At 41.6% G+C, this 72,089-nt stretch overlaps 4 pseudogenes; 2 read left to right on the top strand and 2 right to left on the bottom strand.

Annotated features, from left to right (window-relative positions):
• Positions 1-11,916: 11,916 nt before the first annotated feature.
• Positions 11,917-12,444, top strand: LOC147431124 (uncharacterized; annotated as a pseudogene).
• Positions 12,445-25,356: 12,912 nt separating this feature from the next.
• Positions 25,357-33,198, bottom strand: LOC147431125 (uncharacterized; annotated as a pseudogene).
• Positions 33,199-35,286: 2,088 nt separating this feature from the next.
• Positions 35,287-41,472, bottom strand: LOC147431126 (uncharacterized; annotated as a pseudogene).
• LOC147431127 (uncharacterized) lies at positions 36,132-37,277 on the top strand (annotated as a pseudogene).
• Positions 41,473-72,089: the final 30,617 nt, after the last annotated feature.

A 72,089-nucleotide genomic window follows, 5' to 3' on the forward strand; every position in this document is an offset into this window, starting at 1 on the left:
AGTAGAGAGAGAGAGAGAGAGAGTACACACGATATACGTGGTTCACCCAATGTGGGCTACGTCCACGGGAAAGCAGCCACTCAATGACTTTAGCACTTCCAAAGAAGAAGTAGTTTACAAAGGGATTAAACCCTTGATAGAGCTCCCGCATTGCTTCACTCTCACCACCTCACACTCACCTTGTTGCATCAACTTCACACTATGAAGTGTGTGTAGAAATGGCCTCCTTTTATAGGCCAAAAGGGCTGCCCTCTCTTATGAGAGACAGCCATGTGTAGCCGCCCTTGTGCGAATAAGTCCAAATCGGACCCTCCAATCCGCCCATGTGTGGCCGCCCTTGAGAAGACAAGTCCGCTTTTGAATTTGGCCACCAGCCATTGAATTCGGCCATCAGCCACCGGCCATTGACTTCCGACCACCGGCCATCGGCCATTGACTACCGCCCAACGGCCAACCGACCGGTTGTTTTCCGACCACTTTCCGGCCGCCGTCCGGCCATAATATTCCGGTGAAAAAGAATATTCCTACGAAAAAATAAGTCTCGGGGGCCTCCACCCCCGAGGCTTCTAAAGTTGCCCCTGATTCTTGTCCGTGAAAATTTTGGTTTCCAGTGAGTGATTTTCCTTCACGCACGATGGCTTCTCCTCATAATGGGGGCCTTACAAATGTGCGCTTTTACCACAGAAAATTACAAGGGTAAATCAGGCTCCATACTTAACAATCTCCCACTTGGAGACTGATCTCCAAACCAAACCTGTGACTGCTTTCCATTCTGGCTTCTTATCCTTTAATGCCGATTGAAGATGAGCAAAAAGCTCAACTTCTCCTTGTTGACTACCTTTGTAAACATGTCTGCAGGATTTTCACTTGTATGCACCTTTCCTAGCTTTAGCTGTCCCTCTTCCAAAAGAGTGCGTATGAAGTGATATCTCACCTCAATGTGCTTTGTCCTTGAATGAAAGGCTGAGTTCTTCGCAAGATGGATAGCGCTTTGGCTATCACTGTACAAGACACAATTGTCTTGTTTGAATCCAAGCTCTTCTAAGAATCTGTGAAGCCACAAAATTTTCTTGCTTGCCTCCGTCATTGCTACATACTCTGCTTCCGTGGTAGAAAGTGAAACCACTTTATGCAGCTTTGAAGCCCAGCTTATTGCCGTGCCTCCAACCGTGAACACATAGCCAATAGTGCTCCTTCAAGTATCTTTGTCACCTGCCATATCTGCATCAGCATACCCTTCTAGAAAAATATCAGTTCCTCCAAAATACAAAGCATTTGTTGTTGTCCCTTTTAGATACCTAAGTATCCACTTCACAGCTTGCCAATGCTCTTTACCTGGGTTGTCCATGAACCTACTCACAACTCCCACTGCATGTGCAATGTCTAGCCTTGTCCAGACCATAGCATACATTAGAGAATCTACCGCTACAGCATATGGAACTTTAGACATATAGGCTATCTCCTCTTGTGTCTTTGGACACATATCCTTCGTTAGTTTAAAATGGCCAGCCAAAGGTGTAGAAACTGGTTCTGCATTTTGCATTGCAAACCTTTCTAGTACCTTCTTGATGTAATCTTCTTGAGATAGCTTTATTGTCTTCTTCGTCCTGTCCCTTGATATTTTCATACCAAGTATCCTCTTTGCAGCACCTAAATCTTTCATTGAAAAAGATTTGGACAGCTCCTCTTTTAGGTCTTTGATGACCTGCATGTTAGCACTTGCAATCAACATGTCATCAACATACAACATTAGGATGATGAATTTCCCATCTCCCAAATTCTTTATGTAGACGCGGTGATCCGAGTTTCATCTTGTGAATCCATGATCCAACATCCATCGATCAAACTTCAAGTACCATTGTCTTGATGCTTGCTTTAAACCATACAAGCTCTTCTTTAATCTGCAAAGCATTTTCTCCTTACCTTTTACTTCATACCCCTTTGGTTGAAGCATGTAGATTCCTCCTCTAAGTCACCGTGAGGGAATGCCGTATTTACATCCATTTGCTCGAGATTTAGATCATGAGCAGCCACAAGGATTAAGACAAGCCTATATAGTTCATTTTTACAACAAGAGAAAATATTTCATTGAAGTCAATACCTTTCTTTTGAGAAAAACCTTTTACCACAAGCCTAGACTTGTACCTTTTCTTCCCACCTTCTTCTTCCTTCAGCTTGTACACCCATTTGTTTTGAAGTGCCCACTTACCTTTAGGCAACTCAACCAACTCCCATGTTTGGTTGCGATGTAGTGAGTCCATCTCCACTTGCATGCTCTTCGTCCATTCTTCTTTGGATTCATGTTGCATAGCTTCTTCGTATGATTCCGGCTCTCCAGAATCTGAGATCAAGAGATGGTTGAAGGAAGGAACAAACCTTTCTGGAGGTCTACTTGCTCTTGTAGATCTTCGGGGAATAGGTTGAGGCTCCTCATTTGGTTGACGTTGTTGCACATTGTCACCATTTGGAGTCCTTGAGTCTTCACCTTCCTCAAGCTCCATGTACTCATCACCTGTTTCTTTTGTTTGTTTTCTTTCCAAGTAATCTTTGTACATATTTTGTTCGTTAAAAATTACATCTCTACTCCTTAAGATTTTACCATCTTCAGGATTCCATAGGCGATACCCAAAGTCACCTTCTCCATAGCCAATGAAGAAACACTTTTTGGAATTTGCATCTAGCTTTGATCTTAGGCTTCTATCTATGTGCATGAAAGCCTCACACCCAAACACTTTGAGAAATGCATAATTCACCGGTTTACCTGTCCATGCTTCTTCTGGAACTCCCCCATCCAATGCCGTTGAGGTGATCGATTGATTAAGTACACAGACGTACTTACAGCTTCCGCCCAAAGCTCAAGCGGTAGGCCTGCATGTAGCCGCATGCTTCGTGCTCGCTCCATGATTGTCCTGTTCATCCTTTCCAAAATCCCATTTTGTTGAGGTTTCCTTGGGGTTGTCCTTTGCCTCCGAATGCCATTTCTAGCACAAAAGCTTTCAAAAGCTTGGCTGCAATATTCACCTCCATTGTCGGATCTGAGGCATTTAACCTTGGTACCTGTTTCATTCTCCACAAAGGCTTTCCACCTTTGAAATATGAAAAATAAATCGGATTTATTCTTCATGACATAGTCCCATGTTTTTCTAGTCGCATCGTCTATGAATGTTACATAGTACAATGAGCCACCAAGTGATGGTGTACTTACAGGACCCCAAACATCAGAATGAACCAACTCAAGTTTTTTATTTTTTCTTTCATTTCCTGATTTTTGAAATTTTACCCTCTTTTGTTTACCATAAACACAATCTTCACAGAACTCTAAGTCCACTTCTTTCAAACCTGGTAGAAGCTTCTTTGTTTGAAGGATTTGCATTCCTTTGGCACTCATATGCCCAAGTCAGTAGTGCCACACCGCACTGTCAATTTCTGTAGTTGCTGCACAAGCTGAAGGTTGCGTGCTAATAGTACACAAGTAAAGTGTACCGACCTTTTCTCCCTTGGCAACCACCAAAGATCCCTTTGAGATCTTCCACCATTTGTTTCCGAATGCAATGTTGTGACCTTCATCGTCCAATTGTCCTGTAGAGATTAAATTTTTGCAAAGAGAAGGAACATGCCTAACATCTTTAAGCTCCCATTCATTTCCGTTAGCAGTTTTGACAGAAACTGTACCTTTGCCGACAATCTCACAAGATTCATCATCTCCCAAGTATACATACCAAAAATTACCTTTGGTGTAGTCTTGGAAATGCTAATTGTGTGGTGTCGCATAGAATGAAGCCCCGGAATCTACTATCCAGGAATTAGACACATTGTCTAATGAGAGAATTAGAGCATCTTGCTCTACTTTACCTGCCACATTGGCCTCCAATGTTGGCTTGTTGTCTTGAGACTCTGTCTCCCTCTTCTTCTTGGACCAGCAATCCTTCTTGACGTGGCCCTTCTTGCCGCAGTTCCAACATTCAAGAACTGACTTTGTGCGTGACTTGCTCCGCCTTGAGCGATCATGACCCTTTTGGTTTTTGAACCTCTCCTTAGGCCTTCCTCTTGTTTCCACTGATAGTGCAGCACTTGATGATTCTCTTGTGTTTCTCCTTCGCATTTCCTCGCTTAGGAGAACACCCACAACATCATCAATTTTAAGAGTATTTGTGCCAGAGATAGAATTACTTACAGCCATCACAAGGCTGTCCCAACTATCCGGTAGAGATGATAGTATAAGGAGAGCTCGTACTTCGTCATCGAAATTGATTTTCACCGATCGAAGTTGACTTATGTTTGTGTTAAAGTCATTTAGGTGTTCTGTAACTGAACCATTCTCTGCCATCTTTAGATTGAACAAGCGCTTCATAAGAAATACCTTATTGGATGCCGATGGTTTCTTGTAGAAGTCGTCAAGTGACTTCATCAAGTCCTCCGTGGTTTTCATCTCTGAAACATTGAAGGCCACCGTTGACGCCAAGCTTAACCGGATTGTTCCCAGTGCCTTTCGATCAAGGACAATCCATGCTTCATCTGCCATTGTTGCGGGCTTCTTCGCAAGACCGCCTAGTGGCAAATAGAGGTCCTTCTAGTAGAGATAGTCTTCAATCTGCATCTTCCAATGTTGGTAGTTTTTGCCGTTGAACTTCTCAATCTTGAGCTTCCCTTCCTCCGCCATAACTCCCACTCAATTCAAGGAATCCTTTCCTTGAGATAATTCAGCTACGAGCAAACCTTGCTCTGATACCAGTTGTTAGAAAATAAGACGTAGCTAAATAGATTTTTGAGTAGATTACTTAATGGAGAGAGATAGATTTCACACACAAGAGATTATAGAGTAGAGAGAGAGAGAGAGAGAGTACACACGATATACGTGGTTCACCCAATGTGGGCTACGTCCACGGGAAAGCAGCCACTCAATGGCTTTAGCACTTCAAAAGAAGAAGTAGTTTACAAAGGGATTAAACCCTTGATAGAGCTCCCGCCTTGCTTCACTCTCACCACCTCACACTCACCTTGTTGCATCAACTTCACACTATGAAGTGTGTGTAGAAATGGCCTCCTTTTATAGGCCAAAAGGGCTGCCCTCTCTTATGAGAGACAGCCATGTGTAGCCGCCCTTGTGCGAATAAGTCCAAATCGGACCCTCCAATCCGCCCATGTGTGGCCGCCCTTGAGAAGACAAGTCCGCTTTTGAATTTGGCCACCAGCCATTGAATTCGGCCACTGGCCACCGGCCATTGACTTTCGACCACCGGCCATCGGCCATTGACTTCCGACCACCGGCCATCGGCCATTGACTACCGCCCACCAACCAACCAACCGGTTGTTTTCCGACCACTTTTCGGCCGCCGTCCGGCCATAATATTCCGGTGAAAAAGAATATTCCAGCGAAAAAATAAGTCTTGGGGGCCTCCGCCCCCGATGCTTCTAAAGTTGCCCTTGATTCTTGTCCGTGAAAATTTTGGTTTCCAGTGAGTGATTTTCCTTCACGCACGATGGCTTCTCCTCATAATGGGGGCCTTACAAATGTGCGCTTTTACCACAGAAAATTACAAGGGTAAATCAGGCTCCATACTTGACAAATTGTTTGAGATTATTTTCTACTACATTATTGTTTAATTTAAATTAGTAGCAATTTTCTACCAATTTTTTGTATATATTAAAGTTGTGATAATTTTATTTTGTTTAAGATTAAGTTTCAAAAATAGTTTAAGGCTTATTTAGTATAAATTTAAGGTTTAATTTTATAATTTAGGGTCTAATATATGATCTAAGTTCATTTTATAAGTTTTACATTTATGTTTAGGTTTATCTTTTGAATTTGAGTTTTAGGTTTATGTTTATGTTTAGATTTTAGGTTTTAGTATTTAGTTTTTGGATAGTCTAATTAGTATAGATATATACATTATGGTTTTTGGAAAGTTTAATTAGTATAGATATATACTTTACGGTTTAGATTTATGATTTGTGCTTTCGATTAGGTTGTAGGTTTTTGGTTTATGTTTATGTTATAGTAAACAGTTTACGATTTAGGCTTCAATAGAAGTGGTTTATGTTTATGTTATAGTAAACAGTTTACGATTTAGGCTTCAATAGAAGTAGTTTATGTTTACATTTAGGTTTAGATTTAAGTGAATAGTTTTAAGTTTAAATTTAATTAAAGTAAATGGTTCTAGATTTGTATTTAGGTCATAGGTTTGGATTTAGTTTGACCACAGATGTTTGATATGATTGAAATAATCATGGGCTCAAAGAGGTTTGCCTATTATGATATCAAATGTGAGGCCAACACATCAATGTATGAGGAAGCTAAAGTGTTTAGATTGAAGATGCTCTTGGTCCTTCTCAATATGCAAGCAAGGTTTGGATGGAGTGACACTACGTTGTGATAACTTCAATTACGCGAGCAAGGTTTGGTTGGAGTGACACTAGGGTTACAAAAACTTTTCACGTGAATATCCACATTGTGCTAACTTTTCAGTTTTGTGACACTAGTGTCACAAAATCTTTTCAGGTGGCTATCTAAGTTGTGATAACTTTTCAGTTTTGTGACACTAGTGTCACAAATCTTTTCAGGTGGCTATCTAAGTTGTGATAACTTCAATTATGCAATGACCGTTTTTGGAAGCTAGGTTATTGATTTTCTTTATGTAGGTTTCTTAAGGAGAGGTGCATATTGCCAGGTAATAATGTGATGCCAATCTCAAGAGATGATGCCAAAAAGTTCCTATGATATTTAGAGATGGATTATAATTCCATTCATGCTTACCTAAATTTATTTAGAGGGGAGTATGCAGACATGGAGAAATGCCCTAAGGGTGAAGTAGATAGATATCAAAAATATCTCCACGAACAAAAAGTGCCATAGAATGTGCTTATACATTTTTTGCTTCTACCTCACATTAAGCACTTCTTCCAATGCAAGTCAATGGCTGCTATAGCATCATGGCACATGGAGAATTGATTGATCCTCTTAGGATAGATATGCCTCCTACCATGGAGATGATGAATATGAAGCTCTTTGGTATGCTCATGCTAGAGGCTGATGAGTTCATGTTAGGACATAGTTCCACCTATGGGTGATAGAGATGTAGCCATCCCATTGTTGGTGATGAAACATCCATACACAATGAGTAGTCTTGATGATGTAGTACATGCAAATAGCACAGGGAGGCTAGGTCAGCTATATTTGTGCGCATTTCATGAGCGTTCGTACATCTCATGAACGACCTACTAGTGTCGAGACCCAACATAGTAGTTGCAATGGAAGCATTTGTAGTTGGGGTTGTCAGTTGAGCAATGAATGACACTAGCATGATGGATCATGGAGTAGTGTAGGTCATTACACGATACCTATAGGGTATGCATGTTGATTCTAATAGGGATATATGCTTTCGCACACCGCTAGAGCCTATACAAAGGCATGCATTGACTCCAAGAGAGCTAGTGGACATAGATTGAGACGAGATTCCTTCCTATACCTCTTTTCATACTACTAGGTCCTATAGTAGTACCACTTATTGGTACATTATCCTTTAAGTGGGAGATTGTTAGAGTAAAGGCAGTGTACCAAAAGACCCTCAAACGACATTGTCAAGCTATGCACAAGCTGAAATTGCACCTTCACTTATACACTATCTTCCACATTCTCTTCTCAGCTTCCATAAGAGCGTACATCATCCTTTAAGTGGGAGATTGTTAGAGTAAAGGCAGCATACCAAAAGACCCTCAAACCACAAGCTTTGCACAAGCTGAAATTGCACCTTCACTTACACACTATCTTCCACATTCTCTTCTCAGCTTCCATAAGAGCGTACATCACTCTTGGCTGAGTTCATAAGCTCCCATTGCATTCTCACAAAAGTTTCCAAGCTTTCTTGATCTCACCAACACCAAGAAGCGAGCTGGCTACTATCGCCTCAAAGCTCTCAATATCGCCATGCTCTCCGTGATCACCATGTACTCTGATACCAATTGTGAGTGTGAAAATGTGGTGCATGTCCAGGGAGGGGTAAGGAGAGAGAGAGAGAGAGATAACACAAGATGTGGGTGGAATAGCTCAACACAATGTGTGAGAGAGTGCCCCTTATTCTTCCACCTAGTAAAGAATAAGGTGTGTACAAGTGATGGGTGGTCGGATTCCTCTGGCACATTCGACCGGGGTAAGAGGCACACCGCTTTACTCCAACAAAAGTCACTAGTGTACATTGGAGAGTGGATCTTTGGGGCTAGCTGTGAAAATGACATGCGATGATCTCCTAATTGGAATTGTGATGATGGGCCCAGGTGTGGAAAAGAACTTGAGCATGGACTTGGAGGCAAAGATCAACCAATTTTGCATGATTCACAATCCAACAATTATGCAAAGCAAGAGCAACATTCTGCACGACACTCTTTTAGAAGGAAAAAATGACCACCAATGTATTCTCTTGAAGATCTTGAGAGCTTTCCATCATTCATGAGTCTAAAGTAGCTGCACAATGCTATGCAACGGGCCAAAAAATAAGGTGAATATGTGATACAAGAGGAGTTGGAGTTTTTACAAGGTTGTAGCCCTAAAGATAAATTTCTAATATCTGACCCTTATGCTCGTGTGACGTGGATTTATTTGCTAACACTCATTGCTACATTTTATCAAAGTACAATTCATATACAAGATCATGGTGTAAAGGTTGCCACTTCAAGCTAGAGAGGATTGACACAAAGCAATGCACATTTGACTGTGGGTTGATGGAATTTGAGCAATCTAGTTGACAATAGTTGTGATCAGCAGATTTGGCGGTGGCAAAACTCATGTATTTTGGAATGCTATGGAAAACTTTGAGGATGGATTATAGAGGGTTTGAACTAGAGATGTTTGATGTACAATGGTGTAAGGTAATCATGGAGGCCCATGCTGCTTCTTTGTGTATTGAAGGGATTTATTGAGGTGAAATCACTAAAATAATGGACTGACGCATTGGTCCTACCAAAGCATTGTGAACAAGTATGTCATTGTATCTTTTTGAAAGTACTCATGGTATGGTGGTACGCCATTGAGGAATTAAGCCTTGCAAAGTGCACAAGTCTACAAGGGTTTCAATCTCCAACTTGCAAAAAACATAGAAGAAAATGTAAAAGAAAACACAAGGGAAACATTAGAGAAAGATGCATACGGTGGTAAATGAGCTAGAAAATGCACTAGAAGTGGTGAAGTAGAGAAAATGGAGAGGACTCTTGGATGATTGCGAGGATGTCTCTCTAGGGGGAGAGCTCTTCATAAATACAAGGATTTATATTGAGTTATGCCAAAATGAGAGGGAGACTACTTAAAGTGTCCATACATTGTTGTATTTGATGCAAGTTTTAATTTGAGTAATAAGTGTAAAATGTTGATGCAATTAAAGATTGCTATGATTTTTCAAAGTTTGAAGCAAAATGATTTTTAACTTTAAGTTTACTTGCTGGCATTACACAAGCTAGCAATCATTCTTGCACCTTTCTTTTGTTTCTTTATCTTTTTGCACCTTTTTTATTGTTCACACACATTAACACATGTTCACACACATTAACACATGGGTGGCTATGGTGAGGGGGCCATGGAACATTTCTTAGTACCTTTGTGACCCGAGCAAAGGAGCTAGCATGAGTACCATGACCCATCTTCGACTCAAAGTACTAGCCTGTGACACTATCAGTCCCTCTATCATCCTAGGGTGCTAGTCCATCACAGTGTCCATCCCCTTCACCATCTACATCTTTGAAGTGATTTGTGTGCTTTGAGTCATTGGAATCCACCAAACACTGACATAATACCTCATGCACCTGACGTCCTACTGGTGGTGGGGATGGATGCTATGGAGATGGCCCCATCAATGCTTCCACCCTACCTTGTAGTCAGAGTGCCTTTACCCACCCCCTCTCTTCTCGCTCCCACACTTGCCACAACTTTGCCATCTACCTTGGATTTTGCTCAACTATTGGCCACTCCTAACTTTACACTGTAGGATACACCACTCAACATCCCTCACTTTAGAGTTGCCCCCCCCCCCCCCCCCCCCCCCCCCCCTTGATTCACACTTGTCATCGAGACCCCTATTGTGACCCTCAATGTCAAAATTTATGAGGAAAAGTCTCATTACTATCTGTTATTATGGTTGACAGTCACCACTACTAGCTATAAGAATAAGTTGGGTCGCAAGACCCTCTATTGGTCTTGCCACCCCCAAAATTTTTTACCTCTAAGCATCACTACCAATGTTGATAATTGTGGTTATGAGCATTGATAGATGCATCTATATCATGGTTGCTATTTAGCAACAATGATATGGATGCTAATATCAATGCAAATATCGACGGTTTTGTTGCGATGCATTTTAGAACAATTTTATCAACAATGTGGGCATTAGAAACCCATTTCCATGGCATTGCTATTTGTGTTTTAAGTGTGAAGAGCCCTTAGTAGTGCAACAACACCTCCAATTACAAGGATGTAGGCTTTGCCATATTCCAAGAGATGTAAAATAATATTTATAATAATAATAAAAATAATATTTATTTATATTTTGAAATAACACTTTTTTTCATTAGATTGGAAAAATGCAACCCACCCATAACCTCTAGGTTGGGTAAAAGAAACCATATGAACCTCCTTGAATACTACCTACATGTGAACCGTCTCTAAGGAGCTTGTTTGAATGAGATTATAGAGCTATAATCAGTCTTAATTATAATGGTATTTAATTATGGTGTATACTTATTATATACATCTGTACGTAGGCTGATAGAGGGCAAGCACAATTGGTTTATGGCGTTTGAAATTGAGAGATAGCTTATTGACATTTTATTAGTTGAGAACCCTTCTTGAGCAATAATTATTTTATGTCCAAGTGGACGGTTGTAATCATTATAAGCATTGAATGATATCTATAAATAAGCATGTACAAGAGAAAAATTCTTACTCTTGCACTTGTACCCAGTGCCCCATGTCTCTCTTCTCTTTGCTCCCCCTCTTCTCTCTCTCTCTTCTCTCTCTCTCTCTCTCTCTCTCTCCTGATATGTGTAGCACTTCAATCTTGCAAGTGCACATGGTAGGCTTTGTATTTCTCTCTCCCTTGCTCCCCACTAAGAGGGAAATGCTCACTCTTGCACTTGTACCGAGTGCCCCGTGTTTGTCTTGTCTTCTCTTTGCTCCCCCTCTTCTCTCTCGTGATATGTGTAGCACTTCGATCCAACCTCACAGGTGCACATGGTGCGCTATGTCTTTCTTTCTCCCTTGCTCTCTGCTCATGTGTCTTGGTGAACAACTAGGATATCATGCATAGGTGGGTAGGGTATGAAGAGTCCTTGTAGTATGGTGGCAGGGTCGGAGTAGACTCGCTGTATCACTCTCTGTCTGTCATGCTCATGGTGTGCCCAGATCTGGTGGATCTCCCTCTAGTGTGCTCGTCGGGTCCGGTATCCCACAACTCTAGGTCGTCTCCTAGCTCTAACCACCTCTTCCTGCTGTAGAGTGACCCCTCTATGTGTGGTAGTAATAGGGGGTGTTGGAGTCGCTCGATGAAAAAAATCTGTAAGCTGGGACTATCTATCTCCACTAGGTGATTGTAGCATTAGATCTCTATGTCTCTGCATCTCTAGAAGAAAACATCCAAGCTGTCTCTGGTCTCTGGACTCCATGAGCTCTCTGAGTGTAGGTTGTTCTGAAAACAAGGCAGTGTAGTGGCTCTATTCTGAGAGAGACACACACACACACACACACACACACACACACACACACACAGAGAGAGAGAGAGAGAGAGAGAGAGAGAGAGAGAGAGAGAGAGAGAGAGAGAGAGAGAGAAAGAGAGAGAGAGAGATCTAGTTTAAATATTTCAAACTGAGAGGTCCCAAACTCAGCCTACCTCGCAAGGATTGACTTCTCCCCATTGGCACTACGCGTCTTGGACGTTTATGGGTGCGCGTAAGTCGCTGAAAATCATTGTTTTTTGTGTTTTTCAATGCTCTGCAGTTGCTATTTTTTGGCGGACAGCAGCAGATTTATTGGGTTTTTTGGATGACATCGACATTACGGAGGCTTATACACTTCTCGGAAGTGTTTTGGAGGCATCTCGGGCTTTTTTCTCGAGCTGTTTTGAGGAGGAGTCCACTTGCGGTTGCGTTTCTGTGCCTATTCGATCTTGGAGTCTTGCATATCTCATATGTGGCGTACCTTGCCCTCTGAGGAGGACACTAATTGGAGTTGCAAATTATACTTTACGGCTTCACCATGTTCTCGGAGAGTGCCAAGTTGGACAGTGCTAACTGGTCCATATGGAAGACAAAGGTGCATACTATATGTATGTACAACGAAGTTTGGGATTGGCTCGAGGACGCGGCACAGGCGGTTATGCCTCACCCAGCGGAGGAGGACTATACACATGGAACGGCGGACGAGTGGCAAAAGATAGACCGCAAGGTGTTTACTTTCCTTTTGCTTAACCTTTCTGATTCTATCCTTCAGGAAGTCAGAACGGAGTCACATGCCCATAGTCTTTGGAAGAGACTCTCAGATCTCTTCGTAGACAAGTCTATTGGCTGTATTATGCGATTGGAGAAGGAGCTCTACCAGTTGTAGTATAGCCAATTCAACTCTCTCTCAGGGTTGACCCGCACGATGCGAGAGCTATGGGATGATTTGGTTACGGTCTGAGGCGAGATGACCTCTACTCGGATGGCGCAACAACTCCTATTCAAACTTCCAGACAGGTTTGACTCTTTCTACCAGAGTCTCATTCAGTCAAGGTGTACCACGCAACCCACTTGGGAGGAGGCTCTTTCCCAGCTCATGCAGATTGAGAGCCGAGCCGAGTTTTGTGCCGGAGGTGAAGGTGAGTGTTGGAGTCTCTTTGATTGCCTCACAGGACCTTGCCTTGACCTCTTCACAGTCCGGTGCTTGGATTGTGGATAGCGGTGAGTGTTGGAGTCTCTTTGATTGCCTCACAGGACCTTGCCTTGACCTCTTCACAGTCCGGTGCTTGGATTGTGGATAGCGGTGGGACCACTCACATGACTCCCATGCGGGAGTGGTTTAGTTCTCTTACCGCTTCATCAGATCAATACATTACCTTGGGTGATTCTCACTCGATTCCAGTGGCTGGGACTGGGAGGATTCCTATCTTCCGCTCTTCAGTAGACCCCAAGTATAGTGCGGTTGATGCGCTTTTCGTCCCCGACTTAGCCTTCAACCTTCTCTCAGTTTCCTCCTTGGACACCTTGGGAGCTTTTGTCACTTTTGGGGATGGTAAGGTGATTATTACAGATGGTGCTACAGGTCCAATCCTTGCTAGAAGGGAGCGTGATGGCTGGTTATTCAAGCTCAAGGCTCTACTCTCACAAGGCACGGTTTCATCTACACTTTGGCATGCTAGGTTTGGCCACCTTAGCTATGCGATGTTATAACGCGCGGCTAGGCATTCCTGGGTGGAGGGGCTTCCATCAATTCGCTCTACATCGACGATCTGCACGGCTTGCCATAGACAACAGCAAGCATTCAAGCTTCTGAAAGAGAAGCTTACTACAGAGCCAGTCCTTATTTTTCCGGACGCGAGAAAGTCTTTTCAGGGGCAGTGTGATGCATGTGGCAGTAGTATTGGTGCAGTGCTTATGCAAGATGGACATGTTATTGCCTATGAGAGCAGGGTATTGAGAGGGCCAGAGCAGCTTATGCAGATTTACGCGAAGGAGTTGCTTGCCGTTATTCATGCTCTAGAGTCATGGAAGCACTATCTTCTTGGAGCGGATTTTACTATGCAGACTGATCATTAGTCATTGCGATATTTTCTCACTCAGGCCAAGCTTTGTGAGAAGCATTTGTCATGTGCCAACTTCTCGTCTATGTTTCATTTTCAGCTTGTGCATGTTGCGGGCAAGGAGAACGTGGTAGAAAATACCTTGTCTAGGCGCCCACATGTAGCGACCGAGTTGGATGAGATGCAAGATCATTACAATACAGATGCGGATTTTGTTGAGCCCTATGACGCTCTTTTTCGTGGAGAACATCCTGATCCCTTTTTTGATGTTTCGTGGAAAGCTTTGCGTTTATCGACTTCTTCGACAGAAGGTTATGACAGAGAGTCATGCACCACCCTATTGACTTGTATTGACCAAATTTTGGTAGCATAACAACTCCAAACCGGTCCCAAACAAGTTCCCAACCAAGAACTCACTTGCTTCGACAAAAACCCTCTAAATCCAACTCAAGAAGAGCAATTACAGCTCTCTGGGATTGGTTTTTCACCTATTTCCAGTCCCAACGCTTTCCAAAAGTGTACTCTGACAATTGGGCACTGTTTCCAATGTTCCAGGCATCCATACGACTGCAAAACAGTCCAAAAACGACAATTTCAGGCCGCTGTATTGTCTGGTTATGGCCTGTTTTTGACCTGTTTTCACTTCTCTAGTGTCCCTGTACTGTTCTATGTACCTTGGGCCATGTGGCCCTTGATTCTGGCATGATTCTGAGCACAAAATAGCCCCCAAATAGCTCAAAAGCAGCAGCCAAACAGTGCTGATTTTTGTACCTGTTTGGCGAGGTAATTAACTTCACCTGTTCCTATATAGGAAGGCTCTTGCCTCAGCAACAGAGCATCAAAAATCACAAGATTGTACATGATCAATCTGATGAGCCAGCCAAAAAGCTCAAGAGAAGCATAGATGCCGATTGCACTTCAGAGAAGGTGATTGGGTTTTGCTTCGATTTGAGAAGGCGAGCATGCCTCGTGGAAGATTCATAACGCTTTCCATGTGAGTCTTGTTCGATAGTTTATGGGAGAATTGCGGGAATCAACCTGAGGACAGTCCACAACCCGAGGTTGATGAGCTCGACAAAGTATTACACCCTGAGCAGATTCTAGCCCACAAGGAAAGGCGCCAAGGAGGTAGACTAGTCCGCTGTCGTACGTCCAGGTGGAGATATTAATTAAGTTAAAAGATTGATCAAAGCCGTTATCTGTCTCTTTGACATATATGCCAAATGTGGTGCACTGAAGAAAGCACGTAAAATGCTTGAGGAGTGTGCTTTTGAATGTTGTCTCTTGGAAGCCATTAAAGCATAGACTCAAAGTGAACGGAGGAGGCTGGCTTGGTAGATATGCATATGATTTTAGAACTCTACCTAGTTTTGTGGGAGGAATACCATCACATGATGGCACTTTGGGAGCAGGCTAAGAGCATGGTGGATACATTGGAGGGACGAGGACTTTTGCTGCTCCAATCCCCGACGACCTTACTCCTGTGGGACCAACAAAAGATTACAAGGAAGGTGGCCAGTCAGTCAAGTTTAATACTTTCCATGGTGGGATAGATGAGGTAAAGGCCTTAGCCTTTATCCACTAGTTCGACAACGCCTTTAATGGTGAGAATTTTGCAGAGGCTTCCAAACTTCGCAAAGTCGCTACTTTTCTGAAGGACGATATGCAGTCATGGTGGAATGGCCTTATGAACAACCGCATTCAGCCGAGGACATGGGTGGATTTCAAGAGAACATTTGCAGCTATCTTTATGACTGTGGCTTTTGAAGCGGATGTGATAACAACTTGGAATACACATTCATATCTTGGTTGCTCGACTATGGAATAGTACATATCAAAGTTTTGGAAGGCACAGTTGCTGATGACTTCGTTTCGGAATGTTACTCTTAAGGAGCAAGTTGAGTGATTTGTTATAGGATTGCCAAAGATACTGGGGAATCATTGTATCAAGTTCCGGGCTCGCACTATACATCAGCTAACATTGGTCGACAGGCTTTCTCTATGTATACCAAGACAGCCCAGACTATGGCTGATCTTGATGAACCAGAACCAGAACCAGAACCAGAGATCATCTTCGAGTAGATCCCGTCCATCTACAGGTTTAGTACCTGATATTCTGCGATCAAGGGATGCGGATGCGAGTTCAGAGTTGCAGAGCATGGAGTCAGGTCCGGGATCATCAATTGCTTGTTTTCTTCGATCCGGGGGTAAGGGCCAGTTTTATTACACCAGAGCTAGCTGAGAAGATGGGAGTAAAGACGAATGAGATGGGGCTTGCATATACATCTACTATGACTATTCGTTTCTTTGCAGAGATAGCAGCACCTTTGCATGATGCAAGATGGACATGTTATTGCCTATAAGAGCAGGGTATTGAGAGGGCCAGAGCAGCATATGTAGATTTACAAGAAGGAGTTGCTTGGCGTTATTCATGCTCTAGAGTCATGGAAGCACTATCTTCTTGGAGAGGATTTTACTATGCAGACTGATTATCAGTCATTGCGATATTTTCTCACTCAGGCCAAGCTTTGTGAGAAGCATTTGTCATGGGCCAACTTCTTGTCTATGTTTCATTTTCAGCTTGTGTATGTTGCGGGCAAGAAGAACGTGGTAGCAGATACCTTGTCTAGGCATCCACATGTAGCGGCCAAGTTGGATGAGATGCGAGATCATTACAATATAGATGCGGATTTTGTTGAGCCCTATGACGCTCTTGTTCGTGGCGAACATCTTGATTCATTTTCGGATGTTTCATGGAAAGCTTTGCGTTTGTCGACTTCTTCGGCAGAAGGTTATGACAGAGAGTCATGCACCACCCTATTGACCTATATTGACCAAATTTTGGTAGCATAACAACTCCAAACTGGTCCCAAACAAGTTTCCAACCAAGAACTCACTTTCTTTGACAAAAACCCTCTAATTCCAACTCAAAAAGAGCAATTACAGCTCTCTAGATTTCTGGTTTTTCACCTGTTTCTAGCCCCAAACATTCCCAAAAGTGTACTCTGACAATTGGGCACTGTTCCCAATGTTCCAGGCATCCGTACGGCTGCAAAACAGTCCAAAAACAGCAGCCATTGAGAAAATTCTGAATGTATTGTGCATCACTGTGTTTGCATTCCTGTCAGCTTGGGAGTCAATCTTCTAGTATGTTGTTTGGTGGTTCACTATGAAGGTACCCTTGCCACCCTGTATACAACCAAAGAAAGAAAAACGAGTCTGAGGGGAATCGAACCCCGACACTAGCCATATGAGGCTATCACCAAGAGACTCCCCACCACCCACCCTTATTAGTATGATTTTCAAAAGAATAAAAATATTGACATACAATAAATTGCTTTGAGATAAAATCTTACCCAACATAAGTTGAGTCGTGAGTTGACGTCTAATAAGACTAGTAGTCCTCATCGTCATCTCTGAGATTAATCGTCAATAGAATCTCGTCTTCATTATCCTTGTGGACTTCCTCAAACTCCTCCGCCGTTAAATATGTGTTTACATTCATTTCCATTGTCCGCTCGACATCCATCATGTCTTCCTCTTCAGTGTCTATAGTGTCAGAGCACGAATCATTGTCGTTCTCATCATGTACAATGTCATCATGATTTGCAAGGAAAAGTCTACAATTCTCTGAAGTCGATGTGTCTAGATTCGGGGAAGGATCAATTTCTTCTTGATTTTCTTCCTCAAGATCAACGCTATCAAACAAGTGTCGACCCCTGGGTTGGGCATGCACAACTTGCCACCATGGATGAGCATCTGTATTCTTGAAAAAGAATGCTTGTTCAACATGAGGTGGCAGAATGTAAGGCTCTTTTGTTGCACGCATTAACTTTGAGGAGTCGACGGACCAAAATCTGGATGGTTCTTGTCTCATTGTGGCATTATTGCCTTTATACTCGGCACGAAACCAATCCGCCTTCAAAATCACCTGTCAAAATGCACGAATCAAAACTTTAGACTTATGCATAGCTTCAAGCACTACAAGAGGTTGTGTGCTCTTGTGACGCTGTTAGCGATGGAAATACACTGGGTTTTTATAACCCCCGGCGTCGCTAAAACCGTCGCTACGAGAGCGTCGCTATATGCGTCGCTATGACCGTCGCTATAAGCGTCGCTATATAGCGACGGTTACACAGAAGTCTATAGCGACGCTCATAGCGACGCTCCAGAGCCATAAATAGCGACGGTTATAGCGACGCCCGAGAGAATTTTTTTTTGGTGACAGGGCATTGAATGCCCTGCCACCCATCAACCATATTGTACTTGATTCACTTTTTAAAAAAAGTGCAAGGGTAGATAATAGACCCAAAATAGTCACCCACAAGACGCATTGTTTGCAAAATTGACAAGCGTAAAATTGACAATTGTACACATCATAGGCAAAATGAATTGATTGGCAAATGCAATAATGACAATTGTACAACATCATAGGCATAAAGAATTGATTGGCAAAATGAACTGCGGTGACAAATGTAATAATATACATGGTTCAAAAAGACGTATAAAATCCGTCTCATGATACATAAGCTATGAGAAACCCTAAACTAATGCTATCTAGCTACGGCTAAACTGACGTCGTCTAGTCAGACGTCTCATCGCGTCCAAGCGGCGTATCTGTTGGATTCTGCAAAAAAAGACAATAAGACAGCTTTCAGTAAGTATAAACATATAACGACATTTATAAAACAATACAAAAAATAGAAAAGAGTAAACCCTAATACTAACCATGCCGCCGTGAGAACTGAGAATGTCCATCAGGGCGTTTAAGCCCTTCCTGCCTGCGTACTCGCGCTCGTACGGTGTGGGATCACGTCCTGCCATCGACCACTGTCAAAACATACAAAGATTTCATTATGTTAGAATTAAAAAACTCATAAACCCTAAACTATCGAACATAAAGAGCAATGTGAAAACACTTACAAAATCGGCCTCAAATGATGCCCATCCACCGCTCCCCAAGTGGTGCGAGCTCCCTGCCTCTACTCACGCTCTGGCTGCATCCTTTTGTTGCTTCTACTTGTCGGGATTCTCGCGCGTTGCTTTCTTCGCATTCTGCCAATCTTCTTTGGCCAGCCAATCTGGCCTGTTCCACCCATTCTTGATTGCTTTTTGCACTTCGGAACGCTTGTGTTTGCAGTATTCGCGCATTCGAATCTTCATCAGGTCTTCATTGAAGCGCTGATCCCGTGTTGGAACGGGAAACTCATCATGAAGTATGTTGATGACTCTAATTTTTAAATCACTTGGTACTTCACTCCATTTGTTTAGTATGTAGTGTCTAAATAGCTGAGAGCAAAGACCACGCATGCGCGAGATCACCTTCTTGCCGTCATCATCCATGATGATGCCGCCGCTGAAGTCGACGGAGTAAGGCAAGCCCTCTGGCCGGTGACGCATGAACCTGGGTGTCCCGCCAGGGGTCTCTAGCGGCGTGTCGATGGGGGTACGGTCGCCAGGTGTCTCCACCGGCGTCTGGGCCCCGAAGTGAGGAGTGTCGAGTGGGGTGGCTCCTGGCGGAGTAGGTAGAGGTGTGTAGCTGCTAGGAACAGTCAGCCGCGCAAAACCTGGTGTAGATGGCGATGCTGTGGCTGGTGTGGGGGCGGGCAAAGAAGGGGAGGGTAAAGAGCCTCGTCGAACACGAGGCGGTGTGGAGGCATCGGCGGCGGAATCCCCACAACAACCGCCACCACCACCACTCGAGCGCCGGTGTCTAGACGAGTGTGAAGATATGCCGGTGTCTAGACGAGTGTGAAGATATGTGCCCTTTGTCGCTCTTGCTTTGCATCCTCATATTGTGAAATCCACTTTTGCATCACTGGATTGTGAAGCATGCAAAATCGGTCCACATTAGAATGCCTCTGATCAAAGCATTCCGTCGTCCTGTGTGTCGGCTCATATCCACCACCTCTATGCCAATCCACAATTGTTGTAGCTCTTCCAATAGTGGACGAAGATACACATCCATATTCTCCACTTTATATTGCCATGGCACAATCAAGCTTAGCCATAGGTGCCCCTTCTTCATAGTCAACCACGGGGGAATGTTGTAGTTGACGATGACAACGGGCCATACACTGTAAGATGTTGATCTTTGACCAAATGGATTTACGCCATCCATAGCCAGGCCTAAGCGCAAATTTCGAGCTTCCCTGGCAAAATCCGACCATGTTCCATCTATATGTTTCTAGGCTGCGCAATCTGCAGGAATTCGTAGCACACCATCCGAAGATTTATTCTCCTCATGCCATGATGCTAGGGCGGCCATGGACTTACATTCGAAGAAATGCTTGATGCGAGGAAGCAGAGGAAAATGTCGCAAAACCTTTTGTGGAATTTTTGTCCCGTGGAGATCTACTCGATATCTTTCGGAATCACATTTCGGACACTTCTCCATGTCTATGTATTCCCCTCTGAAAAGAATGCAGTCATTAGGACAAGCGTGGATAGAATTGTAATCCATCCCCAAGTTTCGCAAAATCTTTCTTGCGTCATCTCGGGAATCTGGCATCACATTGTCAGCTGGTAGTATGTGCTCTTTAAGCAATCTACACAACATAAAAATACGATACAGTCGTGTAAAAATCTATCAGATCATTATACATTTAGAGTTTTATTAAAGTAAACTAATTGTAATAGATCACCTGAAAAGCGCTGTGACGCTAGTGTCACTCCATCCAAAATTTGCCTGCATGTTGAGAAGAACCAGGAGTGCTTTCAATCTAGACATACGTGCTCCATTATACAATGGCGTATCGGCTTCACTTTTCATATCATCATAGATAAGCCTTTCTGAATCCATGATCGTCTCGATCATTTCATCAATCTCGGGCTCAAACATTGCCTCGTTGGGAATGTGCTCTGCATGATCATCCCCCGAGCTGTTAGAGGCTACATCTTGTGGCCTCACATATGCTGCTTGACCAAAGCGCCTGCGAACACGTCTATTGGGTTGCAAGATTGCTGCCTGTTGGCCAGCGTCAGAGTCCGACGAGTTATAATTGGCAACAACTCGATCTATAATAGATGGATCGAACTCGCCAAATTCGCGAACGTGCTGCAAAGAAACACGTCTTGTCCGTCGCACAGCATGCTTGCATTGATTACAAGGACATAAGACCCTCGTTGAGAGATAGGTGTTTCGGTTGGACGGTCCCACATCCTCGTCACTACTCATAATGAGGATAAAAATCTTATAACCTGGACAACAAATTTAATATTCTATTGTCATTCTTCGTCTTATCTCTCTCTCTCTCTCTCTCTCTCTCTCTCTCTCTCTCTCTCTCTCTACCTCACATTCTCTAGTCATGTCCAATCCCCGCACACCTCGGTCTAGAGGTGCACGGAGATCAGAACCACCGGGTTATACTCTCGTCTTTATTGGTCAATACCTATATTTGTGGGTACAAGAAATCTACAGACCCACGTCTACATGATACTGCATGTAGTGGACAAAACCCCTTTGCCTCTTCTCTAGCTGTAGCACTTCACAGCATCTTAACATCTTTTCACAGTAGATCTTTTCACTGTTCGTCTAACTCTAAACCCTAAACCGTAAGTAATTCTTGCGTGGACTCGATCTAACGTAAATAAGCGTAAATCTAAATAAACGTAAATCTAACTAAAAATAAACCTAAATCTAATTTAACGTAAGTCTACATCTAACCTAATCTTTAACGTCTTTTGGGATAGTTTCCTACGACGTTAAAACTCTCTTCTTCTTGTGTGTGTGTGTGTGTGTGTGTGTGTGTGTGTGTGGGTGTGGGTAAACCTAAATAAACCTAAGTCTAATCTAATATAACATAAATCTAAATCTAACGTAAATTATGTTATATTAAAAACAAAGAACTAAACTAACAGGGATTATAAGAACCTTAAAACTGATTTAACACATAATTTTTCACATAACTCGGCAAGAGTTGGCATTCTCATCACTAAAGATGTGAGAGTTAACTTCCGGCGGTGACGCTGTCAGGAGTTTTTTGGAGCAAGGGATTGCGCATATGTACATACCCATGCATGGTGCATCAAATAAAGTATTGCCCATTTTCCAGAGCCAGGTGGTTACGTGGGGCCCACATGTGTACAGGTAGGACACCATGTACATAGTGCATCGATTTTCATCGTTACTAGTACCATTGTGTTTTTCTACAATAAGGAGGAGTTGGTAGCACGTAAAACTTCTCGAGGAAGCTATCCGCGGGCCGATGACGTGAGGTCAGCAGGTGCGTCAGATGGCATCTAGTGGCGTCAGGAGGGCGAACGAGGTCAATATTTGCACGCAGATGAGGACGGACACAACGTGGGTGTTTTCTTGTGAGAGTTATGCAGAAAGGTCATTATTAGGACCACTTTTTGGGGCCACTTCACGTGGTGGCGAGATGCATTATTGGAAAAAAGCTGAGTGCCAGGTGTGCGAATGATGCAAAAAGGTGACAACTATGCACTGCGAGGTCAGTTTTTGGCCTGTTAGGGGTCCGTTTGAGGTCATCTAAAAGGCCAAGGGTGCCCAACTAATAAAGCTAAGTGTGGAAACTGAAAAAACTGAGAGAAGACCAGAAAAAACGTGGAGAAGAGAGGAGGAACAGCCGCAGGTGTGTTTTTGCCCATTTTGGAGCCTGTTTTGGCCCTAAACTGCTCATCCGAGGTCGGATTTGAGCACTTTGACATTGTAGACTGGGGTTTTGGGCCGTTCCGGACGCGATGGCGCTGTCCATTTTGCCAAATTCCTCACTCTTTTCCTGCTGTTTTTCTGTGTAAGTTTCTCCTATGAGCGAAGTTTCTGCTCCAGTTTGTGATTGTATCTGGCTTATTTTACCCATATTGTGTGAGCTGTTTTCCCCATTGGTGTTGGCCCAAGCTCATTTGTATCTAAACATTAGAAGTTCTCCTCTTTTGAGCTGAGTTTTTGTGTGTGTGTGTGTGTGTGTGTGTCTGTGTGGAGTGGGCAAGTGGATAGTCTCTCTCCTCTCACTCCAGAGGTGTGTTCCCTGTCTCGGCCAGGTGTGTTGTCTAAGCCGAGTGGTGCCCCATAGTGTGTGTGTGTATCTTTCCAAGAGTGTTTGTCGGGTCGTTATAGAGGCGTTGTGTGTGTTTTCATCCCGCTCACATTCTTTTGGCGCCTCCACGGAGGATCTTCTTCGAGTACCTTCTGCTTCGAGCTTCGAGCTTCGAGCTTCGGGATTACAGGTTGCAGGTTGCAGATTACAGGTTACAGGTTATAGGTCAGGAACAGGGACATGGACAGGTACAGGTGATTCACACAGGTACAAGTAGCTGGAGTATAGTGATGTCACTTGCAGTTGTTGTGGGAATGCATCACTTGGCGCCTATTTGAGCGCATTGTCTGTTGGATTGTACGTTACTTGTGGAAACTGTCATTGTACGCCTTTGTGGAGCCATATATGGTTTTATTTGGCAGTCCCAGCCATTTCTGAGACTTGGTCTGGAAGATAGTCATTTCTGAGACTTGACTATACGCGATTTGCATTAGCCTTCGTGTGAGGGTCGATAGCGTGAGGTTTTTATTGAGCTGGGGGATTCTCAAATGTGGAGATCCTTTCGGTGATACAGGTAGCTGGAGCACCCTTTTTGTGACCTCGCCATAGGCTATATACTAGTGAGTCCTACTTGATGCTCGGGTTCTATTGTTGACAGTTTATGCATACAGATACAATCTATATTTTGGGTTCCTACTGCTCTACTTCTGGGGAAACTCTGTCGAAATTTTCCCAAGTTATGATGGCTGGTTTTTTGGTATTTTGAGCCATTTATGCTGTTATGCTGCTGAAATTTTGGCAAAATCAGAGGTTGAGTCAGGTGTGCCTTCTTGGGAGCTTCATGGTTGGCTTTAATGGATGATCAAAATGGCCCTCAGTTCACTCCTTTTCATTTAACTCAAAGAATTCAGATTAATGTTCATGTGTCCAGGAAGATCTTTTTCCAGCAGCGCATAGTCTTTATGTTTGGGCCAAGAAGATTGAGAGAGATCCTGGAATGTCCTTTGCCTGTTGTAATTCCGATGATCAACTATGAAAACTCATTTGATGTGCATGTGTTTGTCCTTATCTAAAGTTGAGCTCCATTGAAGTTTCTGGGGATTGGGAAGTGAAAAGTTTTGGGTTCTTGCACGTGTGTTCGAAGGGGTTCTCAAAGCATCATAATTTGGGTAGCCATGGCTTTCTCTTATCCCGAGTTTCATGGAAGAAGTGATGAAGATGTGGAAGAATTTTTGGAAAAGATGGAGGTTGCCTGCATTAGCAACCAGATTCATGACCCTACGCAAATGTTACGCCTTCTCCAAATTTGTTTGAAGAGTGATGCACGAGCTTGGTCCAAAGCATTTGAAGAGGAGTTGCGTATGGCTGATCCACCTATAAGATTGAGTTGGGACAATCTAAGGCATGGATTGGAAGTGGAGTTTGTGAAGATAGAAGACCCTGACAAGGTGTGGCAAGAAGTACAGGCTTTGGTGCAAAAGGAAGGTGAGCCAGTAGATGCGTACATACGTAAGTTTTCATTGGCATGGGAGCGAATGTGCAAGGCTTTAGCACCACAGGTACCCCCGCCTGACATGATGAAGAAGGACAGGTTCTTGGCTGGTCTTTGGGAGAATATACGTTGGAGAGTGGAGCTAAAGAAGCCTAGGACATATGAAGATGCACTAGAGGTAGCAAGGAACAAAGAGTGGAAGCTGAGGAAAATGAGCCAGTTAGGGGTGGAGTCTTTGCCAATGAGGTCTGAATTTCAGCCTATAGAGTCTTTACAAGGGCGCATGTCAGGGGTTCATCATGAACCAGTGGTTCCTGTTACTACTCAGGTTATGCCAGCAGTGGTCACTACAGCAGTGCAAGATGATGGCCTAAGGCAAGACATGAGGCAAGTGGTTGATCTGATGAAGAATCTCAGCCTAAACATGCTAGGTCAAGTGGGAAATAATCGAGGTCGAGGGAGGTTTGCAAATCAGCAAGGAGGTGAAGAAAGGCCTAGGAATGGTGTTGGACAAAGCAATGGTAGGTTTTGGAGGCAGACGCCCACATGTTATAATTGTGGAGAGTTGGGTCACATCAGCCCGCAATGTGATAAGCCACCAAGGATGGGGGGAGACATGTATCCATTGCCAAGACAGGTGCTAACTAGGTCAAATGATTATGGCATCGAAATTAAGGGAGACGAAGGAACCAGTGGACTGACCCAGGAGGAAAAAGGGAAGACAAAAGTGCTAAGTGTAGTCACCTTGGAGAAGGCATCAAAGCTAGAGGATACATTAGTGATGCCTATTGGGAAGAGGACCACAGAGGAAAAGGAAGGAAGAAGTGCCCCAGGTCCTAGTAAGAAGAAAGGAAAGAGCCATGAAGGCGAGGATGTCAAGGCCAAGAGGAAAAGGAGAGCTCGTCGAAAGTTTCATGTTTCAGATTTTCCACTAGGGGATGGGCAATTAAGCTATGACTTGAAGGAGGATCTGACGAGCAGGAAGGCAGATGTTACTTTTGGGCAGCTTATAGAGATGGTGCCTAAGCTAAAGCGACAGTGGAAGAGGATGGTTAACCCAATGGAGAAAGAGCCAGAGAGAGGTTCAGTGAAGGTGTTGGCAATGGACGAGCTACCAGACATTTGTCCAATAGTAGATGTGTGGCATAAAAGGAAAAATTTGGGACAAGGTTATGTGGATGGAGGAGCCCAAATATGCGTCATAACACACTCATGCGTTGAGAAGATGGGTCTCACAGTGGCTGGGGTGTCAGGTTTTCGGATCAGATTGGCAAACCATCAAAAAGTAAAATGCTTGGGTGTTGTAAAGAGCTTAGAAGTGGAGGCATATGATGCAAAGGCAGTGGTTGATTTTCATGTGATGCCAGCAGGGTTGGGAGCATATCCTATTATACTGGGCAGACCATGGTTACGTGCAGTGGGAGCTGTTCAAGATTGGCGACATGGTACGATTAGCCTCTATGGAAAGACAGGTACCAAGAAGCTTTATAATATGGACACAAGGAAACGATTAGAGGAGCTTTATGAAGATGAGGATGAGTCTAGTAATGAAGACTCTTCCACGGTGACAGATGAGGACAGTGATAGCACTACCAGCAGTGATGAGGATGCTGATGTTGCATTTCTTTTGATGGATAAAGAAATCCAGGAGTGTGGTTTAGTCGCATTTGCGAATGAGGTTGAAGATGAAAGTGAAGGGCCTTATGAAGTGATTGAAGGGCTGATGAAAACCAAGGTTGAGTTGTCAAAGAAGCAGGAATTGATGACACAAATGATCAGTGGAGACCTCTCAGCTATGGAGAAGGATATATATTTGCATATGCTGGCTAGTTTTCCTGATTTGTTCATTACTGCATATGAAGAGATCAGAGGGTTCAAGGGTGAAGAGATGCATATAGAGCTGAAAGAAGGTGCTAAGCCAGTGCGGCAAAGGCTAAGAAGGATGGGTCAAGAGCAAATGGAAGCCTTGCGGGTAGAGGTGGACAAGTTATTGAAGGCAGGGTTCATAGTCCCTGTGGAGACCACAGAATGGGTGAGTCCAGTAGTAGTCAGTCCAAAGAAGGATGGGAAGTGGAGGATTTGTGTAGATTTTAAACCCTTAAATGCAGCCACTAAGAAGAACCCATATCCTCTTCCATTCATCGATCAGATCTTGGATTCAGTGGCAGGTTATGAGAGGTACAGTGTGTGTGATGGTTTTTCAGGCTATTTTCAATTGAAGATTGCTCTTAAAGACCGCACAAAGACAACTTTTATTACGCCATGGGGCTGCTATTGCTACACAGTATTGCCATTTGGGTTGTCAAATGGACCATCTTTCTATCAAGAAAGAGCAAATTGGGTGTTGGAACCATTCATTGGTAGTTGTGTTAAGGCTTTTATGGACGACTTCTGTGTCTATAGCAGTAGGGCTGAGCATCATGAGAAGTTGCAGATGGTATTGGCTCGATATGATGAATGTGGAGGACAACTAAATCCAAAGAAATGTCATCTAGCACAGCCAAGGGTGAAGTTATTGGGCCATATGGTGTCAGAAAATGGCATTGAGGCTGATCCAGATAAGGTTAAGTCTATTATTCTTCTTCCATCACCTATGAGTACGAAGCAATTGGCAACCTTTATACACAAAGTGAAGTACATGGCACGGTTTATTCCATTGTCTTCGCAGCTTCTTTATCCATTACAGCAAGTGGCAAAGCATGATCCATTGCAATGGGATGACAAGTGTGAAGAAGTGTTTCAAGAGGTAAAAGAGGTGTTAGGGGGGTTGTCAGCCATGCAGGCTCCTGATTGGGAGAAAGTTTTTTATGTAAATCCATCAGTAGGGGATGATGCCATTGGAGCCATGCTATTGCAAAAGGGGAAGGGCAGCCATTATATGAGGCCAGTGTATTGTGCAAGCCGAGTGAAGTTGGTAGCGGAGAGAAAGTTATCGGAAGTAGAGCTAGTGATGGCCAGTGTAATATTTGCTTGTCGACGATTTCGTCATTACTTGCTACCACGGCCTTTTGTTTTCTTGACGAGTTATGCCTTTTTGCCACAGTTAATTAATGGTATTAACATGTCAAATGTGGTGAAGAAATGGGTAATTGAGCTGCAAGAGTTTGAGTTCTCTTTTCTAGTGGAAGATAGTACAAGGGCTACCCTAGCTGATTTGTTGACCTACAAGGAGAATCCCCTTATTGTTAAGGAAGAGGTGGTGAGAAAGGTAGTTGAAGAAGTGCCACAGATCAGCAATGCACATGTGTTGTTCTTTGATGGTTCATACAGAAAGAGCCATGATGCAGCTTCAGGGGGTATAGCACTTTATGATCCAGAGGGGAAGCTAGTATGCAAGAGAGGGTTCAAATTGGATGCTCATAGTAACAATGAGGCTGAATATGCTACATTGGAAGCCGGATTACACATTTGTTTGAAGCATGGGGTTCGAAGGTTGAGCATAAAAGGTGATGCCTTGTTAGTGGTGAAGCAAGTGTTGGGTGTGTGGAAGAGCAAGAACACCTCATTGAAGGAAATGTGCTTCAGAATTAAAGGCCTGTTAAAAAAGTTTGAAGCATGGAGTATCAGACACATTGAACGTGCTCTAAATGGAGAGGCACATGAAGCAGCTCAAGGCATGATTGGGGAGCTATTTGTGTTGAGGACCACTTTACCTCTTTATCATGGCCGGGAAAGTTTGGCTCAAGAAGAGGAGTTTTTGCTAACAGGAATCATTCCAAAGGAGATTCAGAAGTCTAAGAAGTATGGCTTTGTGCGTAGAGCATACAGGTACAAATTGATTGGTGATGTCTTATACATGAAAGGGGCTGATGTCGTGTTGAGACGTGTACCTTGGCGGGAGGAGCTTTACAGAGTGTTGGAAGAGAATCACGAAGGCGCATGTGGTGGCCATTTTGCTCTAAAGATCACCTTGCATAAGATTTTGCAAGAGGGGTATGTATGGCCTAGTTTGCACAAGGATGTTCACCATTGGTGTAGGTCTTGCAATAGGTGTCAAGCATTTGGGAAGAGAGTGTTGAAGCCAGAGCTACGAAAAACCATTATGGCGTTTGATGTGTTTGAAAAGTGGGGAATTGATGCAATAGGCCCGTTACCTATCACAAGCAGGGGCAAAAGCTATATTTTGACGGCAGTGGACTATCTCTCTAGATGGGCAGAGGCTATAGCAGTAAAACAGATCACTGCAAAGGATGTGGCAAAATTTGTGTATGATGAAATATGTTGCAAGTTTGGGGTGCCACTGGAGTTACTTTCAGATAAGGGGCCTGGCTTTAGAGCTAAACTGCTAGATTTTTTATGTGCAAAGATGAAGATTAGGCACCAGCATACCACTCCTTATTACCCGCAGTGTAATGGCTTGAATGAAAGATTCAATGGTGAGTTGGTATAGATTCTTTCGAAAGTGACAGAGCACCAAGGAAAGAATTGGGATTTGGAATTGCCTAGTGCATTATGGGCTTACCGTACTTCGGTGAAGACAGGTACAGGGTTTACTCCATTTCATTTGGTGTATGGAAAGGAAGCACTATTGCCTGTGGAGGTAGAGTTGCCTGCGGTCAAGATGTTAGAGAAGTTGCTTGGGCCTCCTAGTGATGCATTCAAAGAGAGGCTCTTGCAGTTACAAGAGGTCCAGTTGGATAGGATGAGCGCTTTGGAGCATTATGGGCAGAGGCAGGATAAGGCTTTGACAAAGCTAAATGAAAAGGTCAAAAGTAAGGGTATCAAGCAACATGACTTGGTTTTGCGCTACAACAGTAAGCTGGACAACACCTTCCAAAAGAAGTTTCAAATTAAGTGGGAAGGCCCTTTCAAGGTAGTAGAGTGTTTTCCAAATGGCACATATCAGCTGGCTAACCTGGATGGTGTTCTACATAAGTCAAGGGTAAATGGATTGCGTCTTAAATTGTATCATGCTAGATTGATGATGGTGGAACAAGATGAGTTGTCGGTGGAGCAAGAAATGTTGGTGAAGGATGAGGAGACTTGTGATGCGGCGAGTCTCATATCTCTCTTTGCTGCTGCTGATCATGAATGATCTAGCAGGCTAGGGGATGGGCAAATTATGTCAGGAGTTTTTTGGAGCAAGGGATTGCGCATATGTACATACCCATGCATGGTGCATCAAATAAAGTATTGCCCATTTTCCAGAGCCAGGTGGTTACGTGGGGCCCACATGTGTACAGGTAGGACACCATGTACATAGTGCATCGATTTTCATCGTTACTAGTACCATTGTGTTTTTCTACAATAAGGAGGAGTTGGTAGCGCGTAAAACTTCTCGAGGAAGCTATCCGCGGGCCGACGACGTGAGGTCAGCAGGTGCGTCAGATGGCATCTAGTGGCGTCAGGAGGGCGAACGAGGTCAATATTTGCACGCAGATGAGGACGGACACAACGTGGGTGTTTTCTTGTGAGAGTTATGCAGAAAGGTCATTATTAGGACCAATTTTTGGGGCCACTTCACGTGGTGGCGAGATGCATTATTGGAAAAAAGCTGAGTGCCAGGTGTGCGAATGATGCAAAAAGGTGACAACTATGCACTGCGAGGTCAGTTTTTGGCCTATTCGGGGTCCGTTTGAGGTCATCTAAAAGGCCAAGGGTGCCCAACTAATAAAGCTAAGTGTGGAAACTGAAAAAACTGAGAGAAGACCAGAAAAAACGTGGAGAAGAGAGGAGGAACAGCCGCAGGTGTGTTTTTGCCCATTTTGGAGCCTGTTTTGGCCCTAAACTGCTCATCCGAGGTCGGATTTGAGCACTTTGACATTGTAGACTGGGGTTTTGGGCCGTTCCGGACGCGATGGCGCTGTCCATTTTGCCAAATTTCTCACTCTTTTCCTGCTGTTTTTCTGTGTAAGTTTCTCCTATGAGCGAAGTTTCTGCTCCAGTTTGTGATTGTATCTGGCTTATTTTACCCATATTGTGTGAGCTGTTTGCCCCATTGGTGTTGGCCCAAGCTCATTTGTATCTAAACATTAGAAGTTCTCCTCTTTTGAGCTGAGTTTTTGTGTGTGTGTGTGTGTGTGTGTGTGTGTCTGTGTGGAGTGGGCAAGTGGATAGTCTCTCTCCTCTCACTCCAGAGGTGTGTTCCCTGTCTCGGCCAGGTGTGTTGTCTAAGCCGAGTGGTGCCCCATAGTGTGTGTGTGTATCTTTCCAAGAGTGTGTGTCGGGTCGTTATAGAGGCGTTGTGTGTGTTTTCATCCCGCTCACAACGCTGCCTCATCTCCATCCACATCTGACGACAGCAATTGGCCCTTTGGACCGTTCTTGCTCTTGTTACTAACTTTGAAGTTGCTGTTGAATGACTAGAGGTTGTCTAGATGGACATTGTCGGGGATGTAGTGACTCTTGCCGCCCTGAAGATCCACCTTCTTCCCTATCTTCTGAAGACATTTCACCAGTACTTTTGGATCGACGGAGCCCACCATGAGTGAAGGCATCAATACCCTATATTCCATTGAGGGCTTTCTTCACCCGCTTCATGCAGGCATCGCAGTCTATGGAGACCTAAATCTAATCTAATATAACGTAAATCTAAATCTAGCGTAAATAAACGTAAATCTAACTAAAAATAAACCTAAATCTAATCTAATTTAACTTAAATAAACCTAAATCTAATTTAACGTAAGTCTACATCTAACCTAATCTTTAACGTCTTTTAGGATAGTTTCCTACGACGTTATAACTCTCTTCTTCTTGTGTGTGTGCGTGTGTGTGGATGTGTGTGCCAATAAAAAGAGATAAATGGTATAACCTTTCTATCACCCATGCCAAGTATGATAGATTGGTTATGCCATTTCCCTCTTGAATAATAGGTATTGATTTCAACTCCTCGTCGGCTAGATCTTTAGGTCTTTTAATTTTAATTAGTTTTCTACGACGTTAAATTAGTTTCTCTCTCTTTCTCTCTCAATGTGTGTGCGTTTTTTTGTTTATGCATGTTTTCTCTCTCTCTTCCTCTCTCAATGTGTGCGTGTTTTGTTTATGCATGTTCTCTCTCTCTTTTCCTCTCTCAATGTGTGCGTTTTTTGTTTATGCATGCTCTCTCTCTCTTTTCCTCTCTCAATGTGTGTGTGCATTCTTTGTTTATGTATGTGTGTGCGTTTTTGTTTATGTTTGTACTCTCTCTCTCTCTCTCTCTCTCTCTCTCTAAAACACTATGTGTGTGTGTGTGTGTGTGTGAGAGAGAGAGAGAGAGAGAGAGAGGGAGAGAGAAAGAGGGGAAGGGAACATGAGAGTGAGGAGAGGGAAGGAGCATACCTGGCTCTCCTTCCTCTCCTCGTGTGTGTGTGTGTGTGTGTGTGTGTGTGTGTGTGTGTGCAGAAGAAAGAGAGAGAGAGAGAGAGAGAGGGAGAGCGTTACCTGCTCCTTGCTTGAGGGCGCGGAAAAACTCAGATCTGAGATCTGAGTTTTTGGGCGCTCTCTGTTATTTTTTTTAGCCCAGCCGGCGTGGCTATGAGCGTAGCTATGAGTGTCGCAAATTTACAAGTAAATTTGCGACGCTCATAGCGACGCCGGGATTTTTTTTTTGAGCGTCGTTGTGTGAGCGTCGCTAATATGAATAGCCTCTTGTAGTGAAGAAACTACATGTTATTGATTCATGAAGAGAGATTTCATTTTACCTGCTTGAAGATACAATACGATACTTCATAAATACCGACAATGGTTCCCACATAACCAAGTTCACTGTCTACAAGATTTGTGTGTCTTGAACTGGCACGTGATAATTGCTTGAAAGAGGGAGCAACGCAAGAATCCTGAGTTAGACGTAAGTTGTTAATGTCTTTTATCCGAAGATGTTGCCCATAAGTCCACATGTTGGTATACATTCGAGCCTAGAACAATAAATAAATTATATAAGAAAAAAGAGAAGATTGAAGCTTATTTAGTTCAATTTTTGAAACCCAAGAAGTTACCTTTCTTTCACACCCGATCATATACTCTCGTTGTTCCCTTGAGATTGACTCATATCACGAACCGCACGTTGCATACGGGTGTATAACCAATCCGTGAAAGAAGATACATTCTGCTTGTTATTTACATTGGTTTGACATCTAGATCTTCTCTTTTTACGTCTGCCAACTCGTTGGTTTGCAAGCTCCTCTTCATACTCATCAATAAATTGTTGCATGCATTCGCTATTATAGACAATGAAAGTAGAAATATCCAAATTATCTTGGATGCTAAGTCGAAAAGAGACTCCCGTACCAGACAGTACCTCGTCTGACATGATAGAAGAAGACTCATTTGTCCATGCACGCGGAGCTTCAGAGTCCGTTTGTTCAAGATATTCTGAAACGTAATACATGCATTCTTCAAGCATCCATCCCTCTGCCATTGAACCCTCAGGTCTTGGTTTTTGACGTACATAACCTTTGAGTACGCCCATAAATCTTTCGGCCCAAAACATCCATCGATTAGAAACAACACCGACGAGCTCTATCTCGTCCACTAGATGGACCAGAAGATGGACTTGAATATCAAAAAAGGATGTTGGAAGTTCCTTCTCCATCAAACAAAGAAGCTCTATACATTCACGCTTCTTTTGTGGAATTATTTGTTTGTCGATCTCTTTAGATGTAATCCATCTATCAGTAAGTTATCAAGAAGACATTAGAGAATGATTCAAATAAGTTATCAACTAAAAATTCTCATTGAAAATTAAAGAGCCATAAATATATACCTTGCAAGCGATCCAAGACGATAAATTACATCTCGAACTCCTTGGGTAGTGCACCCGTCAATAATAAGGGGTAGAACATGCTGCATACATGATTCATCCAATCAAGAAAATATACAAGAAACTAACTATTTACAAAGATCGTTGTAGATTTACCTTCACAAAGTTGTGCCAATCATGTGTTTTTAAACCAGACAAGCTCTTGTCATCTAAAGTGAACATGTTTCTACAAGATACTCCATATCCCGTAGGTGTACGAATTGACCGAATCTTCATGTTAACTGCCTACAACTCTTCTGCCGTAAGTACCCATGGAGCAGGCTCATAAGTTGTCTCATTTCGAGTTTCATCATAAAGTGGCCATAGATTGGGCTTTGAGTTTTGATCTTTTAAGTCATGTCTTGCTGCCGCTGTGTCTTTTAAGCCAACGAGGTGTTTCCATAATGAATGACCAACATTCTTGAATATGTGCATCGGATCAAGAAGATGACATATCTTCAAATCCTTCCAATATTCCAAAGTGTACCATATCGAAGGACTTTGAGCTAAGGAACGTTTTCCTCTGTCTCACGCCTTCACACCATTATCATCATCGTCGCTTATGATCTCAGACTCCGGATCAATAGCGGGTCCAACAGTCCACTTTAGATACCAATCCTTTGGTGTCATTGGTATTGGACATCTTCCTTCTTCTACCAAACCATTAAAATGTATGGCTTGCTTTCTGTTTCGTAGATGATGATCTTCAGGTAAAAATCGTCTATGTCGAAGATATATATTTTTGTTGAGATTTTTGCTATAAATCGATTTTAACCAATCACCACAAACAGGACAAGCTTTATAGCCCTTCGTACATATCCTTGCATGAAAAAAATAATGAAGGTGATTAGCGCATTAAAAATCCTAGCATATGAGATAATTTATATATAAAAGCGCATTTACCTTGCAAAATCCATATCCTGGAAAATCGTGGATAGTCCATGCTAAAATTCCACGAAAAGTAAATTTTCTCTAATCAATGCTTCTAGACATATCAACGACATCAATACCTCTCCACAATTCTTGAAGATCATCGATAAGAGGAGCTAAATAAACATTCAAGTCTTTAACTTGTTGTTTTTCGGGAATCAAGAGTGAGAGCATTAAATGTTCTTTCTTGATGCTGAGATATGGGGGTAGGTTATAATTGATAACTACCACCGGCCATGTAGACCATTTACTTGATTTCATAGAAAATAGATTCACACCATCCAATGCTACACCAATCTTTAAATTGCGTGGTTCTTTTGCAAAATCTGGCCATAGCGTTTCAATATGCTCAAATGCAGGACTATCCATTGGAATTCGCATTACTTCATCTTTGCTCTTGTGCTCTGCTCCCCATATCATAAGATTAGCTAGTTTGGGACTTTGAAACATATGTTTTATACGTGGAGCGAGGGGAAAATGTCTCAACACCTTTCTAGGGACCTTACCTTTCTTCTGTTTATAACGAGAAGTTTGACATTTTGGACACGACATATTGTCCTTGTACTCACCTCTATATAAAATGCAATCCTTGGGACATGCATGTATAGAAGAATAGTCAAGTCCAAGACTACTTTCATCCTTTTCACCTCATCATTTGATGTAGAAAGGATATTGCTTGTCGACAAGAACTTCTGAGAGAGTAGTCTGCAAGTTGAACAAAAACTATGATCAATAAAAATCACAAAAGTTTAGAATTCTAGCAAAAAAATATGTTGTATTCGTACATACTTCAATAGTGCTGAAGTAGATACATTACTCCATCCAAAACGATTCTTAAGATTAAGTATAAGTAAGCTTGCACTTAGTCGTGTTAGCTGGCTTCCTGTGTAGATATGCTTTAGAGCTTCTTCTCGAAGATATTTCTCATTTTTAGGAATATTTGTACTATCATTTTGATACCAATCCTAAATAAAATCAGCCATGCCATCGTCATTATCAAAGATATCAGCACATCCATTAAAATCCTTTGAATATTGTTCTTTAAGTCTTGCATACGTGTGAGGATCACTTCTGCGTAGGATCCTCATGCACTCTATAGACATGTGAGATACGTCATGTGGATGTTGGTTTGCGACATTATCAATGTCATAATCCGGAATCTGCATAGGCAAAGAAGATTGTATCATTAGCATGTTTAGACAGGTACACACATATAAGTAGCACTTTTCCTTATAATTGAAATTGCACTTTGTTACACATGTACAAACATTAAAATAAAAGACAAGACGATCATCACAATAAATCCGAGATAAAAGAAACAAGATGTAAATTAAAGTGTAAAATTAGGATACAAGAGTCCAAAATAACATTAATAATTTGTATACAATGAAGTTTTTAATCATAATTCGTTAAGGGTGCTCACGGAGGTCTACGCCATCCATAGTTTACTAACAATTCATCACCAGCCCGTAATGGTCTGATAGCATTGACAACAATATATCGTGGTACAACCCTACTCATATGTCCTGGTTCATGACTATTCTCACACTCCACAAATGTGCAATTGGTTCTTGCACTCATCCCTCGACTACTGTTGATTAAACCTGCTATGTTTCCTTGAGAGTAAGGTCTTCCATCAACACAGAGTCTTTGTCCTTCTGCATGTATAATCCCTCTATAAAAAAGAGAGGCTGCATTGAGACATAAACCATATGTGCTCATTCTCTGGATGTAACGAGCAAGCCGATGCCATGGACCCCATCTATATATAGGTCCACAAAAAGACATAAGGGTGACCTCTGAATGAGGGGGAACGTGCAAATCTTGTGCAATAAAGAGGCCTTGTCCTGCTCCACTGATGGTGGACGGAACAATCATGTAGCGATTGCCCCAAAAGCTAAAAACAAATCCATCTAAAGGAAGTGATCCTCCCTGCCATCCTCCGTATCGCTTTCGATCGTACGTCTGTACTAGAGCTTGCAAATGAGTAGGCAAGAGGTGATGTACACTCGTCTCAGCATCCAAAGCAAGAGGTAGAGGTTGCCGAGAAACCTCGAGCTGCAACTGATAAATGACTTGTTGGTGTCGTGTGCGAGGGACATGTGCACCACTAATAGTGAAGTCATCCTCCTCATCAAGTGAAGGAACCTACATATATAATAGGTTCTATTACATATCAATTTTTTGTTAATAAAATTTCAATTTGAAAATAAGAGAGATCAGTCACATACCATAGGTCGATGTTGCTCCTCAGGAGGTGGTTCTCGCTCAAAAGTACCATAAGTCATCTGATGTGGAAAACACTCCCGTCTAGGTCTCCGATATGTGCCACAACAACGAGTGCACCAACATATAATAGACTCGTCGTAGTACAAATCATCATAAACGGGTTCATTTGCATCCCGATCACGAGTAGTTGGGGGTGGTGGTGTACCCTCTGACCGATCCGAATCTAATTTGCATTTAACATAAAAACAAGAGACATTTATCAAATGAACAAAATAAGAACTCAATAAAAGTAACATAACGTTGAAATCTAACAAGTCTTACAGTATACTCTAATGCTTATTCTAATGAAAAAATAAGCAGACGCTACTGTTTGGTGGAGACAAACAAGAGGAAGGCATCTATTTGCAGGGAGACATGGCAGAACTACCGCAAGGAGATGCGCTTACGCATCACTTTTCCTCAGCAGAAGGTGTGTGTTTTTGCCAACATATACTAGAATTATTAGAAACTTATCTATTATACGATTCTCTAATGTATGTTATTTTATATAATCAAATCTACATAGGAGGCAGCATGAAAGAGAGTGGCTAGTGGTCACACATCTAGACTAGGCCGGATGGGACGAGACGGATTCGTGGCCACATTTGTGAGTATAGACCCTTCAAATTTGAACTTTCAAAGCTAATATTAGGGAATGAAGTTTACAACAAGTCTTTGGTTTTGTCTTATTGCAGACCAAAGACTATGGTCGTCCACCTACGATGCAGGAGATAGAGTAAGCTACGTACTACGGCTACCGGGCTTTGTGCACGATACTTTCTGACAGGCCAAATCCACTTGTGAGGATGATTGTTTATTTTGTACTTTGTTTTCATGCAGATTGTAATATGTTGCTATTTGATTTCACTACTAATACATGAGCAACATGGCGAGGCCGATCCAGCACAGGTGGCTCGACAGGAGGCAGAGGGGCGACGCCGAGAGGCTGAGAGGAGAGGCAATCCGGTCAGTGATGACAGACCTAGGGACGTGGTTGGAGATATCCACAGTCGTAGTGCCACGGGTGAGATGCTGATGGAGATGACACTGCTGGTCACCACACGGATGCTAGTGATTGTTCTGGTAGTGAGCACGGCTCATATAGTGATAGAGACTAGGGATTTGTTTGTTGTATATTTGAGGATGGAGATGAGACTCGTTTTGTATATGCGGCTGATGAGAGTAGATATTTGTTTTGTATATGCGCTGATGAGACACGTTTTGTATATTCGCTGATGAGACTCGTTTTGTATATGCGTTTTGTATATGAGCTGATGGAGATGAGACACTTGTTCTATATGTAAAAACCACGAGAGTAGATATTTTTTTGGATCCCTAACTCAATTAAATCTTGTTGCTTGAACCCAATCTTGATTTTTTTGTCGTGCAAAATCTCTTGAAAATTTTAAGTCCTATACAAGCACATTGAAACCAAGGTTCTAGGTGCTCCAACTATGTCCATACCATGTCTTTTAACAATTCTAGTTGATCTACGTGCAAAGTTTGAGGATTTTAATGTGTTTGTCTCAAAATGTCAATATCAAACTTTTGTCATAATTTTCTACAAGGTCTATTCATTTTTATTTTAGCTTGTAAAGTCAATGTTTTGAAAACATCAACCGTAGTCTTACAAGGGTCCACTTGATGAGTGTAATTCTTGACCATGATAGCTTCCAAAATGCAAGATTATATTTTTAAAAGATCCCCTAGTTGACATGTTTGATCACATTAAGAGGGTTTTCTTAAATGTATTGTCTAATGCAAGTAGCATTTAATATAAATGTTTCAAAAAGGGACACCTAAGTGTTCTGTTTTGGTACCAAACTTGTGTTGAAACGTAGTTTATTTGTTTTTACATTAAGAAAAACAAAACGTGGTTGGTCGATGTGTCATTTTTCAAGTTTACAAATATTTTTCTATGTCACACTCTAATATTAACAAGCTTTTGATTTCCATAGTTTCTGCACAGATATGAGAATATACGATACTTATCAGATTCTACGTATCATGTATAAAGTCGGGTACCAAGTACAAAGTACCAAAGTATTGGGTCTGAACTATGAGGTATCAAATTCTACGTACCAAATCAGAATATATACTACGTACCAAGTACCAGATATCAGAACATACGCGGCGCATCAAATTCTACGTACCATGTACCAAACCACAAAGTACCAAGTACCAAATCTAACACAAAAATGTTTTCTTTGTTTTTTTGTTAATTTATTGATCCATGTACTTCAAAAGTGCACCAAAAATTAGCACCGTAGTTTATTCGTTTTTACATTAAGAAAAACAAAACGTGGCTGGTCAATGGGTCGTTTTTTAAGTTTACGAATATTTTTCTATGTCACACTCTAATATTAACAAGCTTTTGATTTCCATAGTTTCTGCACAGATTTGAGAATATACGATACCTATCAGATTCTACGTATCACATACAAAGTCGAGTACCAAGTACAAAGTACCAAAGTATTGAGTTTGAACTATCAGGTATCAAATTCTATGTACCAAATGAGAATACATATTACGTACCAAGTACCAGGAGTCAGAACATACGCGGCGTATCAAATTCTACGTACCATGTACCAAACCACCAAGTACCAAGTACTAAATCTAACACTAAAAATTTTCTTTGTTTTTTTGTTAATTTATTGATCAATGCACCGTGTGACCAAGGGATACAACTCGCTGAGAGCTCACAACCTTCGTCGATTGGCGAGCTCCATAGTATGCAAACATGCCCATCCACGAGGGGGGTGCTTCTGCAAGCCCTAATAGATGTCCATGTTTTTTAAGTCTAGAAGCGTTGTTTTTATGTTATGATCTATTTTTGACATGCTTATGATTCTCTAGTTTCTTCATAAGTTTTGGATTCTACGCTACGCATTCTAATATCCCAATCTAGTCGAGCATCAAATAACAAAGCAACAAGAGTGGGATATGTGTGTTTACCAGAATTCATCCTTGCCGTTGAAGTAGTTATCTGAAATTCCATGCTCACTGATCCAATCAACTTTCGCACATTTTTTAACAAAAAATGAGATGTCCCATAAGAGACGATGCGTCGATGCTACAAGCGTGGCATAAGCATCAATAATCGATGCTTTATTCAATGCTACAAGCATGGCATAAGCATCGAAAGGCGATGCTACAGTCCATGCTACAGACGATGCTAATAGCGATGCTACATGCCATGCAAAAGGCGCTGCTACAACCGATGCATAAGCGACGATAAGTCGATGCAAAAAGCCATGCTATGGTAGTGGCATATGTGACATACAGTAGCGACGTCTCTAGCGACGCATCTGACCCTTGCTTAAGCGACGTTTATTCATTGCTACAACCGTCGCTAACCACCCCCTTGGCTAGTAGTGGGCCTCGATGATGTAATTCTTTCTTTCATAATCTTGATCATCCCAAATATCCATTAAAGATGGCCAAATTGAACTGTACATAGTTGCATGGCCTTTTCGACTCTATTTGCCACAACAACCCCATACTTGCTCTTGTACACCTTGCTAGGATCATGCTCGTGCGATCCCCAAGGTGTACGTGGTGTGCCAATCAATGAACTATCTCTTGAAGAGAGTGGTGGATGCTCTCTCGGTGGTGTGGATGCATCGATAAAACCACTACCACAACAACCACTGCCTCGAGAACGACACCTACCTCGTCTCAAAGAAGAATCGCTATCGGTGTAGGGGGAATAGTCGACTGAGGTGTAGGGATGGTGGGTGAGGGGGCACACTAGTCCTAGGCGTAGGGGCATCCGTAGTAGGTCTAGAGAAACCGGCTCCTTAAAGGTTTTATGCGTAAGCAACCTACACTGGTGTGAACTGTGACAAAAAGGAGCCCATTTGCTCGGGTGACATGCCGGCCAGAGTGATAGGAAAAATAAAACTAGGAGAGTATGTATCTTTGTCATTGGCCATGGCTATAGATACACAAATAACATAGATACAATACATTAGTTTACAAAAGAAAAGCTTAAGAAATGCAAATAACAAAAAAATAAAACTGCAACACAACTCATTATATCTATCTAGTGTTGTAGACTAATTAAAAGAGTCTTACAAAAGAGTTCCTATAAAAAATCAGTAGTCAATCTCTCATCTTCTATGAGAGCTGATGCACCAAAGATGTCTATCTCAATCTGTACTTTTGCATCTTTGTCATCAAACTCCACTTCTTCATCGCTCTCCGTATCAACTTGTGCATCTGTATTTCTAGGTTCAAGCATCTGCTCAGCAATGACCTCCATCTCAAACTCCTCACTTACATCATCCGTTGGTTGTGCAATTGCTTCTTGAAGCTCTTCGACCTCAACTTCGAATCCTTCACACACTTGCTTGATCCGTGGAGAAACTTGAATAACATAAGCCAACGCGGTTTAGACAAATATTTTTCATCAGTTTCTCTCCATTGTGGATCTATTGTGAACAAAACTTGCTCACAATGCTGTGGAAGTACGAATGTATTTGCACATCTGTCCAGACCCGCCTAGAGTTTGCTTGAATGAGTCCACTCTTATCTTTGTGCAGGATGCATTAGGGCCACTGGTAATAACTTTGAACCACTTGACATAAAAAATAAAAACATCAAACTTCCTGAAGCTAATCTTCAAGATGTCTTGGATGTAGCCAAAGTATTCAAGCTGGCTAGTCTTTGTGTTCTCATCCCTAGCAGTACTTCTACTTTCTTGGATGAAGCTTTCCCTAACACCACTGCTGAAGGTGACCCTTGGTTTGTCTATCCATTGCACTCTAAAGTGTCTCCGATGCGATCACAAAGCTCCATATTTGTGATACTACAGCCACAAAATTGAAACAAACTTAGAGTTACTAAAGTAATGTGATCATGTGGACCTGCAAAAGGAAGTTTTGAAAGTATTTACATGTGAATCACAACCCCTTGACATCTCCTCTTCCTTTTCACTAATCAACACTCCATTCCTCGTTGCCTCTGAGATTGTTGCATCTAGCCACCACCCAGTCAGAAAGTTAGGCAATTTTTTAAGATGATCTAGAAAAGGAAGGTTTCTAGTGGCACCGTTGCGCTTGAATTGCAAGCAACTGTCAAGCGTTGTTGCTTTTCCCCTTCGTACCTCTCTAGCCGCTTTTGCATGATGTCTAAGTTGAGAAGAAAAAATCTCATAACCTTTTCTCGCATTGTGATATCCATCTTCCTAATGATGCCTTGTCCCTGCGGCTCATCCCCTATCACCTTGACGTTGACCTCAGTAGTCCACATTTGGGACATCTTTGGATCAAATTGAGCCCAAAAATTCACTGATGAGCTTGTACAAGCCATTCTTTGGCCATGCTACCCTCGGGATGAGCCCTTTGACGAACAAACCCCTTTTAAGTCTTTATGAATCTCTCCAAGAAGAACATCCACTTGCTATACACTACCCTAGAAATTGCAACTTCATCGACCACATGCACAAGTAGATGCATTTGGATGGTAAGAATGTTTGTTGGAAAGTACTTCTCCACCATACACACTGCTTCAATAGCATTTAAGCACGCTGCATCTATACTATCTTTTCTTATCTCTTTTGAATTGATCCAACGTACCAAATCACTGATTTTATAGATTGTTCTTCTAATGTCATCTGTTAGACAATCCTTTATGGCAATTGGTAAGATAAATTGTAAATATTTGTGCCAATCGTGTGACTTAAGACCACTAAGATTTTCATCTCTAGTAAAAGCCATTTTCAAATATCGCATGCACCCAGTGGGAGTCTTGAATGAAGATATAGTCTTCTTCACTTGTTTCTCTTCTGCACGACTCAAAACCCATGGACCCTTTGGTATAGCAAACTTTCCATTGGGTTTAAGTCGAGGCCACATATCTGGCATTCAACCCACAACCTATAGGTCATCTCTTTGGGCCTTGCATAAGATATCCCCCACATTCTTGAAGATGTGTATTGGGTCGAGCAGATGATTACTCAACAGGTCACTCCAATACGGGAGTTCATGGAAAATAAAAAGTCTTTTCATGCCACGTGGCTTGAAATCTCCCCTCTCTTGCCACATGTTTTTTGAATCGCTTGCTTTCAGTGCATGCATGTCATGTTTGCATATGTTTGGTCCATGTAGCTCATGTCCTTTAAGAAAAAATCTACCTATGCTCCTTGTAAATTGTCTTGCTCAAATGATTAGAGCGGCAAAAGTCAAGTCAAGGATCACATTTTGGACATGCATGATTGCTCGAGTAACTCAAGCCTGAAAAATCATAAAAATGAAATAAAAGCATTGGCATAGCCAAGAATAGCATATATGTGAGGGTTTCAAGATACTTACCCGAACACTCATCGAAGCCTGGCTAAACGTGCATGGTCCACGTGAAAATGCCTTGCACATGTATATTTCATCATCCCATTGGTTGTGACATGTCAACCACATCGATCCCTATCCACAAGATTTGGATCTCTTTTATAAGTGGTGCCAGATAGACATCCATGTTCTTTGCTTTGTACTTTCTTGGGACAATCAGTGACAACAACATATGGCCCTTATTGATAGCTAGCCATGGTGGATGTCATAAAACCTAATATCTAACCAACCCAAATGATTTTCTCATATTAAATTGATCATTTAATGTGGGACAATAAACGGGAACAAGGGTTAGAATATAGACATATGCTTATAGATCTATCTCTACACGGGGCCAATGATAAAGGGGTTTAAATGAGAGATGGTCTATCAAAGAGCAAGGCTAACCAATGAAGCTTAAAAGAAATTAGGGTTAGATTCATTGAAGACCTCCAAAGGTTAGTGTTAAATGTCCTTTGACCTTAGGTAAGCTAGGGTTGTCCTTGAGGTGGGAACCCGTCCCAAGCTTGAGGTGCTTGTCCTGCCTGATGATTGAGATGCTTGAAGTGCTTGATGATTGAGATGATTGAGGTGCTTGTCATGCTTGAGATTCTAGGGTTGTACTTGAGATTGGAACCCCACCCAAGCTTGAAGGGCTTAAGGACCGAGCTTGTGGTGAGAACTTGGCCCAAGGTTGAGGGGCTTGAGGTGTCACAAAAGTCAATATATATTCCTACAAGGAGGGGACGTTCCATGCAAGTAGGGGGGGTGGTTGCTTGACCACTCTCTCTCCCAAAGGGCACCCCTTGCTCAAGAGGCAAGTAGGACACATGCCAAGCCCCTAGCTAGGTTACCCTCAAGGAGTGTCCAAAGCCTATTGGTTGGCCTCCCAAGGGGTCCAACGATAATTAAGTAGATTTAATTAATTGTTTTTGCATTTATCAAGTCGTCTCTCTTAAAGGGGAAAGGGGGACACTTGTCCCAAGGCTATCATGCTTGCTTGATATGCATCCTGCATGTGATTGACCAGGCTTCGTAGGGTCCAATGAGCTTCAAGCTTGTGCTAGAAGAGGGGGTCGACCAAAGCAAGAAGGGGGCATGCTTGAGGGGTATACTCTCCCACACTCACTCACACACACTCTCATTGTGTGAAGTGCAAAGTGCAAGAGCTCCATCTCTTTCTCTAAGCTAGTAGAGAAGTTGAGAGCCTACACCAACACTCTAATTGGCTTTGGAATGCAAATCCAACCAAGAGCCATGCCTCAATGTTTAAGCTTTCCATTTTCTCCATCTTCATTACTATGCTATTATGTATGCTAGCAAGAAGAGTGATAATAAGTGAGGAACTAATTATTTCTCCTATGAAATGTTTCTTCTTCCTCTTCCCTACCCTCATTCCCTGCTTGCTCTCTCCACCTTTGAAGGTGTTTGAGGCCGTGGGAGTGAGGCTTGGGATAGTTAATGCTTTCCACAAAGTTTATGCTATGCTCGTGATGCATGAAGCTTTTCATCTTCATTGCATCACCTAGGTCACAACAAGGAACACAAATATTGTATTGTACCAAGTCTCCCTTGTTGGGAGAAACTATAATACAAATGCCTATTGAAGGGGAGACCGACTCCACATAAATCCGGTCCTCAACTGTTGTCATGTTCTCTAAACTCTCTCTCTCTCTCTCTCTCTCTTGCAAAAGTATTGTTCTTTACAAGTTAACTAAATGCTATGTTTATGTTGCTACCATCAATTAAGTTCACCCTCTATGCTCACAAAGTAATTACACAAAAGTGCTTCTTCTAATTTTCACTACTCTCAAAGTTCATAGGCCATTTCCATTACATTGGTATCAAAGCATTTGATTTCTCTTTTCTTGCTTAAGAGAGAGGTCCTTAAGTAGCCTATAAATGGTTGATTTTGTTAATTATACTAGGGTAAGTGGGACTGGGATCTATTATTGGTTTTGTTGAACCCACTATGTGGGATAGGGTGTACACCTCAAGATCTTTGGACTTAATAATCGGGTCTTTTTAGACTTGCTTTACCATTATTGAGCCATAAGAAGTCCAAAAGGAGCTAACCCTCGACAATTTTGCAATATTAGACCCACTCCACTACTCTCTATAATTAACCACTTTGAGCCGTGGGTGTAGATACTTAAGTGCCGATTTTCAAAGGCTAAGAGTAGTGGCAACTAAGGTTTTGAATTGCCAAAGCATACACTAAGTAAGTACATAGATTTTCTTAACATGGTTGACAATAACCAAGAGAGCAAAATGAACATTGATAACTTTGATTTTGCACATGAAGATGGTAATGATGATGCCCCCATGTTTTTCAATTATCTTGTTACTAGGTTGCAGCAAGCTATGGGCAACCTTGCTTTGCAAGCCAAAGTTACTCAACAACTTTGTGTTTATGGTATTTCCCTTCCTCTCCAAGAGGAGAGAGAGCTTAGGAGGCCTCTTGAAGAGACCCACAAAATAAGACTCTCTCCCATACGAGAGGAGGAATCCAAAGAGCAAGAAAGTAATGAAACTTTAAGTTACTCTGAAAATGTGGCTCCACAAAGACAACGGTCTAGACAATCGCCAACTCCTCCCAAGAGAAAACGTTCAACCCATAATCGTTCTTCTCGTCACTCCAAAAGGGAAGAGAGGAAACAAAGGAAGAAAAGGGCAAGAAATAGGTCACCCTCTTCTCCTTCTTCTTCACCTTCCTCCTCTTCCAACGAAAGCTATGGCTATTCTCCTAGAGAATACAAGAGGGGAGGACATCGCAAATCATACCCTGCATGGTGAAGGTCACAAAAGCTCAAAAAGTTCAAAGAGGGAGAAATGAGTATCTCTTTTCTCACCTATGATGGAACCTTTGGTGCCACTAACACAGTATTGGCCTTCATCCAACAATTTGATGCAGCCTTTGGAGACGAGGTCTTCACGGAGTCCTCTAAGCTATGCCATGTAGCTATGCACTTCCAAAAATTGGCTTGTCAATGGTGGTCTAGCCTTCGTGGAAATGGCAACGCTCAAAGACATGGAAAACTCTACGAGTTTCCATCATGAAGAAATTCCTTGCAAGCGATGCAAAGGACAAAGTGCTCACCAAATGACATAGTTTAAAGCTTCTCTCCCATGAGTCTACCCACAAATATGTAGACAAGTTTTGGGATTTACATCTCAAGACTACTGTCTTTCAAAAGATAGACTTCGCCGAGCAAAAGCAACAATTCTATGCGGGATTACCTGAAGAGATGGCCGAGTACGTCAACTCTCAATGGCCTACTTCTATCATCGAAGTAATCCACCACACCGTGTTTGCTTCAGCATCAATTTCAAACAAGGGTCTAGACGGAATGTCAAGCCCATGGAAAACAAAGATAAAAATGATGCAAAGGGGAAAACCAATGCCCAAAATTCTTCTTAAGGCAATTCCAACAACAACGACAACAATCAGTCCAAGGAGAATGGAGTTTACAAAGGTAAAAACAAACTCTTTCCTGAACATCTTGAAGCTTTTTTCAAGGACCATAAATGTTTTAAGTGTGGGGAGCAAGGACATGGCTATCGTTCTTGCCCCAAGAGAAATGCTCGCAATGAGACTCCTAGAGCTTCCACCATCGAAGCTCCAAAAGAGGATGCTCATTGCAAAGGTGCACAGCTCTCCTATGCTTGGGAAAAGGTAAGGGAGCATGATTCCTTCATCTTGTTTGATCCTCGCTCTACTCACAACTTCATGTCAACAGAGTTGGCCACCAAGTTGGACATTTAAGCTTTCAAGATGGGAGATGCTGTAACGACTGACACCACTTTCAATGGACAACGAGCCTCCGTTACTCCCTTGATTGGGAAGTTGAGGCTTCATGTCCAAATCTATGTCGACAAAGAATATTTTTTCATCTCTCCTCTCCAACAGGAGGACACTATCCTAGGGGCACCATGGTTCAACCGCATGGCTGCCAACATGAAGTTCCCTGAAATAAGCATCTACTTCACCTAGAGGGAAAAGAACATGTATATAGATGCTAGTGAGTCTGATCGCACTATACCACTTTTAAATCCTCTTGCTTTTGATAAATCAATGAAGAGCTCAATTTTTGCGTACATGATTTTTGTCAAGGAGTCCCTAAAAGGTCCTAATGTTTCATCAGATGTAAACGTTAGAAATCAAGAAGAGTTAGACTTGTCTAATTTTCTAAAAGGATTCCAAGATGTGTTCATTGATGATATCCCTATGCACTTACCTCTAGAACGAGGGGATGATGACCGTCAAATTGAGCTCCTACCAGGAAGCTCACAGCCTAACAATCCTCCTTATCAAGATTCTCAAGCTCAACAAGAGGAGTTCATGAGGCAAGTAAAAGAATTGGTTGACAAAGGGATGGTGAGGCCTATCTCCTCTCCCTTTTGTTCTCCAGTCCTTTTAGGGCAAAATAAAGATGGTACATATCGTATGTGTTTGGACTATCGAGCACTAAACCATATCACTATCAAAAACAAATTTCCTGTGCCTTGGGTAGAAGATCTATTTGATAAGCTACAAGGCTCTACCCACTTCAGTAGGATTGACCTTAAAAGTGGATAGTGGATGAATTATCCTAAAGACAGCATTGTGCACAACGTTTGGTTTTTATGAATATCTAGTCATGCCTTTTGGCTTGACTAATGCACCGGCCACGTTCAATCGAATAATGGAGAAAATATTTAGACCCTATTGCAAATTCACTGGAGTGTTCTTTGATGATATCATCATCTACTCCAAGTCCTTGAAGAAACACAAACAACATCTCCAAGTGATTTTTCAAGCATTGAGGGAGAACAAGCTTTTTCTCAACCAAAAGAAAAGAGAAATTTTCCTTCAAGAGATTCAATACTTAGGTCATATTATCTCTCAAGATGGTATCCAGATGGATCCATCGAATTTAGGGGTAGTAAAAGTATGGCGTAATCCAAGGAATCTACATGAGCTATGAAGCTTTATTGGACCATTACCTGACTTAACAAAGAAGAACGTTAAGTATTCATGGACTGCTAAGAAGAAAAAATCTTTTAACATGCTCAAAGAGAAGCTTACCTCCCAACCAGTCCTCATGCTTCCGGATCTTTAAAAGCCATTTGAGGTCCAATGTGATGCTTGTGGTGATTGCCTTGGAGCAGTCTTGCTTCAAGAAGGGCATGCCAGAGCATATGAGAGCCGAAGGCTCAATACAGATGAACGTGTCTTAGGCATTTATAAGAAAGAGCTTTTAGCTATTCTACATGCCCTAGACACATGGAAGCACTATTTATTGGGGACTCCATTTATTCTACAAACCGACCACCAAAGTCTCAAGAACTTCATGACACAAACCAAACTTTCCGACAAACAAATGAGGTGGGCAAATTTTCTTTCACAATTTAATTTCCATATTTCTCACATTGCTGGTAAGCACACACTTTGACGACGACTAAAAGTTAAGGTGGTGTCCATAGCTACTCACAAGGATCTATCTTCTATGATAGAAGAGTATGCTATTGACCCTGACTATTGATATATAATGTCAGCCCTTGCTTTGGGAAGAAAGAGGAAAAATTCACCTTGCAGGATGGTTATCTTCTCCACGAAAATAGTCTATGTGTTACCCACTCCCTTCATGATAAAGTCATGTATGAATCCCATGCTCCTCCCTATGCCGGGCATAGAGGCATTCAACCTACTCTCTGAGGAGTAGAGACATATTTCTATTGGCCTACCATGAAAGTGGACATACAAGAGTATGTTTCAAAATGTGTGGTATGCCAAAAGACCAAGTATGATAGAGGGAAGTAACCTGGATTACTCCAGCCATTGCCTATCCCAAATTCACCATGGAAGAGTATTTCCATGGATTTTATCTTTGGATTATCCAAGTCTATCCATGGGAATATGAGAATATGGACAATAGTTGACAGGTTCAACAATCAAGCACACTTTATTCTTGTCAAGGAGACTATTAAGGCACACCAAATGGCAACTCTCTTCATATCATAGATTTTCAAACACTATGAATTGCCAACATCCATCATGTTAGATAGAGATCCTAGAATGACTAGTAATTTTTGGAAAGGTCTCTCTGAAAATCTAGAAACAAGATTGAATTTCTCTTCGGCCTATCACCCACAAACGGATGGCCAAAGGAGATAGCCAATCTTATGATACTCGATCTACTAAAGACTTATGTTACCAAAGTAGATCAACACTCACAATGGGAAAAGTACTTACCTCTTGTAGAGTATGCATACAATAATATTGTACATACGTCTATGGAAAAAGCACCTTTTGAAATAATTGAGGGAAGTCCTAAAAGTCCCTTGCTACTTAAAGTATATGGAAAGATCTTCGCTGTCAATGAGTATAGCTGTGACCTACAAGAATCTTTTCAAAAGATTAAGGAGGCTATATCAATCTCTAAACAAAGGAAAAAAACTACTGCTGACAAGCACAAAAGGGCCTTAACGTTCAAAGAAAATGATTGGATCTTACTTAAGTTTCCTAAGGCTTGATTGAGGCAAACGACGGGCAAAATTTGTACGGGCCATCAAAAGTATTATGCTAAGCTATCAAAAAGATACTATGGCCCTTTCCAAATCTTGAAGCCCATCAATGAGATGGCTTATCAACTCAAGCTGCCCAACCATTGGCTCATACACAATGCTTTTCATGTGAGCCTACTTAAGCTCTATGAAGGAGAGCCACCAAGTGAACCAATTATTGAAGACCCTCCCAAAATCGAAGACCAAGAAGAGGTGCTACAACCCGAAGCTATCCTTCAGCATGAAGACAAGGTACTACGCCATGGTAAGATTATCCGACGGTATCTTATTAGGTTAAAAAATTATCTTTTTGAAGATGTTAGATGGATGCAAGGAATACATCTTAAGGATATTATGAACCTTGTCAATGCGTACAATGCCACATTAGAGTAAAGCAAATGTACAATTTTTTTAAATAACCCAAACACCAAATGTATTAGTCATCCATCTTGGAAAGATGTCGCAGGGTACAAAGGGACTCGCTAAGCAACATTGACTAATGACTAAGACTTTATCTCTTCTACCTCATAGTCGAGGACGACTATGATTTCAAGAGAGAGGTAATGTCATAAAATCTAATATCTAACCAACCCAAATGATTTTCTCATATTAAACCGATCATTTAATGTAGGAGAATAAATGGGAACAAGGGTTAGAATATAGACATGTGCTAACAGATCTATCTCAACATGGGGCCAATGGTAAAGGGGTCCAAATGAGAGATGGTATGTCAAAGAGCAAGGCTAATCAATGGAGATTAAAAGACCTTAGGGTTAGCTTAGGTTATTGCTAAAAGTCCTTTGACCCTTAGGTAATTAGCTAGGGCTGTGCTTGAGGTGGGAACCCGGCCCAAGCTTGAGGTGCTTGTCGTACCTCATGACTGAGATGCTTGAGATGCTTGAAGTGCTTGATGATTGAGATGATTGAGGTTCTTGTCATGCTTGAGATGCTAGGGTTGTACTTGAGGTGGGAACACAGCCCAAGCTTGAGGGGATTAAGGGCCGAGCTTGTGGTAAAAACTGGGCCCAAGGTTGAGGGGCTTGAGGTGTCACAAAAGAAAATACATATCCCTACAAGGAGGGGGTGAGCCATGCAAGTAGGGAGGGTGGTTGCTTGACCACTCTCTCTCCCAAAGGGCACCCCTTTCTCAAGAGGCAAGTAGGACACATGTCAAGCCCCTAGCTAGGTTACCCTCAAGGAGTGTCGAAAGCCTATTGATTGGCCTCCCAAGGGGTCCAAAAATAATTAAGTAGATTTAATTAATTGTTTTTGCATTTATCAAGTCCTCTCTCTCAAAGGGGAAAGGGGGACACTTGTCCAAAGGCTAGCATGCTTGCTTGATATGCATCATGCATGTGATTGGCCAGGCTTGCCGGGGTCCAATGAGCTTCAAGCTTGTGCTAGAAGAGGGGGTTGACCAAAGCAAGTACTAGGCATGCTTGAGGGGTATACTCTCCCTAGCAAGAAGAGTGTTAATAAATGAGGAACTAATTATTTATCCTATGAGATGTTTCTTCGTCCTCTTCCCTACCCTCATTCCTTGCTACGTGTCCAACCGTTAATGCTTTCCACAAAGTTTATGTTATGCTCTTGATGCATGAAGCTTTCCATCTTCATTGCATCACCTAGGTCACAAGGAACACAAAGATTGTATTGTAACCAAGTCTCTCTTGATGGGAGAAATTATAATACAAATGCCTATTGGAGGGGGACCGACTCCACATAAATCCGGTCCTCAACTGTTGTCATGTTCTCTAAACTCTCTCTCTCTCTCTCTCTCTCTCTCTCTCTCTCTCTCTCTCTCTCGCAAAAGTATGGTTCATTCCAAGTTAATTGAATGCTATGTTTATGTTGCTACCATCAATTAAGTTCACCCTCTATGCTCACAAAGTAATTACACAAAAGTGCTTTTTCTAATTTCTGCTACTCTTAAAGTTCATAGGCCATTTCCATTACAATGGAAGATTATAATTAACCAAGCAAATAGGCCATGTGCTCGATGATGAGCTCCGTAATCCAAATGGTTTACTCCATCCATTGCTAGACCAAAACGGATACATCGAGGCTCATCCATAAATGTATGCCATCTTTCCTCTATGTGATTTCATGCACAAGAGTCAGCACGTACCCGCATCACATCATCTATCGATCTAGTATTTGAGTGCCATTTCATCAAAGCGGCTATAGACTTGCACGTGAACATGCTCTTTATTCTTGGAATGATAGGAAATTATCGACGGACCTTTGCAGGGATAAATTTTCCTTATGTGTCCTCTCTAAACTTGTTTGATCCATAATTGGGACATTGTTCCAAATTTGCATACTCATTGCAAAAGAGTATACAATCATTAAGACACGCATGTATTTTGTAATAATCCAAGCCCAAGTTAGTAAAATATATTTTTAGCGATTGGACAGGTAGGGGGACCTCTGATTGCCTTTCGACAATGAGATTTACTTGTTAGACAACCTGTCATTATATCTACAAGTGAACACAACGATCAAATTTACCTGAAAAGCTTTGTGATGAAAAGCATTAGACCACCTATAGACAGACTGCAAATTAACAAAGAGGTACGGAGAATTGAGATTTTTGCACCATTGTAAAGCGGCATTAGACCACCTATAGACAGACTGCAGATTAACAAAGAGGTACGGAGAATTGCCAAAGAGGTACGGAGAATTGAGATTTTTGCACCATTGTAAAGCGGCATACATGCAAGCGTCTGCATCATCTTGCCCTCTTTATCGACATTGCTATCATGCCGTTGGTATGGATGGGATGATTGAGGTTGGTTTGCAGTGTTGCCTTGAATGTTGTCACCTTCTAAGTTTTCAATGATGGGATCCATGTCAAAGAACGCATGTAACATCTGCTCCATCTCAACTTCTTGAAATGTGTAATCGGGTATTGGTGGGGTGGACTCCGTCGATGACTATTTGTTTGATAATCTTCTTCTCTGGGATAAAATTGGAGCAATATTTACTTGTAGGGGTTGAAGTACTACCTGTGTACCATGAGACTGATAACGCAGATCTTGTAGTTGCTCTATGGGAAAGTGATTGTTATTGTGTATGTGCTGATCGTAAATTTTTGTTCTTAAGATATGAGGCTTGCAATGCGCACAAGGACACACCATCCTATAGTCCATACTTTATCTACCAATGATGCAAAAAATGAACAAATCACTCTTGTTATAAGTACACACACCTAACTACATGACAATGCATGACAACCTCATGTCCTCTAGCCATGCCTGATCCTCACACACCTCGGTCTATAGGTGCACAGAGATCAGTAGTAATGGGTAATAATATCGTCTTTATTGGTCAATGCCTATATATTAGGGTTTGACATAAGTCTATTTTTAAAACCTGTTTGCGTTTCTGAAGTCTATGTGCACTATTGAAGTCCATTTGCATCATTTTACTTTGTTTGTCGAAGTACATTTGCGTTTTAATTACAAGTACACAAGTCATTTTTGAAGATCGTTGCATTTTTTAAGTCCGTCTACGGTTTTTCTACCATTTGCCGCTAGCTCTAACAACCTCACATTCTCTAGACATGCTTGATCCTCGCAGATGTGAAGGAAGTCAATTTGGGTGACTCTGACAACCCTCGAGATTCTTTTGGCTGTATGATTGTGGGATCACCCAGTGTTGCTATACTAGATAATTTCTTTTATGTACTCTTTCAAGGATGTTTTTGGCTGGTCTTACCAAGGTTTGGGAGGGATCCCAGTAGAGCTAGGAGTCCACACTATCCCTAGTTGGGCTAAACCAATTAGAGGTAGAGCCTACAAGCTCAATCCCAAAGTATGTAGAAGCTCTCACACTATAGCTAGAGAAGGTGCACGAAGCATGTATCAACGTGTACGTGGAGCACTCTGAGTGATTGTCATTGATGGTCATAGATCCCAAGAAGTAATCAAATAAAGTCCATGTGTTGTGAACTACCATGCTCTCAACATGGTGACAATCCTTGATGACTTTCCAACACCTTTCACCGAAAAAGTCCTAGAAGATGTGCTCGGGCATATACTCTCATGGATGGTTTCAGTGGCTACAATCAGTTGGAAATTCATTCTGATGACCATATCAAGACTGCTTTTGTGATTCCCTAGGGCATCTTCTTCTATAGAAAAATGATCTTTGGGCTGAAAAACGCTTCACCTTCTTTCAATCGTACGGTCTACATCCTCTTTTGTCCTCTGCTCACTAATCATCTCCAAATATTCATGGATGGATTCTCAACATTATCCTACATGTGATGTTCCATCCCCTCAGAGAATTTAGAGGAGAATCTAGATTAGCTTTTGTTATATTCCTTAAGTGTCGGGAGGTGCGCGTTAAGCTCAATTCTAACAAATGCCACTTTTTGGTCATGCAAGGTACGCTTTTAGGTCATTATTGTTTGCTAAAGGTTTAGCTCTTGACCCTGCTAAGATAGTGGCCAAAACGGGGTTGCCTTTTCCAATCAACCCTAAGGGTATTTAGAGCTTTGTAGGCTATATACATCACAGATTCATTTGTATGTATGCAGATGTTGCCCAATCCTTGACCCAGTGTTAGTGTCTCCTTTTAGTGGTCCAAGGCTAAGGCCCAAGTTTTTACCTATCTAAAGAAGCGTTTGACTAAGGTACTTGTTTTCGTTGCCCCAAAATGGTCTCACTTTTTCATGTGGACATTGATGCTAGTCAGATTGCTATAGACGCTATTTTGACTTAGCTTAGCAAAGAATTCAACTTGGATTGCACCATCCACTACGCAATTCACCTGTTGATCAAGGCTGATCGCAACTACAGCACAACATAGAGGGAAGGTATAACTATTGTTATGCAGTGTTAAAATTTTGCCATTGTTTATTGGGTGTACACTTCACAATTATTGTTGATCATTATGCTCTGCATTATCTACTGAATAAGTCACAAGCTGTAGGCCAAGTTTAGTGGTGGCTACTTCTATTTCAAGAGTTCAATTTTGAGGTGGTCCTTTAGCTCAACAAGCATCACGTCAAGGGGCCAATAACCTTTCTCGGGTACACACAGGTGAAGAAGCTATAGGTGTCGACGATCGCTTCCTAGATAGCTGTCATGAATATTAATTTCTAATCTTCTAAAAGATTTTCCAACTTAAATTGGCCACTTAAGTCCAGGGAAAATAAAAAGGTAACAAGTGAAATTGATTAAGTGCAAATGGACCAACCGTTACAAGGCTTGGGACCAAAAGGGGAAAGTCTCTCTCTCGGGTATACAAAGGTGAAGAAGCTACAGATGCCATGATAATGGCTTCCTAGATAGCTATCATGAAGATTATTTCTAACCTTCTAAAATATTTTCTAGCTTAAAGTTTTTGAAATCTGTTTGCGTTTAATTTGTAAATCTAGGCCAACAATTGAAGTCCGTTTGCATTGTTTTACTGTGTTTGTCAAAAATCGTTTGCGTTTTTGAAGTACACAAGTCATTTATAAAGACCGTTGTATTTTTGAAGTTCGTTTGTGGTTTTCTATACCATTTGCCGCTAGCTCTAACAAACTCACATTCTCTAGCCATGCTCGATCTCCGCACACCTCAAGATTTGTACGACCAAACACATAAGCGACTAGCCCTACCTTAGTGATGAAGCGGGTAGGCCTAAATATTTTGACGGCAAAGAGGCTATTAACCTAAGCGGCTAGCCCTAAATGATAAGCCTTAAGCAGGTAGGCCTAAACATTTTGACGGCAAAGAGGCTATTAACCTCAACAGCCAGCCCTAAGCGGCAGGCCCTAAGAAATAAGCCTTAAGTAGTATGAATATTGATTTTTCCTAGCAACTAGCCTTAATTAAGTGGCTAAACAACTAAATAACAAAGCGGGTGGGCCTTAGCGGCATGGCTAAGCGACTAAATACCTAAGCGTCTGACCCTAAGTGACCAACCCTAATTAAGCGGTGTGAATATCGATTAGCCCTATGCGACTAGTCCTAAGCAGTAGGACTAAGTGGCACGGCTAAGCAGCTGAATATCTAAGCGACTAGCCCTAAACGGCTAGCCAGAGGCGGCTAACACTAAGCGGCTAGCCCTTAGAAGCGTGTAGCCTTCAACGGCTTAAATACGGAGTAGTCCGACCTAAGCGGCTAAGCGACTAAGTACCTAAGGGGCTACCTTTAAGAGGAAAATCCTAATAAGCCGTCTGAATATCGATTAGACCTACACGACTAGCCCTAAGCGGCTAAGTGGCTAAATAGCTAAGCTAGCTGAGCCGCGTGTAGGAGTAAGTGAGCGCGATTAAACGATTCAATACCAAAGCAGCTAGCTCTAATTAAGCAACTAGCCTTCACCAATTTAAATTAAATAAAGACCAATCCTAAGCGATGAAACGACTTATTACCTATACGGTTAGTCTTAAGGAGCTAACTCTAATTAAGCGAATAGCCCAAAGTGAACAAGTACGTCCGATCGACATAACGCCACTTTGTCCTAAGTGATTGACATAACAACGCCGATCGACGATTTGCAAATTAACAAATAAACCTAATCAAACTAAAAATACTTAGAACCTATCACTACAAAGTTTCTAATTTACATAAACGAAACCTATGACAAGTCACAATTTAAAAGACAATATGATTTTTTGATTTTTAAATTTATTTACACAAAAATAACAAAACTAATTATAAAATAATATAAATCAAAATAAATCTTTCTTTTAATGATCAAATGTCAATATCTTTCTTTGTTAATGATGATTTTTAATTAATATTATTTATAAAATAACAAAAGTTATATTTTCTTTCATTTTTTTGTGTGTTTGATTTGAAAAATGTGGTTGTGCATTGTATATAATGTGTTTATTGTTTAGTGTCTATTTTTGTTTACTTACATGCATGTTTATGTGAATGTATGTGTGTATGCAACAAAAGATAATGATAGAGCATTCACATGCGGCCTATTTGAGCAAGAAACACTTGAAGAAATGTTGTCAAACCTGCAAACACACACACACACACACACACACACACACACACACACACACACACACACACACACACACACTATGTTACTCACACATGCACAAAAGTGAACAAATCTACTACGAATCTTGAAAAAAAGATTACCTTGTTGATGGGGAGCAGCATAGGAGTGGAAATCTCAAGGTTCGGCAAGCCCTGTGGCAGCAGATCTGCAGCAAGTGAGGAGGAGGAGGGCAAGAGAGGAAGAGGAAAAAATAACAAAATACGTAGGAGAAACCTACGGGTTCTGTTTTTGCAGAATCCATTGGCCGTAAAGGCGCCGGTATATGCATCGATATATATAGATGTTGAAATAGGCGCTGGTATACACTTCAAAAATTTGAAAATTAATTTTTGACCTCCCTCTAGATTTACCTACACATATACCGACGCCCATCATTGACGTCGGTAATCTGACATCGAAATTTAAGCAATCTCTTGTAGTGGCTACATGACTATAGATGAAAATCTATTGTTTCAGGCAGCAATAGTATGATTTTAGGTAGCTTGACCGTAAATGCAAATTCATTAGTTTAAGAAGTATAAAAAAATCCGCTAGTTTAGATAGAAAAAGTGCAGACTCATTGGTCTAGGAAACACATTCAATTACTATCAAGAAACATTGATTACAAAAGTATATGGCAGTGACTAGTCACAATGTTGCTACTAGTGTAATTTTGTCAACTGGGCTATATGATGTAAATGATTTGGATTTGGTTTTTTATGATGATGACATTGTTTATATATTTGGACTTAGATATTGGATATTGAATGATGATTGTAGACAATAGTATCCTGATACATCAGGATATGATGCATACTGCTTATTTTAGTGATATGGGAAACTAGAATATGTAGTATATGGATGACTAAAGGCATAAGAAAACTAGTATCTTTAAGTTTATCAGATTTGATTTTATACATTATGTTTTTGATTTGTAATTTTAACCACTTTTTTTGATCAGTTATGATTTGTAGGACTCAATAACATAGCAACTAAGGATAGTTTCTTCCTTAATGAAGAGGCATCTAATGGTATTTAATTATGACATATATTTATTATATACAAATAGCAAGCAATTGATTTATGGCATTTGCAATTGAAAGATAGTTTATTGATAGTTTATCAATTGAGAGATCTTTACGAGCAATAATCATTTATGTCCAAGTGGATGGATGTAAGCATTTTGAGTATTCATGATTGATATCTATAAATAAATCACATATAAGAGGAAATGCTCGCTCTTGTACGGGGGCAAATTGTACCTAGTACACTGTATCTCTCTTCTCTTCTCTCTGCTCCCCCTCTTCTCTCTTGTGGTATGTCTAGCACTCCAATGTCAGAGGTGCACATATAGGTGTGCTTTGTCTTGCTCTCTGCTCGTGAGTCCTAATGAACACTTATGCAAACGATTATCAAGGTAGGCATGTCCGATCCTGTGAATGCTATGCTATTTTGTGGGTTTGCACGGACCCGTGCTATTTGTCTTTTGCATTAATAAAATTTTGTTAGTATTAACAAACTAGAGGCATTAAATTTTGCAGATAATGTATTGCAACCCTTTGAAAATAAAACGTTGGCATACACCTCTTGAAACACACACCTAGTGGGAAGAGAAAGCACTCATGTTGGCCATGTGGTGCCACTATGCACACCTATAAGAGAAAATAAAAAGATAGATGCCACTTTCTATAATCTTCCGAGCTTTTTTCTCCTTGGATGAAAAATCCTTGTTCTCGACGCTTCCTCCTCCACTAGTGCTTTGGTCGCTCGTTCCTTTTTTTGCATCGACAATCCCATGATTAAAAAGCACTTAACCCTGATACCACGTTAAAGTGAACGATATATATATATATATATATATATATATATATATATATATATATATATATATATATATATATATATATAGAGAGAGAGAGAGAGAGAGAGAGAGAGAGAGAGAGAGAGAGAGAGAGAGAGAGAGAGAGAGAGTTGCTCATTAAGCCAACCAACCAAGGTAATGAATTAGATAATAATACAATGCAAATAGAGTGGTAATTATATACTCGCTTGAGGGACCTTTAAATTACTCGACCCGAAATCATGTCAAATGAAAAATTAGACTGGTGTGCTCACTCGGTGGTGATCTACTTTATGGGCCGTCGAATGACGACTCAAAAGTTGTCGGAGTGGACAACAACAAAAACTAATAATAGAGATGGGATTTGCATGTTTACGGCGATGGGAAAAGGACTCTATGTGGCAAGGTGTGTATCCAAACAAATTGCTTAGGAGTTATGATGAGAGGAGGTATTCAGGGGGACGCCCCACTTCGCTTATTCTTTACCTTGGACTCCGGAGTTTTGTCCAAGTGAAGAGTTTATGGACTTTTGTCTAGTGTGGGTTATGTGAAGGGGCTTACCACTTTGGCTGAGCGACTTTGTGGATTTCATTGCTACTATACTGGGTAGGGTGCTATTTATTATGAACCTACATCGAGTAAGGTCGGGCTTATCGAGTAAGGTTTTGAATGCTTGCTACAAATGTCGCAGAATTGGTCATTATGCTAAGGATTGCCGCAAGGTAGAAGATGCCCCCAACTTGAAGGTCGGGACGACCCGGAGACACGTCACTAGGGAGTCCGTAGATGCTTATGCAAGAGGAATCATTAGCTCCCATCGGTCCCTCGAATTGTTAGATAAGCAAAGAGGCAGTGAGCTTGGAAGCTCAGAAGCAAGATAATCCCAAAAAGCTTGTTTGTCCCGCTAAAGAAAGGACGATCGACTCTAGGCAACTTGGCCCGTTTATAGGCAATAATCAGAACGTAAAGTTGGATCTAAACAGCCATGTTGTTCAGGTTTTGGGCAATGTGACCAACACTGTTAGTTTACTTAAACGAAAGAAAAAGAAGAAAAAAATGAATAATTAGGGCATTTTTTCTTTATTTGTTTTTCCCTTAGCGTTATGTCTTCTGTGCACTAGCTTGGCGGTCAAGGGGGGTGCTGTGGGAGAGCTAACTCCTCGGTGGCCCATGCCAGTGTAAGCTCCTTTCTGATGTTCATGGTCTCATGGTGGCGCCCTTTATCAGCCAATGTAACAGGTGGCTATGGCGAGGTTGTTGGCAGATGCCATGGCTCGAGTGGAGAATGGCTTTCTATGTATCTTTTTTGGTTTTTAATTCAATTATCACTCACATTTCTTGAGTTTGGGGGAAAAACAAAACTTTATTAAATGTTAGCAAAGGGAAGCTGATGTAAGCAGTTAAGGGATGAAACCGAGCACACAAAGGACTCACACAAGCACCCAACCGATGAAGATAGCCTCGCTAGCTCGTGGATGTTGCTAAATTTGGGTTAAGTAGCCTAGTGTTAGGATAAGAAGAGTTTGATAGAATAATCTCATAGAATATCTTAATAAGGCTTAGGATACGGAAAATTTGATAAAATAACCTTAGCTTAAATGTTAGCAAAGGGAAGCTGATGTGAACAACAAGAGAAAGAGCTGGCCCATTATATGGGTGTTAGGACTCTCGTGAGGAATTTGAAAGAGAGAGGGAGAGAGCCTAGTGGGTTTGTTTGTCCCTTGCCTTCTCCAAAGTCTGAGCCGTGAAGGGGTTCTTTCATTTCAGGTTTTAGCGACCATTGGGGGCGAATGTTTGCTCAAATCTTGGCATCCCACTCGGTAAATGTGTGGGGCAGCAAGAGAATGTCGGCCATTAGTTTTTATCTCCCAATGCTTACGTGTTCTTATAGGTCATGTGGCATTTCTTTAGGTTTCTATTATGCTAAGGGTGATAAGGATTGCTCTCTCTCTCTCTCTCTCTCTCTCTCTCAAAAACACACACACACACACAAACCTAAGTTTGCAAGAACTAAATAGACATAAATGTCTTGAAATATGTATAAACATTTTTGCACTCATACATAGGCATGAGTACATCATACATATACATATATATTACACATGTGTGTTTTGAAATTTGATAGACATTGATTGGACACACACACACAAGATGCCCAAGACTAGCATAATGATATACATACACATGTACATTTGTATATGCTTATATGGTTGTGCTTAGGATCTTAACTTTTTACATACACAAACACTAGCTACTTGTAGGTGTCATATTAGTATATAATATTGTGATGGGACTACAAAGTATAACAAACACAACTTGCTTTCACTTTCATGTTAACTTCACATGAGGTCGGCATGGATTTATATAAAAAAGAGTTTTCTCATTTACAATTGTCAATGCCTATTCAAATCAATGACATTTTGGGAAGGGAAAAACAATGGAGAATTTTCCTACTTTTTTTTTTGGAGGGAACAAAAGTACAAAATTTTGTGATGCAATGAGGGGGAGAAACCCACATCCATAAGGTTTGTTATGCTCTTGACAATGTTTGTGTTCCCACATTGGTAATCTGAGTAGAGTTTTGATCATTTCAGTAGAGCTTTTATAATTTACTATGGTAAGGGTAAGGGATAGCTTAGTATGGTATGAGAGCCTTTGCTAGTGTTGGTTTTTCCATCCCTTTCACTTAGATCAGGGATTTGGTATGGTATGGAATGGGATGGTTAGCCTTTGCTAGTGCTCTTTTATGGCAGTGCCCTTAAGATCAAACAGCTAGGAGTTGCACAATCCACCCTTAAGATCAAACAACTAGGAGTTGCACAATCGACAATTGAATCGAGTGGCCACTCTGCTACAAACCATCTATAGACATATTCGAAAAGTCGAGCTACCACTGTTTGATTTTGATCTTCAAAACTCTAAGAGTCCTAGCCCTTTGCTAGTGTTGCTTTTATTGCATTGCCACTAATACTTGCAATTTGAGGTCAAATAGTTGGAGCCTAGGAGTTGCACAATCGACACCCAAAATGAGTGGCCAGAATGCCACATACCATCTATCGATAGATCTAGAATCTCGAGCTAATGATGTTGGTTTTTGGAGCTGTAGAGCTCTAAGAGGCCAATTATAGTAACAATTATCTCTTATTGTAGGGCAGGGTCTTCATCTCCTCATATGTCCATGAAACTGCTAATTGGTAAGATGATAACATGAAGCATTCATGGTATGTTATAACATGCGGTGTGGTTTCCTCTCATATAGTATAGTAAGATGAAGCTAATGTGGCTATTTTGTAAGAGGGATAGATTGTTTATAGTTGTTCAAATCTAATGATAAAGAGAAATGTTCCTAAGGATTAAGATAGTGCATGCTTCTTGAAATAATGACAAGAAGGCCTTGATAGTAGGATGGTTAGAGCTAAGGCTATGGTCACGCGAGGCTTAGTTTTCCGTAAGCCTCGACCAATTTTGACCATGGCAGATACGGACCCTCGGAGGGTGACGGGCAGCAGCGGGTAGAGAGAGAGGTAGACCGGTGCAGCAAGAGAGAGTGCGAGAACTGACCGCCAGCTAACCGGTTGCGTTTTGTAACTATGCCTTTTTTGGTATAGTAATACGACTATGTCGGTGAAGCGCTGCAAAAAGCTGGTTGCGTTAGAGCTTGTCGAGCAGCGCGACTGAAAACTAAGCCTCGCGTGACCATGCTCTAATTTCAAATGTGTGTGTGTGTGTGTGAGAGAGAGAGAGAGAGGCATGGGCACTAGTAGTAGTAGAGAGTGATCTACATGGGAAAGAGGGAGGGGGCCAACGTTAGCAAGGGGGCTTCAAAGTGAGTGATAAAAGGGTTTACTTTTGGTGAATTGGGCCCTTGCTTTGCAATCAGGAGGCGTCAGAGGAAGAGAGTCTCGAGGTGCCCATTGTCCATTCTATGTTTTACCCTTTCAAATCCAAAGGTCTCCCCCCTTTCTCTCTCTCTACAGCCTGCCTCTCCCAAATTCCAATCATCAGCCCCTCAACCATGCATGCGTACATATGCACTCATCTTTAGCCCCCCCCCCCCCTTCTGCCTATAAATACCAGGTGCTTTCTCCCATTCTTGCCCCACAGACCCCTTGCGAGAGCCCCTAAAAACAGAGAGAGAGAGAGAGAGAGAGAGAGAGAGAGAGACTCTCATGCACCTACACTCGTTTTGTGTAGAGTGCTTTTAAACGTCTACACTATTTGAGAACAGAAGAGGAGACTCCGGCTCCAGTACCTCCTGAGAGGCTGCTCTCAAGGTAATATTGTCTGTGAGAGAGAGCGAGAAAGAGGGTGTGTGTGCGTGCGTGCGTGTGTGTGTGTGTGTGTGTGTGTGTGAGAAGAGAGAGCGAGAGAGAGAGATGTTCTTGGGCATGAGTTCCTTCTCTAGAAAGGCTTCATACGCCTCAGATCATCATGCAGGAGGTTCCTCCATTCTCTCTGCATCTTCTAATCTTAACGCCTACCCCGTCACTAGCTTCCCTCACAATCATAGCCATAGCTCGTGGGCGCATGAGCTTCAGAGCGTCATCAATGGCGGAGGCAATTATCTGCTCACCAGTAACATGCAGAGATGGCTTCCTCAGCTCTCGGAGGCTCCAGCTTCCAATGGCAGAAATGTAGAGTGGGATCAAGATTGGCAGCTGCAAGCAGCTGCAGAATGCAATCAAAGCTCCATGCACATGATGAATGATCCTGAGCTCCCTCCGCCATTATTGCAGTCCTGCAGTACTATTAATGATGATGGTCTTCTCGCTTTCAGCTACTTAAGTGACTTGCACAGAGTTGTTGTGCAGCAAGACAAGGCCTTCGCCATAGCCGCAGCAGCAAGCTTGCAGCAATATAGTAGCCATGGGGCCTACTCTGTTAAAAAGCAAAAGCTACTGGCAGAAAAGCAAGAATTATGTAGTGGGGAGCTTACTGCAGCTATTGATGAGCAAGGGCTTGATGCAGTAAGTAAGAAGTCATGTTATAGTGGAGTAGAGAAACAAGAATTAGGAAAGAAGGAGTGCTTGGATGGGCTGGTGAGAAAGCAAGCGAGCGAGTTTGGAGAAAAGCAAGGATTAAATGGTGTAGTAGTAAAGCAAGAATGCTTTGATGGGTTGGCAGAAAAGCAAGCAACCACTATTGGATTATCGTTCGAGAAGGAAAGAAATCGCGGGTTATTAGCAGACGATGAAGGCACTTCAACACTAGTCTTGAGCCAAGGAGCTGTGGATTATGTAGCGGAAGCGCCGAATGTAGCGGCAGCGGCTGCTGCAGCTGACGACATCAATGTGCAAAAGCAGCTAAAGCTAGAGAGGGTGCATGCTTGCACCAGTTATTTGCAGCAGTTTAGAGGGGGATGGCCATGGATAAAGTCTCCCAATCTGACTGCCTGTCCTGCAGTGGATGCAAGGTTTGCTAGCAAAGAAGAGGAAGTGAATGATAATGAGGAGCAGTTAGTAAGAGGAGCTGCCAAATTTAGCAAAGCCAAGGGGTCTGATACCAATGCATCCGGCCAGGAGAAGAAGCCTGCTGCCAAGAAACAGCATTATCGTGGTGTGCGGCAGCGGCCATGGGGGAAATTTGCGGCAGAGATACGTGATTCATCACGGCAAGGCGCTCGCATTTGGCTCGGCACATTTGACACCGCCGTTGAAGCTGCACTCGCCTATGATAAGGCGGCGTTCTCGATGCGTGGCTCGCGCGCACTCCTCAATTTCCCTTTGCAATACCATGCAGTCCCTGCTACTATGCCTGATCTCACCATCTTTGCCAGAGCTTCAGCTACTTCTGCCCAGTCCGCCAATTGTAGCCCACCGATTAGTCCCCCATTTTGTCCTAAAACCCTCCCTAACTTTAGCGGTCCCGCCTCTTCCTTGCTTCCGCCCAACTGCTATAGCCCCTCTAGTTTGGCGGAACCACCCGCATCTTATACGGGTGTTGTCTTTTCCTCCGCCACACTTAGTCATGATTTTGACGGCGCTGCTAAAACATCCCGAAAACTGTCAAGTACAGCTTTAACCGTTTCGGCTTCCGAGCCGCATGCTGCGCCCCCGCTCCCGCCTGCTAACCCTACCTCTTGTCGCGCTACATCACCAGCTAGTTGCCATCTAATCGCCGCCATATCCTCAGCTAGGAGGCCGCCGTCTGCCTCTAACTCTAGCTGTGGCCTCCCCTCTACACCTTCCCTAATTCCAGCAGCCTATAATCGCGGTAATCGCCCACCACTCACTGTTTCTCTCTCTAGCTCGAGCTTCTGCTCCACGTCTGGATGCGCAGAGCAGCTGCAAATGAAGCCAATTTTTACACCCGCCGACACGCGAAGCTCTCCAAAGCACGCTCGATCAGAAGTCGACACTGAACAAGTCTTTTCGCCATTGCTGCCACAGAAGAAGCTCAAACTGCTGCAGGAGAAGGCCATCATCACATCATGCACCGATTCAAATTACATTCCTCATTACGAGCATCGATGCGCTGGTGATCATCTTTTCCAGAAGGTCAACGAGGGGCAGCACCTGATGGGCCAGCTGCATGCAAATCCAGATATGGGAGACGTGTATCGTCATCATCAGCACAAGCAGCAGCTGCTGCAGGACAGTAACATTGTTCAGAATGATGACGACGAGCAGCTGGGCTCCGAGTACTTAGAAGAGCTACTGAAGCTCAGCTATGGCGGTGCCACCTCAGCCCTAAATTTGTAAACGCCCTGATGAAATGCAGAGAGTTGACAATAAAAAATACGACGTTTCAATAAAATGCTCTTTTTTCTTGCGACTTATATTCTACGTGATTATCACTGTCTGTTCTGGTACAATTACTGCGTGGCAGAAATTGCTGCAACCAACTTTAATGTCTCGCCTGCAACTTTTTCTGACACGCAATCTATCGTTTTTTTTTTCTCAAGCTCTCCATGATGTTGAGACTACTCCATTGCTGTGGAAAAGTACATGCAAAAATTCCCGCTGAGCGAGCACTGGCCGAATCTAGAATCTGTGCGTAAAATAATTTTCATTGTCAACCTTGATATTTTCAAGTTTAATAGGGATATCCTCCGTCCTGGCAAATTGATTTCATTAAAATGTTAGCGCTTAATTTTGATAATTTGCACAATTGTAATTAATTTTTGGAATCACTTAATTTAAGTCTAATCAAGGCTCAATTGCGAAAAATAATTTCATTCATTCGTATGACTCAATTTTTTAATTGTGATAACTTGTACTTACTGTAGCATTTTGTGATTTTTCAGCAGAGCACTTCTCAATTTTTATTTTATGCTTTTATTTCTTTTGAAAGCAGAAATTTAGCTTAATGCAAGCAATTAATAACAATGCTTATATGATTAAGTAAATAAAAATTCATGTATATTTCTTATTGTGAGGCATTTTTTAAGAAAACCCAACAAAAACGACAGAAAAAAAATATTTAGTTAGACCTCGTAGAATAGTCTTGAAAAAAGAAGTTATAAAAAATTAATTGACCGGGTAAGGGTCATTCATTGTAGGCGCTGTATTTTTGCTTTTTTAATAAGGGAAAAAAGAAATTGACTGAGATTCATGATGGTGGGTTTTGTATTAAAAAGGGGCAGACGACTGCAAAAAAAGCAGAGAATGCTTTTTTTCTGCGTTTTTTTGGAAGGGAGCTACTATTAAATAGGCGCTTCTGGCCAACGTTGCGGCTTGCCACTTCGAGAGCATTTGTGTCATCCGTTAGTTTCATAATCCGCTTGTTGTCTTTATGCTATCATCGATCCTTCTGAACTCCTGACCCAGTCTCTTCTCTTACCCTTGGAGTAAAGTACTTCATAAGGCTATGGTCACGCGAGGCTTAGTTTTTCGTAATCTGAGCAGACCAATTCTGACATGAGACGGCTTTTCACAGGCGTCGACCGGCATTGTACACTAACTATGCCTAAACAGGCATAGTCACACAACTATGCCCGTCCACAGCAGGTCAACCTTAGGCTTCTCTCTCCTGCCTATGGAAGGTTCTTCCTCTCTCTACCTGCTGCAAGCGATGAATGCTCCTGTGCCTCTGTCAGAAACGGTCGAGACTTAGTTGAAACTAAGCCTCGCGTGACCATGCTCTAAGTACCTCTCCACGGGGGTTACATAATTTAAAGCGTCATGGAATCTGCACTGGTATGTGCATAGTCCCATGTGAGTGAGTGAGTGAGTGAGTGAGTGTGTTTTGAGAGAGAGAGAGAGAGAGAGAGAGAGAGAGAGAGAGAGAGAGATAAGAGAAGAGTGTGTGTGTGTTGAGAGAGAGAGAAGTTTTTAACGTCGTTTGACCAATCCCAAGAAACATCAAAGATCTATCTCACAAGTGTTGAACTCATTAAGAGGGAACTGGGATGACCAATCTACCACACTTGGAAGAGAGAGAGGAGGAGGGAGAGCCTCGTCACTATCTCACATGAGGTCAACCCAGAGAGGATCGATCTAGGGCCGAGGTTGAGGGGAGACGCGTGGCTTTGATCTTCATTGTCCGATTGCCACATGAACTAGAGGCAAAAACGGTGGCTGGACTTAATCCCCCCCCCCCCCCCCGCCCCCATTCACTCTCAATTCACTAGCCGTGTGGAGCATGGGTTGAACCTGAGACCTCCCGGTTGCCACACAAAAGCCTTACCGCCATGCTAGCACGCGTCAACACCCATGTTGGCACGACAGATAGCGACCATGTTGGTTCACCCTAGTTTACCTACCCATAGTTCACCCCTAGTTTAGCCCTCGTTTACCCACCCCTAGTTTACCAAACAATCATACAACTGAGATCAAAGCTACTCCATGCCCCTATATTTGGGTGCTAGATCCCCCTTGAGCTTGACTTAGTGACAAGGGAGGATGAGGGAGAGGAAGAAGAAGAAGAGAAGTTTTAACATCATACAAACAATCCCAATAGATCATCAAATAGTCTAAAGTCTTGAACTCAATACCTATAATTCAATAAAGGGGAGAACTCAAGATAACCAATCTAACACACTTGAGAGAGAGAGAGAGAGAGAGAGAGAGAGAGAGAGAGAGAGAGGGATCAGAGAGAGCCGACATTGGGTAGTAAACTAGTTTTTGCAGAAGCATATATACTCGAGGTTGATTTTGTGTGATGCACATGTGTGTGTGTGTGTGTAAAGTTTAGAGAAAACATATGAATGTCCATACTAAGTTTTCTATATGTTTAGAAGACTGATATTGTTTGAATCTGTCCCATCTTTTTGAGGAAAATTTTCAATGAGGACTCTATAAGACATTTCTCATGATTGATTGAGGCAAGCTATAAATGAGTATAGGAGGGTCAACTGGTCTTCATACTTCTAGGTATCGTGATTTTTCCACCTTATCAAGAAACAAAGATGAGAGTAGGTTATATAAATATTGAGAACTTGGGGGGTTCACTACATGTAAAACCCTCCAATACATCATGTGCTTTCAAGGATTATTTTAAAAATCCCTCATTTATAGATTTTTCATAAATAAAATGAACCCCTTTCCTATTCAATATGTGTAAACCTCCTTTGTGGAGTACCCTTTTGTATATTAAATAAGGGTAAAAGACAAGGTTAAAAGACCCCTTATGTTAAACTCACATGCTATGTGCACATATTTATTGTTGACCCCCTATACTGATAACTAAGTCATTGTCCCATTGTATTATACTCCAAGTAGTCTTCCCTCAAAAGTATTCATACTCTTGAGGGAACATTATCTTATATCAATATTGAGAAATAAGTCATTGTCCCATTGTATTATACTCCAAGTACTCTTCCCTCATGAATGTTCATATTCAAGAACTAATCTATGTTAGCCTAGCATTTGCAAAATCTAAGGGAAACAAGACTCGGGGAAGGATACTTAAATCTAAGTTAGCCCACATTAGGAAATTTCGGAGGTCATTTGGAGGGCTTTTAAAGAAAAATAGAATTTTGAATTTCTCTCTCTAGAAAATAGGTGTGGTAAAAGCAATTGCAAACTTGGAATAACCATTCGAAAAGTGCACTTACAACTAGATTCTTGCCACAACGTCATAACGATCGTGATGATTGAAGAATAAATCGTTTTCACTTGCATTTAATGAACGTCCTAGAATTGGAGGGAGTTTCTTGTACGTGGAATGTATGACTAAAGGAAATAGGACGTATCCTTCCAAACCTGCTCTCTCCTTACTCTCTAACTGTTTGTGCACTGATCTCAAAGAAATCCTCCCTTTCTTGCACTGTTGCATACATGACTTCTTCTTCAACCCCCCACAAATGTCCTCCTTAAATGAAAGACCCTTTTATCATCTACACATTGACCTGGATCCCAATATACGCCACTGTGTAAGTGAGGCAAAACTAACATCAAAGTGACACCGATCATGACAGAGAGACTCAGAGCAAAGGGAGCAAAACACCTAGATATTTGGACAAAAGGCTCACTCTATCCATTGAATCCCATGACCAATGCTTTCCCTGCATTTTCAAATCCCACTAACTTATTGACCTTTGCAGGTAATGGAGAGAATGGATTGCTTGGCTACTGCATGTAAAGCTCTAAACAACAAAACAGAAACTCATAAAGACATGGTGAAGCACCAAGCAAATGAGATTCAGAGACTTTCAAACTTGCATTATGAGGACCAAAAGACTGTACTGCAGCACACACAAGAATCACAGGTCTTGCGAACAAAGGTACGATCATTACAAAACAAAGACACAATGTTAGGCACTCGTGTGCGAAAGAAGAAACTACGGAATCTTGAAACGTTGAAGGTAGGCTCTGGCAGCCTTAACACTAGTTCTATAATTGGACACTTAAGTGTCTTGAGACAACAAAGTGTCATGTTTTTCTACCAAGTTTTGGTAATTTATTTGTCAAGCTAGAAAGACGTTTTGTACTCCTTGCTTCTACCATAGATTGGTTATGCGGGAAAGAAAACACTGGATTTTTCTCCATGTCAAAATACAATCTACATGGAGAGAATTTTGGTAAGTTCTAAGACATAAATTTTAGTAAAATTTTAAGCTGTTTTGCCAAAAAAATCATAAAATCATTATATCTTTTTGTAGAGATAGCCTTTTTTATGTTTATAAAAGCCAAGTGTTAGCACTTAGTGTTGCAAAATAATGGAATGCACTTCAAAGATAAGTTCTCAAGTCGCATGCAAGCTATAGACATAATTTCATACTTGAGCATGTGCTGAATAAGATCATAATTTTGGTCTTCCAAAGGTCCCCTCATGAAATTGGTACTATTATAGTGCAATTTGACAACTACAAATGACTTTATATGTTTAAACCAAGAAACTACGTATTTTTTGGGCTCCCTAACTCAATTAAATCTCGTTGCTTGAACTCTATCTTGAATTTTTTATCATGCAAAAGCTCTTGAAAATCTTGAGTTCTCCATAATAACATTGAAACCAATGTTTTAGGCACCCCAATTGTATATGTACCACGTACTTTGATACATTTAGTTGATCTACATGGAAAGTTTGATATTATTTGAAGTTTTTATGTCTCAGGAATGAAAATATAAAAGTTTTCTCTTATGCAGTTTTGAATATTTAAAATGATCCAATAATTTTTGCATACCAAAGCCCTTCTACTTGCCACCTTGAGTGCTCAATAGGAAGGGCAAGCAATGTATCACTTTCTAAAACTCACAAATATATCAAAAACATATTTTTCTTTATATACAACGATATGCTTGAAATGACCTTATCAAACACATGGAACTTTTAATTATTTTATATACTCCAAAGTCAATTTTTTTGCACATGAAATTTTCAATTATCTATAGCAAAATTGTGGAAGAGTCACCTAAAATTTTCTACAAGGTCGCTTCATTTTTTCTTGAGCTTATAAAGGCGATTTCTTCAAATCGTCAATCGAAGTCTTACGAGGGTCAACTTGATGAGTATACTTCTTGATCATGATACATTCTAAAATGCAAGGTTATATTTTTAAAAGACCCTCTAGCTAACATATTTAAGCATATCAAGAGGGTTTTCTTAAATAAACCATTTCATGCAAGTAGCATTTAATTTAAATTTGTTAAAAAAGGACACTTAAAGTGTCCTGTTTTGGTACCGAACTAGTGTTAAGAAAAGAATCCAAGCATTAAGGTGAGCATTGCAAATTGTGTAATTAATTTAAACAAATCTAAGGTTTTGCTTATGTTAGTTATGCTTTCTTTGTAGAGATTCTATCTATCCAGACAAAGAAAACATAGAATCGAAGGCCAATATAGGAAAGCAGTTAATTAAAGCCATTGATAACTAGTGGTCTTGCAAAGGATATAATGCATAACAAAAAGTTTAAGGTTTTGCAACGGGATGTCGTTGACATATTCATTTCAAAGAATGCAGTGCCTGCCAAGAAAATACATGGTACATTGGACTCCCTTGGCATTAGTAAAAGAGGTTACGCATCTATTCAACAGTCTATCTCTTCCATGTTTGTGAAGAAGGGAATAAAGTCTAAGCTTTTACCACCATCTGTAAGTGTTTGAAAGGAAAGACTCTAGCTCAATAATGAATATACCGACTTCATTGGATGTCCCTTTCATATTCAAGATATTTATAGCTCACAGGAAACTACTGTCACTTATGAGATGAGTACAACAATATCTTCATGGACCTGACTTTGTTGCAAACTAGAATGGTAGAGTTCTACAATATCACATTCGAAGAGACAGGTGGTGTTCTACATTTTGTTTCGAAGCTAGATGAGTGTGAGATTCTTAAAGAGAAGAAGGTAGAGCGAGTTACAATCACATTAATGAATAGGGCTCTTTCCAAATGTCCCACTGATGACCCTTCATACTTCAGTGTTCAATCCATTTGTAGCATTGGAGAAACCAATTATCCACCATATCAACTTTCTGAAATCGATTTACAATTGATAGAAACAAACATATGGTGGCTTCGTGTATTTCAAGTAATCCAGTGATTTCCAATTTTGCAGCTCTAGCAAGCCCTCTATTGTACCTAAATTTTAGATTTATTTTTCGTATCTCAAAAGGATTAATCTTGCAGGTAAAGAAAGAAGACCATGACATTATATTTTGAGTGTTCCATCGAATCCCTATTCCAGATATCATTGATAGCACTACAAGAGGTACTTCACATTAGCGACGTTCCTAGTGCGACGCTCAAAAGTGAAAATCAATGGCGTTGCTATGGACGTCGCTATTTTATTTGTTATATAGCGACGCTTATAGCGACGTCGACAGGGGTAAAAAATAAAATGAGAGCGCCCGAAAACTCAGATCTCAGATCTGAGTTTTCGGCGCTTAAGCAAAGAGATAACCCGCGCTCTCCCTCTCTCTCTCTCTCTCTTTCTACACACACACACACACACACACACACACACACACACACACACACACACACACACACACACGAGGAGAGGAAGGAGAGCTAGGTTTGCTCCTTCCATTTCCTCTCTCTCATGTTCCCTTCCCCTCTTTCTCTCTCTCTTCCCCTCTCTCTCACTCACACACACACACACACACATTGTGTCTTTGAGAGAGAGAGAGAGAGAGAGAGAGAGAGAGAGAGAGAGAGAGAGAGCACATGCATAAACAAAACACACACACACACACACACACATGCTTAAACAAAGAATGCATACACACACACATTGAGAGAGAGAGAGAGAGAGAGAGAGAGAGAGAGAGAGAGAGGAGAGAACAAAGAGAAAGACAAAGAGAGAATAAAAAACCAAAGAGAGAGAGAGGGGGAGAAGACGAAAGAGAGAGGTAAGGGGAGAAAACAGAGAGAGAGAGAGAGAGAGAGAGAGAGAGAGAGAGAGAGAGAGAGAGAGATCATTACGATTTAAATTAGATTTATGTTTATGTTGAATTTAAGATTATGTTAGATTTAGATTTACGTTAGATTAAGATTAGGTTAGATTTAAAATTAGGAAAGTATTAAAGATTAGGTAGCTATGTTAGATTTAAGTTAGATTACATTTAGGTTTAGGATTTAAGATTGGATTAGATTTAGGTTTATATTGAGTTTAATATTAAATTAGATTTAGATTTAAGATTAAGAAAAGATTTAAAATTAACTATATTTAAGTTAGATTACATTTAGATTTAGGTTAGATTTAAGATTAGATTAGATCTAGATTTATGTTCGATTTAAGATTAGATTAGATTTAGGTTAGATTTTAGTGCATGTCAATGAAGGCGCGCTTTGTCCAAAGAGCAAACACTAGTTACATAACAATATGTATATTC

The sequence above is a fragment of the Adiantum capillus-veneris genome, chromosome 21 (assembly GCF_014529385.1).
Source record: "Adiantum capillus-veneris isolate H3 chromosome 21, ASM1452938v2, whole genome shotgun sequence".
NCBI classification, from domain to species: Eukaryota; Viridiplantae; Streptophyta; class Polypodiopsida; order Polypodiales; family Pteridaceae; genus Adiantum; species Adiantum capillus-veneris.